Below are 72,089 nucleotides of genomic sequence, written 5' to 3'. Positions count from 1 at the left end.
AGAGCCTGTGCCAGACACCTATCCTGCTGGCACTTTGATCTTGGGCTTCTAAGTCTCCAGAACAGTGAGAAAATTAATTTTTGTTGTTTAAGCCACTCGTTCCATGTACTTTATTATAGCAGCCCAAGCAGACTGCTTAGGACACCAAGTTAGACCACACCCTGGGTAATACAACACACCTTAGCAAATTTCTAAAAATAGAAACCATACAAAGTATGGTTCTAGATTACATGGAACTGGAAAGAGGCAGTCCAAGTGAAGGCCTTGGAGCTTAAGGTCCACTGACCAGGCAAATCTGTTTCTGCAGGTGACCCCACTCCAGGCAAGACTGGTTAACCTCCTTATGTGTGACGATCCTTTGCAAACTTCTCGCTCTCTCTCTCTCACTCTGACTGGGCTCTGGGACATATGACGGACATTCTGTGGCTATGTGGATCCAACGAGGCAGCAGAGCCATCCTCCAGGGCCCAGCCAAGACTGGTGCTGGATTTGGTGACTTGGTAACAGAGGAGGTTTCTACAGCCTGGAAAGACGGGAAGTGGAATTGTGGCTCATGGGATACACCTGGGCAGGCATCAGAGTCTGGTCCTTGGTGGCCCCGTGCAGGCAGGTGCAGGGAGCTCTGCCGTAGATGGAGATGATGTAACTTCCACTGACCTGTTGGACTTCTCTGAGTCTGCAGGTGAGTGCCCACCGAGCCTCACAGTGAGCAACAGCACCTACTCTGAAGGGAGGCCGACCCAATGCTGTGTTGTTGTGTTGTGGCAGCTGCGGGTTAGCTGTAAGAATATTTGCGGTTCCAGGGTGCTTTTTAGTAGTGGAGTCCTGTGCAGGCAGCAGAAAGGACAGCTGGATGCATCGCTGGAGTGAGTGGGCTGTGAGGTGGGCAGACCGGCTGTGGCGGGGGCTGAGCACCACAGGTGCTTCAGCTGCAGCACTTACTCTTCTTCACAGTTTCCATCAGCTTTGCTGGGTTCACTGGGACGGGCTCTGAGGCTCTTGTGCTTTCATCTTGGAAGTGGAACCAAATAATTTTTTTCTAACGTATAAAGAGTTCTGATGAAAGTACTAGGAAAACAAGAACACCTATAATAATAATATTCTGAAATTACAATCTAAAGATTATTAGAAGGATGTGCAAGGAACAATAGGTGATTTTAGGAAAAATACAAAGGGTCTGTTAACAGAAAAATATCGAGTCTCTCTAGAAGTCAGATATTCAACTCAAAAGAATATATCATTTTCTTTTGTCATCAAATTGTCTAAAAAGAAAAGCAAAAATACCCAAGGTTGTCAAGGCCTTGTGTGAACAGATATTTTCCTACATGGTTGAGAGGAGTATAAATTAATATGACTTTTGGAGGGCAATTTAACAATGTGCACCAAGATTTAAAAAAATACTTGTGTCCCTTTGACCTAGCAATCCTATCACTAGGAATTCACCCTAAGAAAATTATCCAACAAGAATTGCAATATATATTATTTATAATATTAATTTAAAACAACCTGTCTTTTCTTAGGGGCTTAATTTAATAAATTATGGAATATTCACACAGAGTCATGAAAAGGATGAGGTAGAACTATATGAATTGACACACATTTTAAAGGTGAGGAAGTGTATTACAAAGAAGTATGGCCCATATGATTCCTTTTGTAAAACTGTATCTATAATTTTCTAATTATATGTATGCCACATGCATAGAAAAAAAATTCCTTACGAGGATATATTTTAAACTCTTAATAGTGCATACTTTGGGATGAAACATGGGTAATTTAAATTTTCTTATTTTTGTTTTTCTGTGAGCATATATGTTTAAATCTATCTCCAGTGGATGTGTATTATTTGTACCAAAAAGAAAGGACATGGGTTGGGTTTCTTCCTGACAGTAGGCCTAGGAGTTGGGGGTTTGGGTGAGAGAGACCAGCAGATCAAGGAGGTATCAAGCCAGAGCTGGGCTCTGCAGGGTCTTTAGGAGCCTCAGTGCCTCCCAGGGCCTCGTTCTTCCAAACCATAACAAGGGACCAAGTTGGATGTAAGAGACATTGCAGAGGGAGGATCCACCTTCCCTGCCAGCAGTTGGACAGTTGACACGAGTCATGGGACCTGTGAGATGGTTCCTATGAGAAAGTGAGTTGTTCGGTGGACGGGCTCTGGCATGGGGCATAGTATTTTTAGCCTTTGGAGTCTGAGGTCAGAGCTAGCTGGGTAGCCAGGGACGTGGCCATGGACATACTGGGCTGAGGCTCTGGAGTCGTGTTGGGGAGGCCCCACTGCAGACCTGGCATGGGAATAGAAAGAGGCAGTATCAGAGAGGGTAGTTTGACCAATGGGCACAACGATCTCCCAGGAAGAGATCACAGAGAGACGGGGAGAAGAAAAGAGGGTCAAGGGCTGAGCGGTGGGAAGAGGAAGGGGAAACCTGGCGCAGGGAGGAAGGTCCCGGCTGCTGACGGGAAGCCCCGGGCCCTGAGAGCTGCACACACACCTCACGGACACTAGGTGGCACTGTGACCCACTCTACTGTCCACTCCTTTAAGCGTTGACGATTTTCATTAGAGAAATTAGTGTGCTGGGGTCCCGCCAATGCCCTGTTTAACAGATGAGAAGCCCAGAGAAGGCTGCGACTCGCCCCAACGCATATACGGGTGTCGTGGCAGATGTAAACCTACCTCCTCACCTCCTGGCTCCTGAGGCTCTCGCTCCAGTCATCTCCCAAGAGACTATCTAGAAAAGTGGTTGGAGAATCCTGGGTGTGAAGGCAGCCCGGAGGTTCCAGGCCCAGACCTCCAGGTACCTCCCTTTCCAGTCTTGTCCACAGTGGAATCACCTTCTTTGGTTGGCCCGTCTTGTTTCTGGTTCCCCACCCACCACATCCCCCATTCTCTTTTCACCTGCAGCCACAGTGATGGTCTTCAGTGACTTTGGATCAAGTCACTCCCTATTAACACCCTAGTGGCTCCAAATGCACTTTGCACTGATATTCATCTTAGCCTGGCCTGTAGGAGCCACCCCTGGGCCTATACTTGCCTTTGGTGTTCCTTCTGATAAAGCCTTCTGGCTGGGCTCCCTCCACACCTGTGTGCTCAGCCAGGAACTCTCTTCCTGGCCCCTCCCTCTGCCCTCTAATCATGCTTGGCCCTCAGGCCGTTCCACATGAGCCACCTGCTCCATGTCGGTCTACCCTTTGCTCTTACACCTACCTTTGTCCTGTCTACCTCTTTAATGTCTTTTCCCCTCCAGCGTGATACAGGGTCACTTTGTTTGCAGTCTGTCCATTAAGGCCCAGCCATGGCTCTCTGAGGCCATGGGGACTAAGGGTAGCCATGCCAGCAGGGCAGGAGAGTTGCTGGTGCTTGATGCCGCAGGGCAGTATCTTCAAGACAGCCCTGCTGGGTACAGAGACAGTCCAGAGTCTGTCCTGTGGGCAGAGCGTCAGCTGTTTTCTGTGTTTGAACAAATGGTGTTCAGGACAGAACGGTATGCCGCAATGGTAGCCAGAGCCCCAGAATTAAGTACAGTGCAAAAGGGTCCCCACTGTTGGCCTCACTTCCCTGTTCTAAGGCCTGGTATATTTTAGTATGTTTGAAACTAAAGCAATTATTGGGTTAGATTTCAGTTTCAGTTTTGGAAAATGTCGGGCTGCATCTGGAACAAGTAGGTTTCAGCATGGCCTTTGTTCTGCCCTGGTCAGAGTTTCCCACATTTGGGGACAAAAGACCCTTGAGCCAATGATAGCAACATGGGGGGCTGCACAAAGCTGATGGTGGACAAGCACCCCCTGTGCCATAGCAGTAGACACACCAGTTCTGGGAGGTTGGCTCATAGGACCAACACTTCAAAATGCTTCTCTCTCCTTTTTCTCTTACACAAAGTTGTGTCAGTGGGTGTTAACAGAGGTTTTTTTTTTTTTTTTTTTTTCTACAAAAATCATCATTTTTTTATTTAACCAAAAAATTATTTTTATATATAAGCATCAGATAATGAGAACATGAAATTTTAAAAATACCTTTTACAACAGCATCAAAACAATGAAATACATAGGGATAAATTTAACAAAATACATTTAAGACCTGTACTAAAAACTACAATACATAGCACTAAGTTTTAAAGAGTGAATAAGAGATATACTATATTCATGAGTTTTAAGACTTAATATTCTTAAGATATTAATTCTCCCCATATTTATCTGTAGACTTAATGTAATCTCAATCATGACAGCAAGTTTCTTTTCTCAAAACTAACAAACTTTTATTAAAAATTCTTAAAGAAATGCAAAACAAACAGAATAGCCATATTTTTTGAAAAATGAGAACAAAAGTAAATAACATAAATTACTTGAATTCAACTCTTATTATAAGAGTTAGGAAAAGGTAGTATTGGCAAAAGGATACAAACAAAGAGATCAAAGGAATACAATAGAATGTTCAGAATTAATCCTCACATTTATGGTCACTTGATTTTTGAAGGAAGATACCAAGATAATTGGATGGATTTGAAAGCCTTTTCAACAAGCTGTTATGGAGAACTGGATAATGACATGGAAAAAAATATGCCTCCACCTTTACTTCACACAAATATTGATATAAAATAGCTCACAGACCTAAATATAAAAGCTAAAACTATAAAACTCCCTGTCTTTGACTGTCTCTTAATTCTCTTGAGATTGTCTTCCATAGAGCAGAAGTTTTCGATTTTAATAAAGTCCAACTTATTATTTCTTTCATGGTTTGTATCTTTGATGTTGCATCCAAAACATCAACATACCCAAAATCATCTAGGTATTCCTGTATGATATCTTCTAGGAGTTTTATAGTTTTGTGTCTTGCATTTAGGTCTATGATCTATTTTGAATTAATTTTTTTTTTTTTAATTAATAATTATTTTTTATTGAAGGGTAGTTGACACACAGTATTACATTACATGAGTTTCAAGTGTACAACACAGTGGTAGAACATTTATATACATAATTCTAGGTTCCAGCTATCACCCTACCAGGCTGTTACAATATCTTGACTATATTCCTTATGCTATACATTACATCCCGGTTACTAATTTATTTTACCATTGGAAGTCTGTCCTTTTTTTTTTTTTTTTTTTTTTTTTGTGAGGGCATCTCTCATATTTATTGATCAAATGGTTGTTAACGACAATAAAATTCTGTATAGGGGAGTCAATGCTCAATGCACAATCATTATTCCACCCCAAGCCTAATTTTTGTCAGTCTCCAATCTTCTGAGGCATAACAAACAAGTTTTTACATGTAGAACAAATTCTTACATAATGAATAAGTTACATAGTGAACAGTACAAGGGCAGTCATCACAGAAACTTTCGGTTTTGCTCATGCATTATGAACTATAAACAGTCAGTTCAAATATGAATACTCATTTGGTTTTTATACTTGATTTATATGTGGATACCACATTTCTCTCTTTATTATTATTATTTTTAATAAAATGCTGAAGTGGTAGGTAGATACAAGATAAAGGTAGAAAACATAGTTTAGTGTTGTAAGAGAGCACATGTAGATGATCAGGTGTGTGCCTGTAGACTATGTGTTAATCCAAGCTAGACCAGGGCAATAAAACATCCACGTATGCAGAAGATTTCTCTCAGAACGGGGGGGTGAGGTTCTAAGCCTCACCTCTGTTGATCCCCAATTTCTCACCTGATGGCCCCCCTGCGACTGTGCCTGTCTTAGGTTGTTCCTCCCTTGAGGAATCTTACCCGTCTCTGGCTAACCAGTCATCTTCCGGGGCCATACAGGGAAATGTGAAGTTGGTAAGTGAGAGAGGAGCCTTATTGTTTGAAAAAGTTAGCTTTTTACTTCTTTGCATATTTATGCCCTGTGGCTTCTATGCCCAGCATTTGTCTTGAGGTATCTTTACCACTTGGAAGAATTATGATACTCGGTAAATTTGATATGAGGCACGAATTCTATTTAAGGGTTGTAATTAGGAAGGAAGAAGAAAAGCTATAGAAGTAGCAGGCGGAAGAAAACATGGGAAGATTGATTATTTCTTTGATATATCTTCTTGTAGAGTAACTTCAGCATGTATAGGTTTTAAGCTATTACTTAAATTGCACACACACATTAACATAATAGGAGTATAGTTACATAACCAAAGCATATCTGTAATTACCAGCCATCTGCAGTGAAACCAAGAAAACCAGTTAGGCACCTTAGGCATTTGTGAAAACTTATCTATGATATGGTGGATATTGTCCAAATGAACTTGAACAGTCTGAGAGAAATCAGACAAATTAAAACAACCCATTCCTGGGGACTGTTCACATGCCATATGTTCTTTTAACAATAAATAGTTTGTAGTTGTAAGACTTTGGAGCGCTACAATTTGCACTTCTCCAAATTCTTGGTTGAGTTCCAACAGTATAGATCCAGTCCAATTTTGTTGTTTTACTGTATGCAAAGGCCAGCTTAGATATCTCCTTCCTCATTCCCATGGCAGGTCCAGGAACTGGTGGGATGAGTGCATCTACAGCTGTAGCAGTGCGTGGATCTTTGTTGGGGTTTTTTGATGATCATCTTCTGGCATGAGTCTTCCAGAGGGTGCAGATGTTGGAAGTTCTTTTTCATATCGTATCTTAGTTCATTTTCGGGGTAGCCCAATTAGGCTTTGATCCTCTGTATAAACACAAACAGACCCTTTGCCTACACTTTTATATGCCCTTCATACCCTTGTGTAGAACTCGTTGGAGGTTACCACACAGGAACTGCCCTTTTTTTTTTTTTTTTTTTTTTGCTATCCCTAATCTACACTTACATGACGAATATTATGTTTACTAGGCTCTCCCCTATACCAGGTCTCCCCTATAAACCCCTTTACAGTCACTGTCCATCAGCATAGCAAAATGTTGTAGAATCACTACTTGCCTTCTCTGTGTTGTACAGCCCTCCCTTTTCTCCTACCCCCCCATGCATGTTAATCTTAATACCCCCCTACTTCTCCCCCCCTTATCCCTCCCTACCCACCCATCCTCCCCAGTCCCTTTCCCTTTGGTACCTGTTAGTCCATTCTTGAGTTCTGTGATTCTGCTGCTGTTTTGTTCCTTCAGTTTTTCCTTTGTTCTTATATTGCACAGATAAGTGAAATCATTTGGTATTTCTCTTTCTCCGCTTGGCTTGTTTCACTGAGCATAATACCCTCCAGCTCCATCCATGTTGCTGCAAATGATTGGATTTGCCCTTTTCTTATAGCTGAGTAGTATTCCATTGTGTATATGTACCACATCTTCTTTATCCATTCATCTATTGATGGACATTTAGGTTGCTTCCAATTCTTGGCTATTGTAAATAGTGCTGCAATAAACATAGGGGTGCATCTGTCTTTCTCAAACTTGATTGCTGCATTCTTAGGGTAAATTCCTAGGAGTGCAATTCCTGGGTCAAATGGTAAGTCTGTTTTGAGCATTTTGATGTACCTCCATACTGCTTTCCACAATGGTTGAACTAACTTACATTCCCACCAGCAGTGTAGGAGGGTTCCCCTTTCTCCACAGCCTCGCCAACATTTGTTGTTGTTTGTCTTTTGGATGGCAGCCATCCTTACTGGTGTGAGGTGATACCTCATTGTAGTTTTAATTTGCATTTCTCTGATAATTAGCGATGTGGAGCATCTTTTCATGTGTCTGTTGGCCATCTGTATTTCTTTTTTGGAGAACTGTCTGTTCAGTTCCTCTGCCCATTTTTTAATTGGGTTATTTGTTTTTTGTTTATTGAGGCGTGAGAGCTCCTTATATATTCTGGACGTCAAGCCTTTATCGGATGTGTCATTTTCAAATATATTCTCCCATACTGTAGGGATCCTTCTTGTTCTATTGATGGTGTCTTTTGCTGTACAGAAGCTTTTCAGCTTAATATAGTCCCACTTACTCATTTTTGCTGTTGTTTTCCTTGCCCGGGGAGATATGTTCAAGAAGAGGTCACTCATGTTTATGTCTAAGAGGTTTGTGCCTATGTTTTCTTCCAGGAGTTTAATGGTTTCATGGCTTACATTCAGGTCTTTGATCCATTTTGAGTTTACTTTTGTATATGGGGTTAGACAATGGTCCAGTTTCATTCTCCTACATGTAGCTGTCCAGTTTTGCCAGCACCACCTGTTGAAGAGACTGTCATTTCGCCATTGTATGTCCATGGCTCCTTTATCAAATATTAATTGACCATATATGTCTGGGTTAATGTCTGGATTCTCTAGTCTGTTCCATTGGTCTGTGGCTCTGCTCTTGTGCCAGTACCAAATTGTCTTGATTACTATGGCTTTATAGTAGAGCTTGAAGTTGGGGAGTGAGATCCCCCCTACTTTATTCTTCTTTCTCAGGATTGCTTTGGCTATTCGGGGTCTTTGGTGTTTCCATATGAATTTTTGAATTATTTGTTCCAGTTCATTGAAGAATGTTGCTGGTAGTTTCATAGGGATTGCATCAAATCTGTATATTGCTTTGGGCAGGATGGCCATTTTAACGATATTAATTCTTCCTAGCCACGAGCATGGGATGAGTTTCCATCTGTTAGTGTCCCCTTTAATTTCTCTTAAGAGTGACTTGTAGTTTTCAGAGTATAAGTCTTTCACTTCTTTGGTTAGGTTTATTCCTAGGTATTTTATTTTTTTTGATGCAATTGTGAATGGAGTTGTTTTCCTGATTTCTCTCTCTGTTGGTTCATTGTTAGTATATAGGAAAGCCACAGATTTCTGTGTGTTGATTTTGTATCCTGCAACTTTGCTGTATTCCGATATCAGTTCTAGTAGTTTTGGGGTGGAGTCTTTAGGGTTTTTTACGTACAGTATCATGTCATCTGCAAATAGTGACAGTTTAACTTCTTCTTTACCAATCTGGATTCCTTGTATTTCTTTATTTTGTCTGATTGCCGTGGCTAGGACCTCCAGTACTATGTTAAATAACAGTGGAGAGAGTGGGCATCCCTGTCTAGTTCCCAATCTCAGAGGAAATGCTTTCAGCTTCTCGCTGTTCAATATAATGTTGGCTGTGGGTTTATCATATATGGCCTTTATTATGTTGAGGTACTTGCCCTCTATTCCCATTTTGCTGAGAGTTTTTAACATGAATGGATGTTGAACTTGGTCAAATGCTTTTTCAGCATCTATGGAGATGATCATGTGGTTTTTCTCTTTCTTTTTGTTGATGTGGTGGATGATGTTGATGGACTTTCGAATGTTGTACCATCCTTGCATCCCTGGAATGAATCCCACTTGGTCATGGTGTATGATCCTTTTGATGTATTTTTGAATTCGGTTTGCTAATATTTTGTTGAGTATTTTTGCATCTACGTTCATCAGGGATATTGGTCTGTAGTTTTCTTTTTTGGTGGGGTCTTTGCCTGGTTTTGGTATTAGGGTGATGTTAGCTTCATAGAATGAGTTTGGGAGTATCCCCTCCTCCTCTATTTTTTGGAAAACTTTAAGGAGAATGGGTATTATGTCTTCCCTGTATGTCTGATAAAATTCCGAGGTAAATCCATCTGGCCCGGGGGTTTTGTTCTTTGGTAGTTTTTTGATTACCTCTTCAATTTCGTTGCTGGTAATTGGTCTGTTTAGATTTTCTGTTTCTTCCTGGGTCAATCTTGGAAGGTTATATTTTTCTAGGAAGTTGTCCATTTCTCCTAGGTTTCCCAGCTTGTTAGCATATAGGTTTTCATAGTATTCTCCAATAATTCTTTGCATTTCCGTGGGGTCCGTCGTGATTTTTCCTTTCTCGTTTCTGATACTGTTGATTTGTGTTGACTCTCTTTTCTTCTTAATAAGTCTGGCTAGAGGCTTATCTATTTTGTTTATTTTCTCGAAGAACCAGCTCTTGGTTTCATTGATTTTTGCTATTGTTTTATTCTTCTCAATTTTATTTATTTCTTCTCTGATCTTTATTATGTCCCTCCTTCTGCTGACCTTAGGCCTCATGTGTTCTTCTTTTTCCAATTTCGATAATTGTGACATTAGACCATTCATTTGGGATTGCTCTTCCTTTTTTAAATATGCTTGGATTGCTATATACTTTCCTCTTAAGACTGCTTTTGCTGTGTCCCACAGAAGTTGGGGCTTAGTGTTGTTGTTGTCATTTGTTTCCATATATTGCTGGATCTCCATTTTGATTTGGTCATTGATCCATTGATTATTTAGGAGCGTGTTGTGAAGCCTCCATGTGTTCGTGAGCCTCTTTGCTTTCTTTGTACAGTTTATTTCTAGTTTTATGCCTTTGTGGTCTGAAAAGTTGGTTGGTAGGATTTCAATCTTTTGGAATTTTCTGAGGCTCTTTTTGTGGCCTAGTATGTGGTCTATTCTGGAGAATGTTCCATGTGCACTTGAGAAGAATGTATATCCCGCTGCTTTTGGATGTAGAGTTCTATAGATGTCTATTAGGTCCATCTGCTCTACTGTGTTGTTCAGTGCTTCCGTGTCCTTACTTATTTTCTGCCCAGTGGATCTATCCTTTGGGGTGAGTGGTGTGTTGAAGTCTCCTAGAATGAATGCATTGCAGTCTATATCCCCCTTTAGTTCTGTTAGTATTTGTTTCACATATGCTGGTGCTCCTGTGTTGGGTGCATATATATTTAGAATGGTTATATCCTCTTGTTTGACTGAGCCCTTTATCATTATGTAGTGTCCTTCTTTATCTCTTGTTACTTTCTTTGTTTTGAAGTCTATTTTGTCTGATATTAGTACTGCAACCCCTGCTTTCTTCTCACTGTTGTTTGCTTGAAATATGTTTTTCCATCCCTTGACTTTTAGTCTGTACATGTCTTTGGGTTTGAGGTGAGTTTCTTGTAAGCAGCATATAGATGGGTCTTGCTTTTTTATCCATTCTGTTACTCTGTGTCTTTTGATTGGTGCATTCAACCCATTAACATTTAGGGTGACTATTGAAAGATATGTACTTATTGCCATTGCAGGCTTTAAATTCGTGGTTACCAAAGGTTCAAGGTTAGCCTCTTTAGTATCTTACTGCCTAACTTAGCTCGCTTATTGAGCTGTTATATACACTGTCTGGAGATTCTTTTCTTCTCTCCCTTCTTGTTCCTCCTCCTCGATTCTTCATATGTTGGGTGTTTTGTGCTGTGCTCTTTCTAGGAGTGCTCCCATCTAGAGCAGTCCCTGTAAGATGTTCTGTAGAGGTGGTTTGTGGAAAGCAAATTCCCTCAGCTTTTGTTTGTCTGGGAATTGTTTAATCCCACCGTCATATTTGAATGATAGTCATGCTGGATACAGTATCCTTGGTTCAAGGCCCTTCTGTTTCATTGTATTAAATATATCATGCCATTCTCTTCTGGCCTGTAGGGTTTCTGTTGAGAAATCTGACGTTAGCCTGATGGGTTTCCCTTTATAGGTGACCTTTTTCTCTCTAGCTGCCTTTAACACTCTTTCCTTGTCCTTGATCTTTGCCATTTTAATTATTATGTGTCTTGGTGTTGCCCTTCTTGGATCCTTTCTGTTGGGGGTTCTGTGTATTTCTGTGGTCTGTTTGATTACTTCCTCCCCCAGTGTGGGGAAGTTTTCAGCAATTATTTCTTCTAAGATACTTTCCATCTCTTTGCCTCTCTCTTCTTCTTCTGGGACCCCTATAATACGGATATTGCTCCTTTTAGATTGGTCACACAGTTCTCTTAATATTGTTTCATTCCTGGAGATCCTTTTGTCTCTCTCTATGTCAGCTTCCATGCGTTCCTGTTCTCTGATTTCAATTCCATCAATGGCCTCTTGCATTCTATCCATTCTGCTTATAAACCCTTCCAGAGTTTGTTTCATTTCTGCGATCTCCTTTCTGGCATCTGTGATCTCTTTCCGGACTTCATCCCATTTTTCTTGCGTATTTCTCTGCATCTCTGTCAGCATGTTTATGATTCTTATTTTGAATTCTTTGTCAGGAAGACTGGTTAGGTCTGTCTCCTTCTCTGGTGTTGTCTCTGTGATCTTTGTTTGCCTGTAGCTTTGCCTTTTTATGGTGATAGGAATAGTCTGCAGAACTGGGACGAGTGACGGCTGGAAGGACTTCCTTTCTTGTTGGTTTGTGGCCCTCCTCTCCTGGGAGAACAGCGGCCTCTAGTGGCTTGTGCTGCGCAGCTGCGCGCAGACAGGGTTTCTGCTTCCTGCCCGGCTGCTATGGAGTTAATCTCCGCTGTTGCTGTGGGCGTGGCCTGGCTCGGGCAGCTGCTCCAAAATGGTGGAGTCGCGTTGGAGCAGGAGCTGCTGGGAGGCTATTTATCTCCGTAAGGGGCCTCCCTGCTCCCTGCAGCCCAGGGGTTAGGGTGCCCAGAGATCCCGGATTCCCTACCTCTGGATTAAGTGGCCCGCCCTGCCCCTTTAAGACTTCCAAAAAGCACCCGCCAAAACAAAACAACGACCACAAAAAAAAACAAGAAAAAAAAATTTTTTTAATTAAAAAAAAAAAAAAATTTTAATTAAAAAAAAAAAAGGTGGTCGTTCGTTTTTCTTTATTCTGCGGTGCCAGCCTCAGGCCTCTGCTCACCGGTCTTTCTGCCCTGTTTCCCTAATATTGGGGTCCCTGTCCCTTTAAGACTTCCAAACAGCGCTCGCCAAAACAAAGCAGCAAAAAAGCAAAAAAAAAAAAAAAAAAAATGGTGGCGCGCTTTTCTTATGTCCTCTGTCGCCCAGCCTCCAGTGCCTGCTCACTGTTCTTGCTGCCCTGTTTTCCCAGTATCGAGGGCCCTGCACTCTGGCCCGGATGGCGGGGGCTGGGTGCTCGGCAGTCCTGGGCTCCGTCTCCCTCCCGCTCTGCCTGCTCTTCTCCCGCCGGGAGCTGGGGGGAGGGGCGCTCGGCTCCCGCGGGGCCGGGGCTTGTATCTTACCCCCTTCGCGAGGCGCTGGGTTCTCTCAGGTGTGGATGTGGTCTGGATATTGTCCTGTGTCCTCTGGTCTTTATTCTAGGAAGGGTTGTCTTTGTTATATTTTCATAGATATATGTTGTTTTGGGAGGAGATTTCCGCTGCTCTACTCACGCCGCCATCTTCCGCCCCACCCCTCTAACAGAGGTTTTGACCTAAATAAGCTTTTCTTCTATTTCATATTTCAATGTGAATATTTAACATCCTATCTTTTTTGGGCCATAAAAATTGGACTGTCCTTTGTTTCTGCAGGAAGTTTTGATGTTGAACAATAACAAACAAGGTGGCAGTCTTTGCCCCTTGTCTCCTGCCAGAATCTCCTTGACAGTCAGCCCAGTTATGCTGTCTTTCTCAAGAGGAAGCACTCTTTCGAGTTAGAGGAAAGCTAAATCAGTGTTCAGTACAGGACATGAGCAGGGAATAGGCAGAGAGAAGCGGAAAAATCAGGACCCAGTTCTGTATGGAGAGAGGTCTGGGGAAAATTCTGGAGAGATTTTGAAGCAGCTGCAAGCTAAGTCAGAAGTGGTCAGAAGAAGCCCTTCTAAAAAGGACTCCAAATGTCTTGGGATTGATAAAAAAAACAAAACAAATGGGAAAGAGGTTACCAGGAACAAGAATTCAAGCAATGAATTTAGTGATTATATTGTCCAAAGTAAAAATCAGGAAGGATATTTGACCTGATAATTGCACAGCAGAATTGGTACCAGACTGCCCATCCCTTCCAGAAGAGGGGTGGCCCAGTCAATGTGCATGAACCTTAAGGGAAATGCTTGTCTGTGAAGCAAGAGGTTGAACTAGATGTATCCTGGTTTCCTGTCAAGTCTTCCACATGACTAGAGGTGTCTGCACTGGGAGAGTAGGAGAGGTTAGCCAGGTCCCTTCTAACTCTTCTCAGCTCACCCCTTGGGTTTGCAGGGCACCCGTGTTCTTAAATTCAGGTCAAGTTTGCAGAAAAAAGTGACACAGATGAGCCACAGACAAAAGATGGGGAGGGAGAAGCCACTGCCATGGTATCTCACTGAACTTTTCATTTCAGGCCAAGACCCTTGGCTTAGACTAGAATCTAGTTTTGCCTGTGTGTGTGTGTGTGTGTGTTCTGAATCTCACTCACTCTTTATACTGAACATCACAGTGGAAGGATAAACAGCTCCAAAGCAAAGTCTCAGTCAGAAGGTCTTTTGTCCACCATTATTTTTTATATATTTTTTGAGAGGGCATCTCTCATATTTATTGATCATATGGTTGTTAACAACATTTGAATTCTGTTTAGGGGACTCAATGCACAATCATTAATCAACCCCATGCCTAATTCTCAACATTCTCCAATCTTCTGAAGCATAACGAACAAGTTTTTACATGTGTCCACCATTATTTTAAAGACAGGGCTCAATATTTCAAAATGACAGGATCCTCAGTAATTATCATCTTTAAAAAACTGTCTTTATTAAGTAAACAATGTATAGCAAAAAATAAAATAAAATAAAAGGCAGACAAATCTGTAGACACAATAGAGGTATATTATCTTGATTTTATGAAATAAAAATGAAATTTTATGGTCCCCCACAAAAGGAGAGCTTTGTGAGTTGCAGAGGCCCTAGTCAACCAGGACAGCTCCCACCGTGCTGTGAAGGTGCCAGTGGCCACTCTTGTCTGCCGCAGCCCATTGCCCATGACCAAGAAGGAGAAGGTCTTGAAGGTCAAAGAAAACAAATCTGAGTGGGAATCAGGTTTTCATGTCCTCAAAAAAGTTCTTTAGAGAAAAATGATCCATCCTAACCCTTGCCAGCTCTCCGCACACAGATGGCACCGGAATGTGCCCAGTCTGTACTTTCTAGGATGCTAAACCAAATGTATCCTTGACACACTGCTCAATGTACTAATTAATGTAAACTTTCCCTGCTGTAAACTTCATATAAACCATCTTCATACAGAGAGGGACAGAGCAGTCTGACCAGAGCTCTCGGATCAACTGTCATCCAGGTCATGGCCTCAGTAAGACTCTGAATAAACGCATTCTAAATGCTGAGCATGTGTGGATTTCAGTCAACAGTTGCCAAATTCTATATAATAAACTATTACAGCCTTGAATACAAACACAGAGCCTTTGATGCAGGAGCTTCCCTGTTACAGTCTGAAACCCCAGCCCACTAACCTGATGCACCTTGGCAGGTATTTTGTGTTCTGGGCGCCCAGTTTCACTTGTCGTGAGGGGGTGGCTGTTTGCACACCACTTCCACCAGGCAATGTTCCATCACCAGCAGGGTGTCTGACAATTCAACTCAATTCCAACACTATCTGGAGACAGCAGATTCCGTGGGTTCAGGGCTTGGTCCTATGGGACTGCCCCCTTCAGATGCCAGCTGCAAGCCCAGGCTGTTGGCTGTGCTTTTACCAACCGGATACAAATTGGAGGTTCCAATAACCCCCTCCAACTCAGGATGCCAATCCCAAATCCAGGTCGTTACCTGAGCTTCTGACTGGGCTATACATCAGAGGTTCCCAAGACCCCCTGCTTGGGTTCAATTAATTTGCAAGAGTGGCTCACACAACTCAGGAGAAACATTTTACTTATAAAAGGATAGAATTTATAACACCAGATAGAAGAGATGAACAGGGCAGAGCGTGAGGAAGGACTCAGAGCTTCCACCACACCCTTTCCAGGGGCTCCACTCTCCCTTGGGCTCCAAGTGTTCACCAACCAGGAAGCTGTCTGAATCCCGTCCTGTGGGGTTTTTATAGAGGCTTCATTACAAGGCATGGTTGATAAAATTATTGGCCACTAGGGATTGATTCAACCTCCACCCACTCTCCCTTCCCTGAGACGGTGGTGGGACTGAAAAGTCCAACCTTCTAATCACATGGTTGGCTCCAATGGCAAGCAGCCCCCATCCTTAGGTACTTTTCAAGAGCCACCTCATTAACCTGACAAAAGACACCTTTATCATTCTCAACACATAGGAAATTCTAAGGGTTTGGGGAGCTCTGTGCCAGAAACAGGGATGAAGATCAAATATATATTCTTATTATAAATCACAACAATGCAGGTCTTTGAAGAGATAAGGTACACGCCTATTTTGAAAATTTCAGCAGTAACTTGGTTTTCCAAAATGTGTGGTTATCTATACAGCCATTAAACATGCTGATCAGTTTTTGGCATATTCTTTTAAAAATATCATTTAAATCACTAGGCAATTACACATAGAAAAAGTATCTTACTCACTTATTTCTTTAGTTACCTGTATTCATTCCTCTTAGCATAAAAGACACCCTTCACCCAGCTTCTAGACCAAGAGTTCACCATGATATTCAATCTTAGACCATGAACTGCTCACCGTTAAGTTCCATCTAAGATACCAAATAAAACCCAAACATTTATTTAATGCTACTATGCAAGGCTTTGTTATAGGTGCTGAAGATGGAATAAAGTAAAAAATTCTGTCACTAGAGAGTTTATAAGTTACAGAAGTACTCTCCAGTTCTTACTGCTTTAGGGCTGATTGTCAATTTTTTCCCAATCCAAAGGAGCCAGCCTGATAGGATATGTTGACATATTATGGGTAACAGTTGATGGGAAACTACTTTTGTGTTTGACTACTGTTCTAATCGCCCTTAACTGGCCTTCATTTGCACAAACTCTGTCCTCGGCCATCCGTCATGTTCATATTACTGTCGGGTAATTTAGACTGGTCTTTCCTATCAAGCACCTAACCAACATTTTAAATGAACTCACTGTTTTTAATATCAGTTTTTCTTGGAACTAATTTTCTTTAGTAAGTGAAAAAACATAAGCTAGATAAAGTGGAAATACATTGCTCTTTCAGAAGTTACAAACTTTTAGTATAAAATCAGTCAGTAGTATTGCTGCTCTGAGGTATCCATGCATCATGTTTAATATTTCCATTTTCCAAAAACTCACTTTGTTAACATCTCCAGCTACACAAAGCCTATAAGAACTACATCTTCACATCTTGGATGGCAGCCTGACAGTAATGCAAAACTCAGAATCTCTTCTTCCGGACAAAAGGAAACTTGCAAACTTGTCCTGCTTCCTACATGTTTACTGACACAGTTCCTTGGAAAAATTTTTTTATAAATTTCATAGCATGTGTGTTATTTACTCTGGCTGCACCACTAATATGGATGCTTCTCTTTGCTAAATGGATTGAAATTTAATACTGGGAATTAGTCAAATCTAATCATTTTGACAACGAAAGTTAAATTGCTAAGACTGCAATTTCTTTGGGGAACATCAATTCCTCATCGATGAAATTTGAGTGCATATGTTTAATGAATAGTATGGCTTCCCAGCTTACCTCAGTATGGTATTTTGAGAGTTGGCTATGGGTAAATTTGGATAAACAACATGTTTCGAGAACACAAATGCATGCTGTGTAAAATGACCTTGGAAAGTGGGAAGGAAAAGTTTCGGAAGGTTGGGCCAGGCTGTCTTGACCTCCAGGGCCAGCACAGGGAGAGCTGGTTTTAGGTGCACCCAGGTGGATGGGGCCTGCCTACCCCTGTGGCTTCTGCCTGTCTGGGAGCTGTGTGTGGTCAGCTGGGCATGCCTCGTGGACAGCCAGTGCCTGGGAAGAAGGCATTGGTCCCACAGGCAGCAAACACAGGGCCCTTTGTTTGAGGGAAGCATTTTGTTACCACGTAAATGAACGAGAGGCCCAGGGTCGCATAGCATGTGCGGCACGCATCCTAATAGCCCACTTCACCTGAAGGGAATTCTGCTTCATCACAGGACCTAGTCCTTTTCTTCGTTCTTGACGGACCTAACCTTAGTGTCCTGAAGAAAAGATGAAAAATAACCCACACTCGGAAGCTGTAAACCTACCGAGGAGATTAAGTCACTATTTCTTAATCTTCCTACAACGCTGACCTATAAGGTTCTCTTGGGACAGGAAGAAGGCAAATTCGACAATCCCTTTGATTCAAGCGCTGGGGTTAGAATGCAGATAAAACAAAATGGCCAGTGGTTTTAGAAATATTTAATAACCTTTAATAATTAAAGTCCCAGTTTAGCTTTGCCGAAAAGCATGAGACATGTCATTGGGACAAACTCATCCCAGTCCCAGTTTCTGAAGAGCTCCCAGACAGGCACAAGCCACAGGGGTAGGCAGGCCCCATCCACCTGGGTGCACCTAAAACCAGCTCTCCCTGTGCTGGCCCTGGAGGTCAAGACAGCCTGGCCCAACCTTCCGAAACTTTCCCTTCCCACTTTCCAAGGTCATTTTACACAGCATGCATTTGTGTTCTCGAAACATGTTGTTTATCCAAATTTACCCATAGCCAACTCTCAAAATATCATACTGAAGTAAACTGGGAAGCCGTACTATTCATTAAACATATGCACTCAAATTTCATCGATGAGGAATTAATGTCCCCCAAAGAAATTGCAGTCTTAGCAATTTAACTTTCATTAACTGGGGAGACTTGGGTGTGACCCCTGCATTCTTTTCCAGCCAAGCTCCTGTTGGCAACACATACCAGACTGAGCACTGATGGCCATGAGGTCATTGTTCAACAGAAGCTGTCCAGTCACCGAGTTGGCTTGACAAGTTAGTTTTAATTAACGGGTCCAACAAATGATGAGACCTCCCAAATGTGTGGGGACAGACATTGCTGATGCCTCGTTAGTACATTCTTGGGAACTGAAACAACTGGTGTGACACAGAAGGGAAGTGGAGCAGGCAAGGAGTGTACCCGGCTATGTGAACTCATCTAGAAGGTTCCAGTTTAGCTTTGCTAAAAAGCATGAGACATGTCATTGGGACAAACTCAGCCCAGTCCCAGTTTCTGAAGAGAACGTGCTCTTTGTAGGAGAGAAAAAAGAACACCTAGAACTCACTAAAATTTTCTGTGGCTCAAAGTTCCAGTAAGAAGCGGGTTAAAGTACAGAACATGCATATGTTGTCCCGAGTTGTCTCAAAAGCAATGATTTCAACCATTTAAAAGGGATGTACGTGTGCCTACAGAGCTTGGGGAGTGAGGGTGAAGCCTCTGCTATTCGAGACCAGCCTTGGGACATCCTGTAGCCATGGAGGACTGTTCCCAGAAAAGCGAGTGTGCATGTGTGTGTGTCGGGGAGGTGGTTAAGGGAGGAGCAACTCTGAAGCCAAGAGGCAACTTCCAGCAAACAGCTGCCAAAGAGCTAACTGTTCTTGAGGGTGGTCTCCCATGGGCTCTGGTAGGCTGCTGGGCTCCACAGAAGGTCTTTGGAAGAGTTCACATTTTTATTTACTGAGAGCACTTACAAGCTGCTATTAATCAAAAGTTGAGAGGCATGGGAAGAGCAATGTAAGAATGCAAGAAAGGACATACACGGGACTAGGCCTGACATTCACTGAAAGCTGGCCAGGAGCTAACCCTGAGCTATGCACTTCCCAGCAGCCTTGCAGGGCACGGGGCGTGAGTTCACATGAACCCATGAGGCGGCGCTCACAACACTGGGCAAGTTCTGAGGACATTTTGAATCTTGGCTTTAAAATAGAATGCAAGCTTTAAGTCGTCCCTGCAGGATGAGGCTAGCCTTCCTTACCTGTCACAGGATAGCTGTAGAGCATCTTCCTGAGTCTCAATTTTCAAAACGAAGTCATTTAACTGGGAGAATTTTAAAGCATTTTCTCTCACACAATGTCTTATAAAGTAGAATGCAAAATCCATAGAAAGTTTGAAGACATAAAGCCAGAGAAATAGTACTTTGCTATGCCAGCTACTCTGAGCTTGATGCCAGAGACCTGGAGATTCACAGAGCTCTGAATGCTGTGACCTGGCTCCTTGCCCTTCATATGCAAGACCACAGAATAGGTTGGGAGTCCAAACTGCACTGGGGCTGCAGTTAAAAGAAATGAGAATTGAAGCGGGGGCAGCAGCTGCAAGGCACAGGGAGAGTAGAGGTGGCGGGGCGAGCAGTTGGTGGCGGATCTTCTGACAGCAAAGACCATGGCAATTAAAGAGACTGAAGCTAGAACACGCTTGTTGTCTGTGAGGAAGGCACAGACACGCAGCATCTCTCAGGAAGAGTTCACAGCTGTCTGGGATGAAGCCCACTGTAGGGCAGGCCCCCTTCATTCTCCATCCCTCACTACCAGCATCCACAGTGAGGTCTCCACCTAGCAGCATCCAAGAAGGCCATTTTAGGTAGATTTATGGACTTTCCTTTAAAAAAAAAAAGCACTCAAATTAACTAAACTTACAGTTCCTCAAAAGCTTTCATTCTTTTTATTTTTGACCAGCATACTGGCTGGTACACACTGCCAGGTAGGCATTCAAACAGAATTCTTTTTAAATAGGCAATTTGTAACACTGGAAGGATTTCATTTCCATGTTTCAGAAAACACAGAAAAAGGGTTTGTTCTTCTACGACTCTGGGTATCAGAGGTTTTGTCCTGCTTTTTATAAGCCACCTCGGACAGAAAGTGGAACACCTCAGCTCAACATTTAAGTGCTTTGGAAGGGCAGTAAAAAACTCTCAAGAAATTCAAGAGCTGTCATAATCGCAGGGGAGACAGTGGGTTCTGTAGCTGAGGGAGGCTTCACAGTACTCAGAAGACACAGAGTACTTCTGTGTCCCTCCCCAACCAGGGACCTCCGGGACAGCTCCCCTGGCTGAGTCCTGCAAATCTTCTGAAAGAATACAGACCAACAGAGAGGGACGGTGAGCTTCTCCGACCAGCCCAGGCCTCATGGGCAGATGGCCTAGGAAGTGGTTCAGCTCCTGAGCTGTCAACCCCAAGTGCATCCAATACTCGTCCCACCAAACAGAGTAACAGAGAACCAGAATTACACATTCAGGGCTCTCCTGAAAGGAGTAACATCCTTCTTCCACTTGATTTCCTGGTATTCTGTGTGCAGTAGAAATGGACAGTTTTTACAAACTAAGTAACTTTCTTAATATACAATAAAACATCAGTACATCCAATTCTCTGTGAAAAGTTCTTTCCCATTCAATTCTCAGAATTAACTTACAAAGTTTTGTGCAAAACACTGACCACAAATAAATAGGGGGAGAAAAGTGGGAAGAATTAAACTGTCTTTTGTTTTTTAAATTAAACGTTAAAAACACCAGCTGCACTTCAAAGTATTTGCAGGATGAAATGCATGAAGAAGGCTATGAAAAACAGCCCTCAGAGTTGGGGGTGCATTTTCAAGTGATGTTTTCTGTGTTCAAAATTCACAATGGATGCCTCCACTGAGATCCTTCACCACGCCCTCTTTGACAAGCTGGAGGAGGAACCTCGTTTCTGTAGTCACATTATGCATGGTCTGGAAGTTCATGGCAGCCATGCAGAGATTGTCGAAGTAGTGCAAAGGTGTTTTGGGCTGACTGAGGTCATAGCCAAAGCCTGCTAAACTGACCTCATCGCACAGATGTGTGGCTAAGACAACAGCAATGACACCCATGGTGGGGATGTTCTGATAAAAGAGAAAAGACAAAAAAAAGTCTTAGCACAATGCACTGCTTTCCAAGTAGTATACATGCTATGCAGAGTAACAAAGGTTGCCTTGGGGGGCTGCAACTTCATACATCTCATGATTTTATATCCCATGGAATTCTAAAGTCTTACTTCCCTTCCCAGTCAGGCATCTAGACTCTAAACATGGTCTGTGATGGCAGTTCTTGCTCCAAGCTAGGTGTTCTTTCTAAAACCCTGACCCGCAGCTCTGGCATATGAACTGCAAAACAAGCACATTTTGTCTCTCACGTGACACATGTCTACAAGGTCTGCTCCACTGTAAGGGGTCCCACGGTCCTTCTCAGGACATGGTTTCTGGAGCCCCTTCCTTCCTGGCTCGCTCCGGAGGACCGGCTCTGCCTGAGCACAAAGCAGCCTCAGTTCCTACTGGTGATGTCTGTTCACCCCTGACCTGAAGCTGTGCCCCACTTAAGGCCCTCATTTGCTTTTCTGGCAAATAACACTTCCAGGCCATTTTCACCTGAATAGCTGCGAAGCCAGTTTCTGCTCACCCTCTGGGCAAGTACGGTTTTAGGCCCAAATTAAGGGCTTTCACATTTGTTTCTTCCAAAGTGTATCCTTCTGGCTTTGGCCAGAGTGCCAAATGTCCAAACCATTTTGGATTCTGCCACATCACCACCACTCTCATTTCATGTCTGATACCTGGCCATTTGTGAATCTGGAATTGTGCTTTCTGGGTCTTGGGCAGCATGCAGAGGGCAGAGAGGAAGACAGAAAGCTCCGCGGCTGGGCAAGCCCTCTCCGAACGCTGCTGCCGACCTGGTTTCTTTTGTATAGTTAGTCTGTGGATGCCAGCCAGACCCAACTCTCCTTCTCTGCACACTGGAACAGCAGCGAACCCCAGAGTTCAGGGATCAAGGTGGGACTGGAGAGTGTCTATTGCACCTGCCATTCATTGTAAGTTGCTTCCTTCTCCTTCAGATGTTGCATCTACCTCTCAAAGCCAACCTCACTCATGAAAAAAGAACTCACCAGGCATTCTGCTTGTTCAGAAAGAGAACCCAACTCAAAGGAAAGCCCTTCCCATTTAGCCTTAGGCAGCCTGTCTTCTGTGGCCAGCTTGGCACCCTGCACGTCAGGAATGCTCAGCCAGTGTTTGTGGAAGGAGCATACGGAATCAATTGTTCATGGGGTGATGAACACAGAGTAACTCAAAAACTATCAAAAACTACCCAAAGCATGTTATCTGCAGAACATACCCCATCAGACCCCATGATCCAACAGACTTCTCTCTCTGCTGGATGGGCTTGTGTGTGAGGGTTTTTGACAATGCAGCTTAGATCAGATGGTATCTTATAGTTACCGCTTTTATCCAAAACAAAAATACCATTTTGTCAATTATGAAAATATTCAATGCAAATGTATAAATAGATTATAAAGTAAGTAAAAGTCCTCTATAGACTCACTCCCTCCCCCAACCAGAGAAGGGTATTCTTCACGATTTGGTGTTCATTTCCGTTTTTTCCTATGCATCTATATACCCAACATTTTAATGTTTAAGCAGAAATGGGATTATGTAAATGTTCTGTAACTCAATTTTCTTGCTTAATATATTGCATAGGTATTTTCACAATAGTTTTCACATAAACCTTTCTTTACCCTTAACCATCACACAGTATTGCATCACCAAGTACCATATGTTCAAACCATCCCCCAATGATGATACTTAGGCTGTTTTTAGTCCTTTGTATTATTAATGCTGTGGTGTACATCCTAGAATAGCCAGCTTTGCAGATTTCCTTATAATGAAATTTTAGAGTAAAAGACTATTCATATTCGAGATTACTACATGTTATCTAACTATCCTCCAGAGAAACTTATAATTCTACTACATTCCTGCCAAACAAGGACATTATCAAGCTTTTACATCTTTGCGAAGAAATCAGGCAGAAAATGTCATTGTGGCTCTAATTTGCCTTAATTTGATTACTGGTGAAGTTGAACATTTTCTTGTGTACTCTTTGGCTGTATTAATTTCTTCTTTTGTGAAATGTCTATTCATATCCTTTCCCTATATTTTTTTGGGGGGGCGTGTTTTTATTTTTGATTTAGTACGATCTCTTTGTACTTGTAATGTATGTCTTCTGTTATGTACATGATAAAGTTTCCTCCACTTATTTTCTAACTTTGTTTCTGATACCTTTTGCCATTCAGCAATCTCATATTTCATGTAATTAAATCTGTCCATTTTTTAAAGGTTACTTCTAAAATAAAATCTACCTATAGGCCACATATGAACGTTTGCCTGTGTTTAAAAAAATACCATGGAATTTAATAAAGAAACAGGGCAGTTTAAAAGATATAGAAATCTAAGGATACTGAAAGATACTCAAGTATATTTACAGTGAAACCTCTTGGCAATGTAGCTTAAGAATCTTGCCTAAGTCTCTTTTTGAAAAAATTGTTTTGTTAAAAGTGATGCTAACAGGTTAAAAGTTGTAAGTCCATTCTGGGGAGCTTCCATGGGCTCCCATGTGGGAAAAGGGAAGCTAAAGCCCCTAGATGTCCAATCACAGACCCTGACAGTCACTGCAAGGGGCAGAGCTGCTCTCCTCTGAGAGGAAAGATGCACCTCCTGACTAGAAAAACGGCCTGGACACGCTCCTGCAGTGGACAGAAATGACACAGCCCTCGTGGGCTCCCCATGGGTGGAGAAGCAGGAAAGCACCTGAGAGGGTGGAGCACCTGAGGAAAACGGCAGCTGCTAAGGGAGGAGCTCTGCTATGTTAAGGGTGAGCTGGTCTTCAAGCCTTTGGTAAAGAACTAGGTTTTTATTTTCAAGGAGCCTATTTAGATGTTTGTTTTCTGGAATAAGTACAGAGCTCTTCCTTTAAACTTTACACAGGTGTTTTAAAGAATCTTTTAAATCAGATTTCGGTTCAAAGGGCAAAAAGAAGAACCTGCTTATCTGCCAATTGGATGACAACACATAAGAGTCTAGCTCCATGTTTGTAAACTGTGACCCTGGCAGCCCTATCTCTGAGGAGATATCTCAGGCCCCTCGCATTTCAAAACCCCTTACTTTCCTTTATATGGAGAGGTTTTGCTTAGAATTTTGTTTAAGAATGATTTGCACAGCTTTTAAATAAGTTTTAAAGACAAAGGTGTAGCTATTCAGATCATGAGGAAATAGGTAATAAAGGCATCTCTGCACCCTGATGGCAGCACAGGCTAATTGCAGGTAAAGAATCTACTGCACTGAACAGCCTATATTCCAAGGTTCTCAAATTAGGCTGCAAAATAAAATCACCCAGGGAACTTTGAATATCCCAATGTTTAGATCACAGCACAGAACAATTAAATCAAAATGTCTGGGGTGGGACCCAAGCATCACCTGAAAACACTGCTCTAGGGGGTTGACTTTATTTGCTATCACCTATAAAGTGATGATAAAAGTCAATTCTCACCTAAGCAGCCCACCGAATTGAAATGTAAAGAATTTTTCAGACCACCGAAGTGCCTTTCTGTGTCCTACAGTTAGTTACATGGAGTTCCAGAGTAAGAATATCATAACTAATATGCCAGTGACCTAAATGTTACATGTTGACTATACTAAAGGCCAATTAAACAATGAGGGGCCCTGAGGTCAAGATGTGGAACACCATGGAGCATCTATTCACTCACTATGTTTCTCTCCTGGAAGATGCTTCCAGGTACACAGCTGAGCCTAAATGAATTTTGTACAGATGTCTCCCTTCCCACACAGAAAAGAACAGTTAACTTTCAATAGCAATAAAAATACCTTGTCTTGGCCCCAGAACCTTGACTGAGGCTCTGAGTACTGAAGGATGTCAAAGGCAGTCTCTTTGATAATAACTGGATTCAGAATCCTGATGTGTTTTGGCTGCAGTGGAATTTTTTCTGCCACCCGCTTCCAAAAGAAAAGTCGCACCCAGAATGGCTAAGGGGAAAAAGCAAGATATCATTATGGGTATTGAATAAAATACTACTATCAGTGGAGGTGAGACTGCAACCCCTGCCGAGCAGAACAAAGCCATGGGTATGACCCCATCTGTGGTGGCACTGGACAAGAGGAACTGCAGAACCAGCTCTTGTTTGGGGAACAAACTCCTCAGAGAATGACCTGTGATGGTAATCCTTATTAGGACAAAAAACCATCATTTTTCCAAGGGGAGATCAGGCAAACAGCCCGATTCAAGGGTGTGCATGCTGGGAGGGCCCCACAGGCCCTCCATCGCATCCCCTCTCACTTACTCCATTTCCTAGCCCCATGCAGTCTCTTGGTAACTGACTGTAAGTCATTCCACATGCACTTCATTTTTCAGCTACAGTAAGTTCTACCCAATGGAAAATCCAGAAGAACATGACAGACTATATAGAATCAGCCTATGGAGATATAAGTTCTCTGTGGAGCTTGTACAAACTCTAACATACTATGGATTTTGCAGACAGCTAGTTTGTGTGTGTGTATATAAAGGCACATACTCCTCAAAGTTGCTCTGAAATTTACTGCAATATAATGGGTAAGACTATAAAGGAATGTGATCAATTATTATAAAGACAAACAAAAGGAATACAACAAAGTGAGGGCCTTCTCTTCTATATTTGCCCCTCTGGAATGCTATGAGTTTACTCCACGGGGACCCCCTATCAGAGCATTTTTAGAGAGTATCTTTGGGTATATTCCTCAGAGATTTTATATATATTCTTCTTTTGCATATCCTCAGTAATGGTTTACAGTCATCCAAGTAAATTTAATTTCTGGAATTAGCTGAAAGACATGTAAATCCAAGTCTGGTGAAGAAGGTAGGTGATCAACCTCAGTAATAACAATTTTGGTCTAAAATTTGATACAACCATTAAGTAATGATCATAATTTACATATGAGACTCAACCAAATATTGAAAGCAATTCCCAGTAAGGAATTCTGAGTGGGTCTCTACAAAAGGAGCAGTTTTTTGAAAGACAACACCAAAGTATGAATTCCACTGTGTTTAAAAAGTCTGTAGTTCTGATTTGAGACCCCTTCACTTTTTACAATGGTACTTTTGATAGCTGAATTTCTAGTGCTTACCAGGGTTTCATTTTTTACCATTGCTTGAAGCCAGTTGAAGTCAACACTCTTAAACAAAACAGCAACAAACAAGTCACTGGAATAATATTCAAGGTCAGACAGTGGTGCGCCCTCTGGATAAGTCATCCTTATAGTAGTTTTATTACCAACGTGCTCTGAATATCCCTCAACTGGTGCACTGTTTAACCTATTTAAATAAAAAGGACAAAGGTAAGTTGACAAAGCAAGCCATCAGACACCTCACCGCACTACGTTAAATCCTTGCATCATGTCCTCCACTTTTTTTAGGACTGGGAATGGGGACATGGTTGGGGGTAGCGTGTCCCTGCCAACAGCCTCCTCACCTCTCACAGCTCTGCCCTTCCAGGTGCTGGAGAAATGCAGCCTTCAGTCCACGAGGGATGCTCACCTCTCATCTCTGCATGTCAAGCAATTCATCTAGTGCTGCCATTTTAAGCTAACACAAACATATTACATTTCGGGCTTTCTCTGGGCATGAGTAATGTTTCCTTGAAAGCTTCCTACTGTGCTCAGATATTAGTAGCGCTTGCCAGAATTTCAGAAAAGTAAGCAGAAAGGAAACCTAAAAACCAGGGCAAGGCAGACACAAACCGCACTTACATTGACACAGTGGAGGTGGAAGAGGGCACTGCGCCCAGCGCAGTCTGGTCTTAAAGCAAGGACTGGCACCACTTAAAACTGTTAGATGAATGAAGGCTTTACCAGGGTGTTTGTTTTGGGAGAAAATTCTAAGAATTCTTCCAAGAGCAATAGCACTTACCCAGTTACAGTTTTGTAATCTCAAAAAAAGTCTGTTGGTTTCTTCACCTGGGTTAACACACCTCTATCTAATCTTTTTTCTTTGCCACTTCTAGATCTCAGACACCTAACCCCTGAATTATCAACAGACATGACAATGAAATTGCAAGGCATGATCCTGGACCAGTTATTTTTCCTTTTTCTTTCTTTTCTTTTTAAAAATCAAGGGCCCTATCAGGATAACTGGTGACATTTGAAGAAGGGCTGTAGATAAGGTCTGTGCTGTATCAGTGCTAATCTTCTAATTCTGAACATTGCTCTGTGGTTATGTAACATAGTGTCTTTGTGCTTGAGAAATGCACACCGAAGTATTAAAGGGGTAAAGGGGCTTGATATTTGCAACTACCTCTCCAAATGAACTCTCAGAGAGAAAATTATAAAGCAAATGTGATAGAGTGTTAACAAAATGGGGAATCTGGGAGGAGGGTGAACGGAGTTCTTTGCTCTACTCTTGCAATTTCTGTTAAGTTTGGAATGGTTTTAAGCCTAAAAGTTATTCCCCAAAAGCTTCTTAACTGACATTCTCCCTCATAATCAAGCTAAGTCACCCCTCCCCTGTCCCCAGTGCTCAGTGGCCCCCCAGTGCCTATGCATGGAGTCCCGGCACCCCAGTCTGCTGGTGGTTGCTTGGAGTATGACTGTTGGGACAGCAAGCCACCTTCTAGCCCCCTTTCCAACTCTCTAGGGCTCATCCCTCCTCCTGCCAAGGTGAGGGTCCTCACCCAGACCTCCTGTCCACCCCTCCCTGGAGAGCCAAATCCCACCGTTCTTCAAGGCCACCATCCACTCCCACATCTCTCGCCAGGCCCACCGTCACACCATGGTTCCTCCCCTCTTCTCTTGCCATATCCCAGTTGCACACTGTTAGATGGGCATGGGGTCTGTCTTCTCCCCCAGTGCTCCCTGCACATAGATCATTCAGCTGCTCACATAGGGCCAAGGATGAGGTTCTGGAAGTCTCAACACTCTGCATTTGGAGTGCAGAGGTCTAGTCTGGACCCTACGGCACCTCCATGCCCTCCTCTATGATGCTGGTTAACAGTGATGGCTTCTCCAAGGAATGAGAACCCCTAAAGCATGTGACACAGTGCCTCGCACACAGAAAGCACCAGTGAGAGGCAGCAGTCACATCCTCGTTCACCCCATCTTTACATGGCCAAGCCCCGCTCTCACCCTCTTGCTTCATGCCATGCCTGCTCTTGGCCACTGAGGCCTCTGGCACCTCTTCTGCCTTCAAGCTTGTTTTTTTCTATCTCTTGGCTCTTTCCAAAGTCTGGTTCTTTCCTACAAATCTTGCACCCCCTGCCTCTCCTCCTGAACCCCCACCTTCCTAAGCATTCTCCAAAAATAGTAGCTAACATCTACTGAGCATTTACTACAGGCCTGATGAGAAAATGTGATAAAGTGTGAACAACCGGGGAATTGGGGAGGAGGGTGAAGCGAGTTCTTGTTCTGTTCTTGCAACTTTTCTGTTAAGTTTGGACTGGCCTGACATCTAATGCAGTTTGTCCCCACAGTGACCCTGCAGGGTATGTACTGCTACCCTGCCCCCACTTACATAAGAGGAGCCAGAGGCAAGGGAAGTTGGGACACCTGCCCAAGATCTCAGCTACTGGGCAGGAAGGCATTGTGTGAAGATATCGCCACTTTTAGATGCAAAATATCTCAATTGGATCTCACTCTCCCTCACTCACCAGAGATTTTAATCGACTCCATTTCTGACAGTGGCTCTGCTAATATCTTAGGCCCTCAAACTAGAAATCTTGATGTCCCCTGAGGTGAGTTGTTTAACCGTCAGAATCCTATAATTTATTTTTGGGTACACAGCTCAGATTTTGATCATTAGTCTCCATTCCTGCTTTCTGTGTGCCTCACACCAGGGCCACACACTGCATACACCGAGTACGCCTGCTTAACCCAGCCCCGAGCCCCAGGCTTTCCTGCCTTCAACCAAACTCACTACTTCTGCTGAACAAATTTAACTAGGACCCAACTTCCATCCTGCTTCTGGTCCTACACACCCTTGATACCCTGAAAATGTATCAGGAGCTTTGAAAACATTGAAATACTTTTAAGCCAACAGTCCTAGCATTCTCAGAGCTGTACATAAAGACACACATATGAGTACAAAGCATTCACAGTAACAGAGAAACTGGAAGCATTTTGTCCAGCTGGATAACATGATACCCTCATTTAAAGGGATGTGAAGCATTTAGTAAGTTACTTTTCCAAGGAGTATTTAATGACTTCCAAAACTGTTCATAAGATTACGATAAAAAAACAAAATACTTTATATAAGTATAGAAATATATGTCTTAGTATGCACTTAGTATAAAAGAGTGGAAAAAACACCAAATTAAGAGTGGTTGGTTATTTTGTGCTATAAGTGGTTATTTTCTTCCTTGTGTTTTTCTGTTTGTTTAATCTTCAAGATTAACAAAATATATTTTACTTTTATAACCAGGAAAGCAATTTTTAGCCAGTCAAACCAGAAAGGATCTAGGATGACTGCCTGTTGCCTGTTACATGGAGCTCAAACTCATTGGCTGCTTTCTGTGTCCCAGCTAGCGCTGCCTTCCAGGGCTCCTGGGAGCCAGCAAGCATCCCCCTGACCCAGTCTCCCCACCACAGCCTCCTCTTGGCTCCGGCTGGCACAGTCTCCCTCCTTTCCTGGCTCATCTGAATCTGCCTATCCTTGCAAATCTCACCTCCTCTGAAAACGTTTTGCTGAATTAGGAGCGGGCAGTCTGGCATAGTTTGGGGCATCCAGTCATCGCACGTTTTGTTTCGCCTTCTCAGACAGTAAGTGCTCTGGGGGCAGGGTCGGGCAGTGCTCCCCGGGTGCCTCACTGCTGCTGGTGCCATAATGACCAACAGCAGTGAACATGACTCTAGAGGTGAAAGGATGGCTTTACAACCAATGTACCTTATCACAACATCGAACTGGTTCAGGGCATGGCCCAGTTCCAGTCCATGGAGTATTCCACCGCTTCCGATAACCACACAACGCCTACAACTCTTGGCTTTCAAGTGTTCAGGGAAGTCATGCTCAGGCAACATGTCCAAGAGGGTCTGGACTTGACTGGAGAACTTCCGAAATCCAAAAGGAGGACTGTACTTGTACTCAGCTTCGTCCTCTTTGGGGGCCTCCTTCACGAAAGGCAGTAAGTCTGAGCTATACCTGTGCTCAAACAACTGTGCCATCGACGTCTTCGCAAACTGGGGTCGGCACTCTTTTTGCAAGACTTCCTGGGCATATTTCTGAGCTCTCTGGAATGAAATCACACCAATCAGGGTTTTAAAAAAACACTCAGGCATTAGAAATATGCTCTTACTGATGACATTTTGACCTGTGATGTCTGACACAGCTCCCCTGTTAATTACTATCTTTCAGCACAGAGAATCTGCTTTTTAGAATTAATTTGTGCTCAGAAACTTGAAGTAGTAGCCTGGGAGAATAGCATGATAAGGAGATAAATGCAACAAGAATATTTCATTACACAAGTAAAGCAGAAAGGACTCCTAGCCTAACCTTGTTAAAATAAATTTGGGGTAAAAGCTTTTTATGATTTATAAAATCCTGTCACATGCTACACCATGGATGAACCTTGAGTACATTATACCATGCCAGTTACAGAACACAGAAGACACATAGTGTATGATTCCATTTATATAAGGTAGCTTAAATAGCCAAATTCACAAAGACAAGAAAATAGAACAGTGGTTACCAGGGACTGGCGGGGTGGGGGAATGCCTTACACCTCCTCCTTCACTAGCTTCACTAATGCCTTACACTAGCTACCTTCACAGACACACACTCATACATGTGTGTAGTCCTATATTTACTGGGGTATTTATTTTTAGGACTGAACATATCTTTTGAACAGTGTCAGTAATATTGTGAAAATTATTATTATTGTAGACAGTTTTCAATGTTTGCCCTATGTTTTTCCTCAAAGCCTTGTTATTTTTATTGTCTGATTTTTTTCCATAATAATTTTTTTAGTAGGAACACACCTATTTTACAGGGAACCCCACCTTTTAAAAATTATAGCATCAAAAAGTTATTAATCCCTGGGAAGAATACACTGTTTACATCTTGAGGATCTGGCCCCATTTTGGAAAAGGGGAACTGTACTCTCTGAGCCTCAGACGATGCTGCAGAAACTATGAATAGTCACTGTCTCAGTTCACCACCATGACACCTAATGACACCTCGAAAGAGGCTGTTAGCATTTTTCCTTTGTGGGCTTAAGGCTGCATAAGCAGTAAGAGGGCTGAAGAATCATCATGCTAACCTGGTCAGATTATTTTCCAAACTCCGAAAATCACAGCCTCCGCCTGCAGAGAGCAGTAGACCACCACCGAGAACAGGGCTGGAACACGGATTGGCATCTTCCTGAGGAACCAGTGGGAAAGCCAAGCAAGGAACCAGCTGCGACCCTGAGCAGCCCCTGAATGGAGGGCCGGCCAAGCAGGGACGTTCTGCACCCAGCAGGCACTTAATACCCAACTGGTGGGGGCAGGGCAAAAAGAGGGGCCATGCATACTATGCACACTTTTCTCTAGACTCCAGGCCCAAGGGCTGTGAAGAGGACAAAAGATCTCATTCTTCACTATAGAGCAACACCTCCAGCATCTGGTTTTACAAATCTCCTGGGATAGAAACGAACCTCTGAGAGGAGCCAAAGAGGCCTGGAGAGGTTTAGTGAGTGAGTCCTGGCTGGAAAGAGAAGGTGATCAACTGGGAAACAGGCAAACTTCTCTCCTATTTCCTTTGGAAGGAGTGAAATTTCATTCCATTTCCATTCTGCCAAAGAGTTCCATTTCAGGTTTCAAACTTAATTTTCTAGACTGGAAGCAGAGCACAAGGCTTTGTAATCATCTGACTGTGACCCTCAGTGCCTCACTCACAGCAGGTGCAATAAATCCATCCCGTGGGAATAAATGTTCTTTCTACATGCCACTGGAAATGTCTAAAGCCATAGTAATCCCTTTTCGGCTTTTGTTTCAACTTGTTTAAAGATGTTTAACAAGCCCTGAAAAAGCCCCCAGGATAATTTCTTCTAACCAGAAACTGACTCAGCCTCTCTCCCTCTTGAACGCTTCAGAGCTCATACCAAAAGTATTATTGCGGAGCTGCAATAAAGAGGAAGCGTGGCTTTCTCTTCCCTGCCGTGGGCAGCTCCCAAGCTGGAAGCCAAAGCAGGCGAGCGGGGAAGGACATGGTGGGGTCCAGGTGGCATTCACCAGGGCGAGGACCCCAGTGACAGAGAAGCGGTGACTCTCTAAGATATGGGAACTCCAATCCAGGCCTGGAAATGAGGGCTTTGGTTTTTTAAAAGTCTCCCAGGTTGAGCTTGCTGGCTGCCCATAATTAAGAATAAACAGACATCTGGATGGTTTCAACTGTCAGTGACATGGCGACTTGCCGCAGAAAACTACCACGTGAAAATTCAGTGAAGGGTATTAAAAAAAAGAAATCAAAGGTATTTTCTTCATCAAACCCTCCACTTTCATTTCCATAATTTTCAGGATCATCCTTCTTAGAAATTTGGGTAAGTGGCTTACTTCTAAGTAAGAGGCAATATTTTCTTCATTTATTTACGCATTTATTTAACCCCAGGACAAGGCACAGCATCCAGGTGAAAGGCGGTTGCAGGTCTGGAACTAAGCAGTCAAGAGCAGGAACCCAGCTCAGCCTCGGGGCACATGGTCTGAGGGCATGGGCTACCTTAGGAAACTTTTATTTCCACGTCTGTAAACTCTGGAACCAGTCACTTCCTCCCGGGGCGGCTACAACGCCCACAGCATTTTGCACAGTGCCTGAAACATGTGAAGACTTGAACACTGTCATATAAGAATAGCAACTGTGGGCCAAGCTACTGCCACACTTAACTCACATTCAAGTTTGCTGTCTGTAACATTTACCTGCTTCAAAGCAGAAAAAAATCTGCGCGACTAAGTCACAGAAAGCTACCATTGTAAAGACTTAACTGGTCTGGTGTCTGGTAGTTGAGGGTGGGGGTTGCTTACAAGGGATCTACCTTTGGTGATGGAATGTTCTAAAATTGGATTGTGGTGAGGGTGATGTAACTATATAAATAAACTAACACTCATCAAACTGTACGCTGAAAAGGAGTAAATCTTATGGTATGTATATTGTATCACAATAAACCGTTAAGGAAAAATAATCATAAGATCTCAGATGCTACACCCAGTTCTAGATCCATTTAACCAGTAGCATGACCTCAGAGCATCTAACACTAGGTCAAGACTTCTGTTTCCCCACTTCTGCAACACTCAAGGATGGTCCGGGGGGAAGGGGAACAGAACCCAGGAGAGAAATAATTGGTGTGGAGGTGTGAATGCCCAGACTAATTTAATAACTCATCCCAAGATTACTCTGCTTACTTTAACAACGTGAATGTAAGTCTGCAGAGTCAAGAGAAGAAGTGAATTTGGCCATAATTAACTATATACAGAGAATGCAGTCCCCAGGGTGGTATATGGTCTTTGCTCTCTGAGAGGAGAGAGGGCCAAGTTCAAGTTGCTACGACCACGTGGCCCAAACCTAAATTAACATCAATGTTACCTTGTCTCTCCTCCAACATGTTTTAAGTGCAATTTCACAACTGAGCCTCATTTTCTAATTGTCCAAGCATCCTTGCTGAGACCATTGTTAGTTTCTTCTAACAAATGGCTCATTAAGACACACCTTTAAGTAGAAAAGACAAAACCTACAACCAGCACACTTATGCTGCTGTATTAATGCAGCCAGGTCCAGTGCAACCACAGGCTGTTCAGAGTCCAACAGGGTGGGTGGGGTCCCATTAACACTGCAAGTTGTAGAGTGTCTTCAAAAAGGCTAAGAAGGTCCCGCCCTCATGGCTTTGAGACCATCTTCTGCTAATATACATCAACAATAATTCAAATTTGTCCAAAATGCTCTTGATGGCAAGGATCGATCTCCACCAATAGCCTAGAGACAGTGTTTTCTTTGTAAAGAGCTCATACTGACTCCATTTCACAGCCATTTGAAACAGCAGGACCACAGCAGGATTCCTTGGCCATTTCCTCTATTCTGGGGACTTGGGAGAGGGTTTCTGTCCTGGTTTTAATGATGCACAACCAGACAGCAAATTTAGAAGCCAATTAGTGTGACATTCAAGGCCTTTCACTCTCTGGCCCTGTCTCATTTTCAGTCTCATATCCTGCTATTCCCCTCCCAGAATCCTCAGTGATATCCAACTCTTGCTGTTCCTCTAATTTGTAAAGCCCCGAGACATGTGCTTTTTGCACACACTCTGACTGGAATGAATCAGGACATTCATGTCAGGACTGCTGTGATAGGTTAATGATGTTGAAAAGCTACATTAAGAAAAAACATCTCAAGTAATGGAATGAAACAACACCCCTAATTCCACCATGGTAATAGCAGGCTTTCCCTTTCTACTTTATAAATTTCTGAGCTGACTGAGACTGTCACAAACATGTTTGATTTACACCAACCTCCCCCTAATCCTTCCTCTTTCCCCCTCAAATTGCAGGGGACTCTACTTTATTCATTCTGTACTATTTGAATTTGGGGTGTTACCTTTATAACTGGAAAAATAATGATCTTTTAGAAATCTTTTAGAACTGGGTCGTGAGGTGATCACTGAGGGCTGCCTACTGGGTCTCCATTTCCTGCTCCTCCTTCCTAGGGAGGTGCCATTTTATTCAGGCAGCTGTCACCCCTTCTCCACGCAGGCAGTGGGCTTGGGAGGCTGACATGGCTCATCAAATACTCCCGTCCCCCTTGGCACGCAGGGATTGGTCAGGAATTCTCACTGGAACAAATCAGGGCACGGCACTGGCGCCTGTGAGGCTGTTAATTGCTCCAGGAGTAAAGTTAGGTTTTAAAACTGGTCCCATCAGCCCAAACGGAGGGCTCATGTTCCATGGTTTAGGGGGAAGGGGATGGGAGAGCTTTTCTTCTGTCTACTGTCTACTGGTGGACATGAAGAGGTGAACAGGAGGTATGTGTCCTATTCTTCAAAGGGATGTTAAACTTTATATACATTACTGAAAGTACTCAGAACTGCCTGTTATTCAACTGGATTTTCTGTACAATCTGGAGTTCAAAGGTGAGACACCACACTGGGGATCAAGTGGTTTCTCCCCTCCCTCTGGAGTTTCATATATGTAAGTATATAGTCATTCAGGTAAAATGTTAGTTACACAATCCCTATCTCCCAAGCGCTTGCTTGGAGGACAAGTGGGGAAGACAGAACACAATTGTGGTTAAGTGTTAGGATTAAGGTACAAAGGGGTATCTAGAAGACAGAGAAGGATGGTCAGAGAAGGCTTCTTAGAAAAGGTAACCACTGGGCTGAGACTTGATGTAAAAGGCAAGTACCAGAGAGGCAAGGGCTCCAGGCAGAGAAGAAAGGATGCAGCAAACACAGGGCAAGGTCTTTCCAACAAATCGGGCTGGGAAAACTGGATATCCACAGGCAAAGAATGAAGCTGGACCCTGACCTCACACCACATAAAAAAGCTAACTCAAAAAATGGTCAAAGACCCACACATAAGAACTAAACCTACAGAAGCCTCAGAAATCATAGGATTAGACAATGGTTTCTGAGATATGACATCAAAAGCACAAGGACGAAAAGGAAAAATAGACACATTGGACTTCATCAAAATCAGAAACTTTTGTTTTGAAAATGATACCATCAAGAAAGTGAAAAGACAACCCACAGAATGGGAGAAAATACTTTCAAACCACAAACCTGATTAAGGGACTTGTATTAAGAATATAAAGAGACCTCTTACAACTCAATACTATAAAGACAAATAACCCAGTTAAAAATTGGGCAAAGAATTTGAATATACATTTCTCCTTAGAAGATAAATGGCCAAGGAGCACATGAAAAGATGTTGAAAATTATTAGTTATCTGGGAAACGCAAATCAAAACTATAATGAGAAAGACAAAGAAAGAAGCTCAAGCAAGGACCTGTGAGAGGCTTAATGTGCCTGACACAGGCCATGTAGCATGGTGGGGATGGCCAAGCGCTGGAGAGAGTGGTGGGAACCAAGCCAGGAAGAGCCCTACAGGCCAGGGATTCCTTGGGGGCTGTTGAAGAGTAACAGTCATAATGATCAGCACCCTGGTTGCAGACAAGCAGACCATCCCCCATCTGTTAATGTGGAGTAAGGAAAACGGCTCTAGGCCGCCACAGCATATGTTGACACAGATGGCACTACCCAGACAGTGAAACTGCAAAGCTGATTTCACCTAAGATGGTACCACACCACGTTGCCTCCATCTTGTGTTTGTGAAATAGTGTGTTTGACTCTAGTGCAAGGGAGCTCACATTTCTTCTCAGTTAACTGAGGTTGGAGAACAATTATCTTAGCAGTTGGTCGGATGGTCAATGGCGTGATTAATTAAATGGGTAAGAGAGAGAGGATGCATAGAGAGTGTGCAGAGGTTAGCAGAGGAGCAAGGCAAGGAGCCCCCCAGAGAGCAGTGGCTCCTATCAAGTGTCTTCATTTTGGCCCTTCCCCAGGATGTCTAAAAACTTTACCCAAGAGAGCTGTGAAGGGCCCTGGAACTGAAAGGGATTTGCAGGTGCCCACAAGACCAGCCAGATCAACAGGACAGGGAAAACCTGAGCAGAGGACCCTGGACATCACCTGCTCCCCCAAAGCAGGCGGGCTGATGCTGATGAAGTGAACTGAGTCAGCAGACATCTGAGGACAGAAACAGTAAGGACAGGAAGGCCCTGGGATCTGCCAGACCTCTGAGACACAGTGGCTCTGCACAGGCCAGGTGGGCATTTATTAACTGTGCTCTTTTCATTGACTTGTCTGTACTATATTTGAGACATTTCTAAGGTTATACAGATTACAGTAGAAATGTCAATAAAAAACAGGACTAAAAAAGGAGCTTTGTGTCAATTATCTTATTCATCTTTAACGACTACCATGTCACATAGATGGTGTTATCTACATTTCACAGCTGAGAAAACTGGAACTCAAAACAACTAAGTCACTTGCCCAAGGTCTCATGGCTACCAAGTAGCATTTAGAATTGAATCAAGGTCAGAAATGTTAGCTCTCTCCCTCTCTGCAACACACTGCCTGTAATTCTGGCTTCCTCTCTGTGGACACTCCCCATCCAGCTCCCGGAGAGCAGAGTCAGGAGGAGCTTGGGTTCTGGAACAGCACTGCCGGGTCCAAGCCGTGGCCTACCACTTAACTAGCTGAGGTAACTTTGGACAGGTTGCTCCCTGCCCTTCCCCTTCCTCAGCTGTGACATGGGGTAGTAATTGCATCTACATCTCTGGGACTGTTAGGAGGTTTAAATGAGTTCATGTTGCTAAAGCACTTTCTGAACAGTTATACAGTACACATGAAACTAGATTAACTAAACTAGATGTGAGCATAACCTCCCAGGCCATCATCTGTAAGATGGAGAGGATACTGGGATATCTCCCAGTCATGATGAGAATTTAACATAGCTAAAATACCTCTACATATAGGTTGTCATTATGAGTGTGCTACATTATGTAAAATATCACCTCTTTCATCCAGGGCTCAACATGATTGGATAATTTAATAACTCAAACAATCAATGAAATTAGCAGTTAGTATGTCAATTGACTTAGAAAAATAAATACACATTGAAGGAAAAAATCTTGAAATACCATGTGAAATCATTAAAATGAAAAATAAAACACAGGAATGACAGGTGGTACTAAAGGAATTTCTTCCTGTTCTAAGAGCACGTGCGTGTTGATGGACCTCACCTCACTCCCCCCCCTCCCGCCCCCGCCGCCTCAGCAAATGGGGTAAGAATACCATGGCTTAGGTAGGTGGACCGGTTGTTTTTAGGGGGATTGTCTCTGATTTTGGTTTTGGAATGCTAAGATTAAGTGTTCGTCTCTGTTTATAACTTTCACGAACACTTATTTAAAACACTTTAGAGGTGACATTACTGTTTAAGTGTACGCTGGCAGATGTGTTCATATAAACCACACCAACGGAATATCTAACCTTTACACGGTCAGGGTCCACATAATGCATTTTTTTCATGTCACATTCTTCGGTAGTATAATTTAACTTGAGGATATAAAGGATCCATACTCCAAACACAAGCAATATAAACCTGAAAAAAAAATCAATTAGGTATAATGATGCAGTCATGGGAGAATCAAGAGAGGTCATGTGAAGTAAGTGAATACCTAACCCACACAGTTTGCTTGCCCGCAGCATGAAAATACCGTGCTTCGGCTTCCGTCAGGGGTCAACTAAAGGCACAATACATTTCATATTTTCCTGATCAGTTAGTCATCTATGGCTGTCTCTGTTCTAAGTGAATACAGAACAAACTTTTTCCTGCAGAGGCACCATAATAAAATCTGAATCACAATGCAGCCTGCTGGGCTTGAAAAAAAAAAAGTAATAGATTCTGAACTACAGAATCTCTGCTTCAGTTTTTGGCCACTTTAAAATACTGTCCTCCTTTCAAACACTGTATGATTTCACTTACATGAGGTATGTAGCACAGTCAAAATCAGACAGAAAGTAGAAGGATGGTTGCCAGGGGCCGGGGGGAGGAGAGCAGGGAGCTGCTGAATGAGGACAGTTTCACTTTTACAGGAGAAAAAGGGTTCTAGAGATGGATGACATGACAGCTGCACAACTCATGTGGCTGTGATTAATATTGCTGGGCTGTACACTTACAAACAGGCAAAATAGTAAATTCTGTGTTTTGTGTATTTTACCACAATTTTTAAAAGCTGGGGGATAAATACTGTCAGTTCTTTAAAAAAAAGAAGCCAAATTAAACCATCTACTCATTCTTCCTCTGAAGAATTCAACCCAGAAATGAGACTGACAGGTGAGACAGTTCCACTACACACACTTAAGACCACCTACAAAACGGCTTTTAAAGATCCAATCCTTTCACACTGCTATGTGGTTTAAAATGCACAGGCACATACATATACACAGGATTGGGGGAAATAACTGAATCTAGTTCTGGCTCTAGAAATCTCATTCTTAATAAGCTCCCCAAGTGACATTGACAAAATTTTTTAAAAGTTCTAAAAAACTTTAAACCAAAGTTTAAGAACGGCTACTTTAAATAATGTGTTATTAAAACACAAAGTTAAGGAATAGCCTTAAGGGAAAAATAATCCATTTGCTAAAGAAAGGGGCAGTTTTTAAAACTTAGCAACTAGCATAGTATAGTGTAACAATACATGCTAAATATTTCTTAATATTTAAGGATGATTCAAAAAAGGTATCACTAGGAACTGTTTGCAAGACTTCTTGATTCTCATTTCAACAGGCTTCCCCATGAAAACTTAGACAAGCATCTTAATTTTTCCCGGGATTGAGTCCAATGTTGAGTGAACAGGATGCCACCATTTGTGTAAAACTAGGGAGGAGGGATACGTGTGTACACACACACACACACACACTACACTTTCTATATACACAAGACCCATTCACATTGGTTATCTTTAAGTGGGAGGGGAAATGTGGCAAGCAGGGTCAAAACGATGTTTTACTGAGTCCCTTTAAAAGCTTTTGAATTTTGAATTTTGTAAATGTAGTATTGCTGTTCCTTTCTCCAGCTCCCAGAAAAGGCATTATATTCAGTGCATGGAATAATTCCCTTGTTTTGATTTAAAAAAAAAATTTAAAAAGGAAGACAAGGCTGTTAGAAGTAGGCCTGTACCTACAGCACTGATCATGCTGTATGTAATTCCCGGCTGCGAGCCTGTCCTGCCCACGCTGTAAGCAGCGTGGGCCCAGGTCTGTGAGGTCTGCTGCTAAGCGGCCAGCACCCAACACAGTGCCAGGTGCATGGAGGCCTCCATAAATACTGGTAATGACAAAAGGAAGTGGAAAATGATATAAGTATTTATTAATACACAGTTCCTCTTCCCACCTCTCTTCTTCTGCACCTCCTAAATTAGTAAAGTGAGATGGGAGACTGGAGTTCAGAGTTGGATTTCTATCTTTAGACATAGAAAAGGGGTAATTTTCAATGTGACTTGGCTGGGTACCAAAGAAGACTGACAAGTTCCTTCTTTAACAATTCTATCACTTACCAGAGTATAAGGTAACTGGGATGAAACACCCCTGTCACCCCTTTTTAGTATTTAATACTTAATGTTGTTCAAATGCCTGTAGGGGACTTTAATGAACTAAAAACAGCTGAGGGGAAAGGCCCTCTTTTGCTAAACAACGGCAGGAAGAGCTGTGCGCTTTGAGAGCTGTTCTCAGGGACAGGGCCTGGGTGGCCCACTGGTTGGGTGCCACACTATCACCCAGTCAGCGTGGTGAGTAAACCCACAGCACCTGTGCACAGAATCTTTACTCCCATGTGCCTTAAATGATCCCTTGGCCAAATACAATCAAGTATGAGAGTTATCTTTAGGGCTCTCATTGAATTTTCCTCCCAGTTCTACACAGTTGACCCAAATCAGAGGGCTCTTAGGCCCGAGGGCTCGTACTTACTTGAGGATGTCTTTTAACAACAAGTTAGGTCTTCTCATCTTGCTCTGAGCTCGGCTGTACCATTTCAGGGAGGGTCTCGAGCAATCGCTTCTCAGTTTCCCACAGCTGTACTCACTTGTCATTGCTGTGAAGAGAGGAGAAGACAGGCGGAGGGAAACAAGGGAAGAGTTAGGCAGATTGTTTTTAAGGGCCTTTACATGGCACACCCATACCACGGAATACCACTCAGCAATAAAAAGAAATGGACAACTGATACACATCACTGGATGGATCAGAGGCGATTATGCTGAGCCAATACCAAAAGGCTACATATTGCATGATTCCATTTATAGAACACTCTTGAAATAACAAAGAGCAGTGGATAACAGATCAGTAGTTGTCAGGAGTTAGGGAGGGGGTGCTGAGTGTGGCTATAGAAGGACAACGTGGGGAAGAAATGTTCTGTGTCTTGACTGTATCTATGTCAACATCCCACGATATTGTACTATGGTTTTGCAAGATGCAACCATTGGGGGGAAATGGAGTAAAAAGTAATGAGATTTCTCACAACTAGATGTTAATCTACAGTTATCCCAAAACAAAGTCTAATATTTTAAAAGAGCCTTTACCTTCTAGAGATACATATGGAACTATCTACAGATGAAACAGGAGAAATGAGGTCTGCCTCAAAAAAATCAGGAAGGGAATTGGTGTGTGGGGGAATAGAGGAGACAAGACTAGCTTTAAATTGGTAACTGTCGACGCTGGGTCCTGAGTACATGGACTCATCATACAAGTCTCAATACTCTCTGTGGATAAAATGAGAGTTCCTCTGGCCAGGATTCTCACCTGGCTGTGGTTGACTAGCTCACTGCACACCTGTGGGCAATACATGGCTGTTGACTCTATAAAAAGAGCTCCACCCAGTGCTCTGGGCGTGACACAGTGGCAGGGCTTCAAGGCTGCAGGAGAGCAGAGCAGAGGCTGGAGTGGTGGCAGTGCCGAGGACAGAGGCCCAGAGGACGGCTGTGTGGGATGACTGTGCAGAGAGGCCTGGAGGATGGCTGTGCAGACAGAGGGCCCAGAGGATGGCTGTGAGGACAGAGGGGCCCAGAGGCAGAGACTGGCTTGCTGCATGCAGACTCGCTCTGAGTGAACGGGATTTTAGTGACTGACCTGCCACCTGGAAATAAAGTTGGGTATAACCCTTTCACCCCAAGAACGTTTTGCTGTCAATTTCTTTGGTCACACTGAATCTATAGTGAACTTGCCCGGGGCTGAAACCCATTGGCAAGACACTCTCATACTTTTGTATGTTCAAAGTTTTCTGTAATAAAAAAAATTTTTTAAGTGCTTTACAAAAAAAAAAAAAACTATATTACCAAAGAAAAAGAAACTACATTAAACATAGAAGAAAAGTGTTACACTAAGAAAATATGGCAATTTTAAGAGAAATTTATCTTTAAAAAATATGTTCTCAGGTATGTTTGCCTACTTATTCTTTTGAATTAATTTTATTCTCAAATTTTTTACTTTTAAATAATACTGCCAGGGGTATCATAGCAGAAACTGCTATGTCAGTAGACATGTGCTATGTAGAAGAAATGGCCCGTATTAGCTTTCCACCTTACAGAACTCTGGATTGTAGGGGGGGCACATGGCCTCCCAGAATTGAGATTTCTCAGAGTGAGGTGTGGCCTTATGACTAAATTCTAACCAGTGGGATAGGAGCAGAAGCAATGTGTACAACTTCCAGGAAGCATTCCTGGCATACTTTCCTTTCTCCTTATCCCCTTCCTTTTGGCTAAAATACTGACAACCGTTGAGCCACTGTGGATCACATGGAGAACACATCATCCAAGGGGTAGCGAACAACAAGCGAGAAGGCACCTGGGTCCTTGAACAACCCCACGGACAGAGCTGCCAATCCACCCAGGACTGCCTGCCTCTGGACTGTCGTGTAATGGGGAAACTTCTGTCTTGTCTAAGCAATTGCTAATTAAAAGCAAAGTCTACATTTCAACTTTATTATCTGTAGTCTTTCAGTTGGGAAAAAGTTATATCTCATTAATTACTTCATTTCCCCCATTAGGGTTGTGCTATTTTCTTTGAAAGATAACTTTTATTAAATTGGCAGTCAAACAGAAAGATCATGATTCATTGATTCCACTCTGGGTATTTACCAGAAGAAAACAAAAACACTAATTCAAAGAGATACAGCACCCCTATGTTCACTGCAGCATCATTTACAACAACCAATAGATGGAAGCAACCTCAGCGGCCAGGAATAGACGAGTGGATAAAGAAGAGGTGGTGCATACACACAACGGAATGTCATTGAAATAAATGAAAGAAAAAGAATGGAATCTTGTCATTTCTGAAAACATGGATGGACGTGGAGGGTACTATGGTAAGTGAAGTCAGAGAAAGACAAATAATGTATCATTTCATTTTTTGTGGAATTAAAAAAAAATGAAATGAACTTAACAAACCAGAAACAGACTCAAATACAGAGAACAAATTGGTGGTTGCTAGGGGGTGGGTGGCAATGGTGAAATAGGCGAAGGGAGTAGAGAGGTACAAACTTCCAGTTATACACAAATACACCACAGGGATGAAAAGTATGGCAGAGGAAATATAGTCAATAACATTGTAATAACTTTATGTGGTGACAGATGGTAACTACACTTGTGGTGGGCATTTTGTAATGTATATAATTGTCAAATCACTATTGTACACCTAAAACCAATATAATATTGTATATCAACTATATATTTCAATCAAAACCCACAAAGTTACTTAAGTTAATTTTTTTCTTCACACCTTTTACTGTGGTTATGTTATTAATTTGTAATAAAGTCAATATATTTTTTTATTATGGTGTCACTGATACATACTCTTACGAAGTTTTCACATTGTGACTACTAAATTCACCCATATTATCAAGTCTCCCCCCACCCCATTGCAGTCACTGCCCATCAACATAGTAAGATGCCACAGAGTCACCACTTGTTCACTACTGTCCTCTCCATGAGCCCCTCAATACCATGTGTGCCACTCATAATGCCCCTCAATTCCCTTCTCCTTCCCTCCCCACCCACCCTCCCCCACTCCTCCCCTTTGGTAACTGCTAGTCCCTTCTTGGAGTCTGAGTCTAAGTCAACACGTTTTTTTTTTTAATAACCTGATATTCAAGGATTTAATTTTTTCACTACTGTAAACAATCTATCCCCCTCAACTTCAATTCTTTGTAGCACTAGAGTACAAGAATTTCCATAGGTAGGTATCTCTCTACTTGAATAGCTGCAAAAAACAGTGCCAAGGACCTCACTGTTCAAAACCTTTGCTGAAGAATCTACTGAATCCTTAAATAAGTAGTTAGAACTAGACTCTGGAAGGTTTTCAAACACCACAACCTTGTGGTTTCTTAAATGCATGATCAGCCAAGTGGTGCAAACCATCAGGCTATCTATAACCAGTACGTAGATAAACTTGTATTCTTCTGATCAGATTGACACTCAGCTCACCCTAAAATGGACCTTCAGAGCGCAAAGCTGACTGTGGTATGATTAGAAGAGCGCCATTTACGCCTCTGCCAGCCAAGGGCGCTGGTGCACTGGACAGCGTGGTGGTCCTCAGCTCTACTCTGCCTCTCTGTTTCTGGTCTTCTCTGACACTCAGGCTGTATGCCTATACTAGGTGTCCCAGACTTTTGCCAGCTGGCTTCCTGCTAACTGTGACTATGGGACGTCCTGGTAGGAGACTGGAAGACAAGAGGAAAGAAGCAACTTTCCCCTCCCCCCGGTTTGTGGGGAACTTCTGCCGGGGCAGCAAGAGGAGCAGGCAATGGAGGTGACCACCTGTGACTCCAGCAGCGGCGGACAGTCCTAGGGCTGTACTTGACACAAGCAATGGCACCTCCAGCAGCTTTGAGACAAGTATAAGCTTCAGCCCAGGATGACAGCAGCTTCTGGATCTCTGGCTACTTCTCTCTCCCTTGGGCATCTGCAGGCCTGCCAACGTCTTTGACATCAGCCCTCCCTGCCGGAAGCGTCTCCGTTGTTTCTGGTTTCCTGCCAGGCAGTGACTGGTACATCTGATGATTCTCATCTGCCACTTTCAGGAAAGGGAAATCAAGCAAGGACAGGAGAGGCTCTGACCCCCTTCCTCTTCTCACCACCACTGCCATATAACACATTCACACAATCATTCAAATGCTCAGGAAAATAACCTTGTGTTTGGTTTTTTTCTCTAATCACACTAGAGAGGATCTCAGGAGAGGAAGGATGAGGGCACAGCACCCACTGCTTGACCCCGGGCTCACCTCGCCACGCACCAGCTGTGAAGCTTTGAGCAAGTTACTCTAATAGCTCAGTTTCCTCATCTGTAAAATGGGAATAAAAATATAGCCTACCTCTTAGGATTAAAACAAGGAACGGTGGTTGCACATAATAAGCACTGGTATCACCATATTACTAATATTATCATAGTAATTATATTATTGATAACAAGTACTGGTATCACCATATTATTACCCAGAAGGGATGTTACAACACCCAGTCTTATTTTACACAACCCATCTGACAGAGCTTTGGGCACCTGCTGCCCTCTGTCGCCCTCACTTCTGGACAGGCTTTCATTTCAGCCCTATCAGAGTCCCATCTTCAGTCCATTCCATTTGCTCTGGAGGCAACCTCCTACAGAGCCCCTCACAGGCACACCCTTGGTCAGGCCTCGGTCAGTAGCTGCTCTCTCCTCCCCAGCTCCTTTTTACACCTACAGAATCTCTGAATGCTCAGCTTCCCTCCCCATGTTGGCCGAGCTGCTTGGGCCTCGCTCGTCTTCCCTCCCTCTCTGCCCACCATGCCTGCAATGCTTTGGAAGCATGCCTCCCTTAAGGCCTCTGTGATCTTAGACTCCCGCACACACATCTCACCACTCCAGGTCCTGGTCTCTACCCTCAGCAGAGTTTAGTTCTGGTTCACCACTTGCCTTTTGCTCACCTCCTCAAGGAAGAGGACCTCAAGCCCATCTATGCCGACCCCTCACCAAGCTCAGACTTGTGTATCTAATGGTCTTTCTAACAACCTGCCTGCTATTTTCACCTCAAACAATTCCATATGATGTCTGGCAGCTGTACCATACACTCAGTCATCCAAGTTGAAATCCTGCAGGTCAACCCCAAATTTCAACCTTTCATTTCCCACCCTAATCAATCTGCAGGCCTCTTAATCACACCTTCTTGAACTTCCCATGCCCACTGATACTCCCTTAGTGGAAGTCACTTACCTGGACCCCCTGTCTTAATTCCGTCCTCTCAAAGCCATCTTTTGAAATGTGTATCTGCTTAATGACTCCCAGCTCATCTTTATGACTCCAGGTGACAAACTTGTCTGTCACCTTCTAGCCACAAAGAAGTACTGCTAGAAGCCTTGGAAGTGCCAGACTGTTGCCTCAGTGCCTTTGCACATGATGTACCCTCAGTCCAGATTCCCGGTGAGAATCCCTCCCAATGATCTGCCTGGTGAACTACTTTGCATTCAACCTTTCTCTTTCTCCGTGATGATCATTCTCAAAACCTCAGCCGACCCAGGGCGGTACATGCTTCAGAGCTCCCCGAGGATCGGCTGAGACCAGGCTTTGCTCAGCTCCTTCCGTGCCCACCGTCCTCCCACACTCCCTTTCTCCTGGCAGCTCCCTCAGTAAACCAGGAGTTCCTGAACTTCTGTTTCAGGCTCTGCTTCTAGGGAACCTGTCCTAAGACAGGCCATTAGGCCAGCAGGGTGAACATGTGGAGGATCACAGGTGGTCACGGGAGACCCTGAGAAACCCTTGAGGACTGGATTCAGGAGGGTGCATGAAACACGGAGAACAATCCCTGGGGAAGCAGCAGGGACAGCAGAGGAGGGAGCGGCGGGCCTGTGGGGGGGCTCATGAGGAGCTGCCACAGTGCTCCCAGCTGTAGACCCTGTGCTGCAGCAAAGGTGGGGGGGAAGGCAGGTGGAGGAGGGCTTCCCACTGCAGACTGACAGGCTTAGGGAGATCAGATGTGGCCAGTAGGTAGGAGGGGAAGATAACACAATTGACGGGGAACAGTGGAGCCCTTTGCAGAGAGAGGTCACAGGAGATGGTACGTTCAGTAAGTTCCGTTTGGCCTTGCTGAGTCCCAAACGCCTGTGGACCATCAGGGGGATAAATCCACGGACAGCTGAAAACCCAGGCTTGGAGCCCTCGGGAGGGATCGGAGCTGGAGGATCAGTCAGGAGGTGCACCTGGCAGTACATAACATAAATCTGGGTATCATGGCTCTTAGCCAGCGGGGTTTCTTTTCCTCCCAGAATGGGAAGTCCAGGGACAAGAAGATCAGGGCTGGCACACAGGCTTTGCAGTGACATACATGTCCCCAGTGCCTACCAGCTCTGCTCCTCTGGCATTAGCATGTGGCCTCCACTCCAGATTCCAGGCAGGAAGGAGAAAAGGGATGAGACGGAAAAGAAGGGGAGGCCCCTGTATCAGGAGGGGGAAGACATCCCGGAAATCCCTCACAGCATTCCATTTATAGCCCTTTAGCCAGAACTACATCACATGGTTACCCGCAACTGCAGTTTAAGGGGAACTTTCTACCAGCTGGGTAGGCTGCTTCCCCAAGCAAAACAAGGTTCTCTCAGCAAGAAAGGAGAATGGGAATCTGTAAGAGTCAATGGTAGGGTCTGCCACAGCCAGATCAGGGCCTGGGGCTATTTGGGTAAAGGTAGTTGTTAAGGCTGCTGCAAAGAGAGGAAAATCCCAAGCGGAAGAACAAAGAGCAGACAGAGCCTGCTTAACCTTGGGAAAAGCCCACCTGGAGGGCTGGGGAGGCCCAGAGGAAGCACACCAAGTGGTGCTGCAGGAAATCAGAAAAGGAAACATTACCCAAAGTCTGTAACTTGGATGGGACAATTTCAAGCCTCAGTGTTATAACATGGAACTTCCAATGATTTAAGGATGCAGCATACTAGTTCCAAAACAAAATACATTTTAATCGCTTTAACCTAAAAAAGTAATATGGGTGTCTGTGTTGTATACACCAAAAAAGGTGATTTCTAAAAGCTGATTTCATCGATTCCTCTACCAACTTGCTCTGTGAAAATGCAGAGATGATGTGACAATTGAGTCTGGATTGAGTGTCCCACTTTCTAGAAACCCAGGTCCAGGAAATGATAATAGGAATGAATGTATCTACAGCAGTATGGGGAGGGCTGCGGGGGAAAGGAGATGCTCAGACTGTGGCACCCGCCACCCCCCCCACAGACAGTGTGTGGTGAAAGCTGACACCATTGGCTGCGGTGCCAACGCCACCCGTGGGCATGGGACAAACGCAGCAGGCTGGGGCCCAGAAGCTGGGAAGAGCCAGGTGTGGGTACAGTTCTAAACCTTCTTCTGCCCCCACCCAACAGGGAGGGAGAGCTTGGAAAGAGGGGACAATGGCTTAGCTAACACACTCAGGAGTACAGCCCAGGGCCTCACCTATGGTGCACGGAACTCTCAGGGACGTATTACTTCTCTCTTATTGATTCCAGAAGTCAGCCTTGTTCTCTGTCATCCACCCAAGCCGAATGCCATCTTTGTACAGTCAAGGTAGCTAATTTCAAACTAGTTTTATCTGTGGAACTCTTTTTTTTTTTGCATGGGAGCTCACTTAGAATCCTAACGTGCAACACAGATAAGAGGCATTCACTTGCTCAGCTGCAGGCTTCTCCACCTTGGCACTATGGACTTTTTGGTCTGGATACTTCTTCGTTGGACAAGGTTGTCTTGCGTATTGCAAAATTTTTAGCAACATCCCTGGCCTCCACCCTCTAGATTCCACTATTAACTCTGGTTCTCCCCCCCTCTCCCAGTTGCTTCAACCAAAACTTTCCTCAGACATTGCCAAATGTTCCCTGTTGGTGGGAAGGCGAAATCACCCCCGACTTTACCCATGGGGGTAAAGTCATTGTATAATTAAAAGTCCAACACTGCCTTATTTTTAAAGTATTGAGGGTAATTAAACTTAAAGCAGAAACTGAAATCAAAGAGTGTGGGCTAAAACTTGATGAAACTCGGGCTTTAGTATCTAATCTTTTTCTGTGTTGGTTTGGGGTACATGATCTTAAGAAATCACCATTCATCAAGATATGTGGTTGTGTCTCAACTGTACAACCACACAGGAGCCCATGGATAGCCACAGGCCTGCCTGCACACACCAGCCACAATCCCAGAGCACCAGCCTGCCAGGCAGAGCTCACAGGTGTGCAGTGGGGGGTGGGGGAGGGGGCACACAACTCACTCCTGGACCCACACAACTTAGGCAGAGCACCTGCAACCATCTCCTTCCACTTCCACCACCAACACAGAAAACCCTCACTACGTGGTACCTTCCCATTTCCAACTGGGTACGCAGTGTCTCTCCTGTCTTCTACGAATGTGGAATTTTACCCATGATACCAAAAACACCAAGGAAGTGCTGGCCGAAAGCACTGGTGTGGATCCAATCACCTCCCGAAATCTGGTATTTGTTCAATTTCAGTGATTAATGCCTCCACCACTGTCTTGGCCAGAGATTTTCCAACCTGACCTCATATAAGGAGGAAGCTGTAAGGTATACAGATGCCTAGACCCCATCCCCAGAATCTCCCACCTGGTAGGACCAGGTGATGACACTGAATGTGCACTTTAAGCAAGTCCCCCTGAGTTGTGTGGGTGAGAAGCTGTGTGAAGGCCTGCTCTCCAGGACACTTTGCACAGCTGTAATTGGCAACAGATTTTAGCCTAAAGATTTTCGGATTCTCCTACGAACTGCATGAAGTTATAAAGACCTGCCTTCTGCAATGAAAGACAAAAGCATCTGCTCTGTGACTGAAGTCTATACCCTCTGATTTTGCCCATCAACCAGGATGCAAGCACTTTGATGCTCTGGGGTGTGCTTTTGAATCAATTTCTGATCAACTGCTATTCCTCTAATGTTGAGACTTCATCATCATAGTCACCCAACTGCCTGCTTTTCACATGTTTAAGAGGGTTATGGCCATTAATGCTGAGCCCTTGGAATATATAAACATTCTCCAAACTAGAACATGCCCTTCAACTGCAGAGGGCAGGTCCCAAGATCCTACTCAAGTGACAAAGATGACTCTTGCAGGGTCAAGTCCACAGCCCTTTCCCTGTCCCCATGGCTCTCCTACACTCTCCTCCTCCTCACCCTACTTCAGCCGTGCCAGCCTCCGGCTGCTCCTCACACCCTCGTCTCCACAGGGCCTTCCCTTCTGGGTCCCTCAGCTCCAACTCCAGACAGCTCTCTCCCTCATCTTCTTTATTCTGCTCTTTGTTCAGAAGTTACCTTCCTTGGTCACCCTTTGTAAAACAGCGTTCCCACCTGCAGCCCCATTCTCACTTTCTGCTTCACTTTACTTCACAGCACTCACTACTACTTGTACATACTTGCCTGTATGTAGTCTGCTTTCTCTGCAAAAATGCAAGATTCTTAGAGAAGAGACTGTCAATTGTGCTCGTGGCTATAACCTCAGAACCTAAAATGGTGCCTAGCACGGGACTGGCACCTAATGGATCCTGTGGGATTCACATATAAATCAAGTATAAAAATCAAATGAATAATCATATCTGACTTGATTGTTTATAGTTCATGATGTGTGATCAAAACCAAAACAGTTTCTGTGATATGACTGCCCTTGCATTGTTCACCATGTAAGCACTTGTTCACTATGTAAGAACTTTTTCATTATGTTTCAGAAGATTGGAGACTGTTGAGAGTTAGGCTTGGAGTTGATTAATGATTGTGTATTGAGTCCCCTATACAGAATTTTATTGTTGTTAACAACCATTTGATCAATAAATATGAGAGGTGCCCTCTCAGCACCACTCTTGTGCTGTTACGCCTTGAGTCCCCTGGCTGGTCCTTTCAGATCTTTGATATCTCATCGTGTCTCCTCCCTTATTTGCGGGTCAGAAGCAGAGAGGGACCAACAGATCCTTTTTGAAGGAATGAGCTGATGAATGCATGGATGGCTAATCACTGGCCAGCACCCGGGTCCCTGCAGAAAAGCTCACCCAAACTCAGCACAGCCCTCACAAGGAGCAGACATGAAGAACGAGTCCTTCCATGTTCAGACACCCCACTGGGCATTTCTGAAGTGCCCAGAGCATGCCTGGCACATGTTGAACAGGACAGGAATCCTTCTCAAATAAGAATCCACCTCCATGGAAAAAAAATGCAATGGATCTATTTCATTTTATTTTTAAGAGAACAGGAAAGAGATAAAATACTCAACTGTTCTGCCACTAGCTGTTTGATTGTAGCCAAATCACCTCTTTGAGGATGTTTGCTAATATGTAAAAAGCAGGTTTGGGTGAGAACATTTCTACTGCCTCTTCCCCTAAAATTTTATGAGTCTCACTTACCTACTTTTCAAAGAAAGAACAGGAAACATAAAACTCAACTTATTCGATGGACACATTATGGCCACTTAATAGAGAGAAAAAGGAAGTTAGAATAAGTGGAGGGAGATGAATTTTAGAAGATACAAGGGGGAAAGAAAGTGGGGGGACACAGGAGTGGAGAAAATGGGAGTAGGGTCTGGGGGATGGGAAATTCTGGAAAGGAGGAACAGAAGGAACAGAAGCTTTATAATGTCCCTATCATATTCTGTTCCAGGGGTGGGGGGGTTTGAGGAACAACTCCCTGCAAGTTCTGATAAGCAGACGCACTCACAAACCAACCAGGCTTACAGCCCTCTGTCTGAATCCAAGAAACACCCCTATGAGAGGCCCCAGTCAGAGCACAGCAGGTAGCCCTCAACTGGATAAAATGAAGTGGGGGCTGGAAAAGAACCCCTCCTCACACAGAACTTAGTAAGTGCAGGATTTCTTCCAAAACATACAGTCTGAGGTTCTGTCAAGGCAGGAGAGAGGACTGTCGCTTTAACTGGCTAAGCCTGGGCTCTGGGTAAATCGCACCCTCTGACAGCCTTGTGCCCTCTTTGCTGGGAAGGGCTCAACCAGGCACCTTGTGCAGTACTTTGACGTGGGGCATGAACTCTCAACTGCACTGAAAAATACTTTAGAAGTTATACTCTGCCTGGGAAGCGTCTTTCACAGGACAGCTGTAGGGCCAGTCTAAGCCAGGTGGGTGCGCGGCACAGAGCCGGCCGACCAGCTACCTGAGGACGGCCTGCAGGAGGGAAGTCTTCTGGGCCAGTAGCGGGAAGAGCAGCTGCAACAGGCACATGAAGACACCTTCCGTCAGGGGAAGCCCCACTATTACTGCTCTTCCCGCCTGTGTTCTGCCAAAGACAGAAGGAGCAAAGCCAGTTCTGACTAAAGAGGGCTCAGCGTTGCGGGAGATGACTTCAGTGAGGACGGTGGAAAGGGCAGGGACTAAGAGCCCCAGTGGCACTTCCGCCACTCACCGGCCGCAGCACCACAGCCCAGGGGCTTCCACATTGTTCAACTTTATTTTTTGACACGGATTTCAAACTTACAGAAGATTGCAAGAATAGTACAAAGAAATTCCCAGAGACTCTTCACCCAGACTCCCCAACTCTTACCATTCTACCACATTTTCCCTATCATTCTGTTATACAATATGAGTGTTACCTTTTTTAACCATTGTCAAGTAGTTGTAGACATGATGACATTTACCCCTAAATATTTAGTGTTTCCTAAAAACAAGGACATGCCCTTATACAACCACAGTATAATGATAAAAATCAGGAAATTATCATTGCTACAATACTACTACCCAATCAAAAAATGTTCTACAAATTTCTCTAATAGTTCCAATAACAGCCTGATGTGCCAAACCACGACCACATGTCCAGCATTACATGGGGGGCGCTCAGCCCTCATGTCGTTCAGCCTCCTTTCATCTGAAACAGAATTAGGATCCCCTTTATCTTTCAGAACTCCTATAATCAGAAACTCCTTTATCTTTCATGACCTTGGCATTTCTAGAAAAGTACAGGCTAATTATTTTTGTAGAACGGCCCTCAGTCGAGGTCAGTCAAGGTCTGTCTACTTCTTTGTGAATAGACTCAAGTTATTCACTTTTGGCAGGAATCTCACAGAAATGATACTGTGCCCTCATGATTCATTTTCTCAGGAGGCACATGATGTTGATCTGTCCCCAAACCGGTGATGTTAAATTCGATCAAGTGGGTAAAGTGGTGCAATGCAGATTTTTCTATTGTCAAGTTAAAATTTTCCCATGTAATTAGTAAGTAACTTGATGGAAGACACTTAGAGACTAAGTAAATATCCTGTTCCTCATTAAATCCACTTGTTTTAGCACCCATTGGTGGACTCTTGCCAAGACAGGGACAAAACTGTATGAGATCAAACAAGGTCAAACTTCAGGAAAAAAAACAACTGGGGCCGGTGAAAGCAGTAGCTGCTAGGATCAAGTATTAGCATGTGAAACTCCTCTGTCAGACTGAATTCAAATACCCCACAGCTTATGTTTGCTCTCAGCTATTAAGAAAAAAATCAAATGCCTCTAGATTTGCTTTTGAGAGTATGCATGAGTATGCTAGCTTCTCCTACGGTGAGCCATGCCTGCTGGAAACTATAATTCCCAAGGTGTCTAGGAGCAGAAAGAAGAGACAGCGGGTTCGGAGAGCTGACAGCGGGAGGCTGACTCTCCAGGGGCAATGCTGAGGGGCGCAGCTAGGTGACCCCTGCTCTGCGGTGGTGTGGTGCAGGGAGCTGTATTTAAAAATAAAAAACTCCAACTCCCCATCACTTTATACTGAGGAATGACCAGGTTTAGGAACTCCAGTTTTGCTTACTCAAGAAACATTTTTTACAACACTGTTATTACACAGACACTTCAGAAATTAGGTAACATCTTGAAATCACATACTAGTTGTTATACTGCGACCCAGTGACACTCACTGGTAACATTTTGGCCCACATTCTATCAGTCTTTTCTCTTTGCATGTGTGTATTTTACCAGGATTGGCATCACACTGTCTATGCCAGCCTTCTTCAAGTTGGGTTCCATTGGAGAACTGAGCCCTACAGAAAGGATTTGAGTGCCTATTTTCGAAATTCTCCCAAGGATGGTCTGGAATTAGAAACAGAAGTTAATTCATAATACAGAATGGTGACCTTAGACTATCAGGGCATTACTTGAGAAGGGTTGGTCTGTATTGTTGTATAATTTGCTTTACTCACCTAATAATTCTTTAAAAAAATCCTTTAATAAGCATCTTTCATACACAGGAACTGGGAATATAAAGATATATAAGACATAGCCCCTGTCCTCTTTAAATTAATAATCCTGCCAGGGAAATTGAAAACATCTAAACACCCAAAATATTGACTAATGTTATGATGCAGACTGCCTGGAAAGCCCTGGGCAAGGAACTGCTAGCTCCACCGGAGGAAATCAAGGAGGCTTCCCTGAGGAGGTAATATGTACGTGGATGAAGGATGGACAAGACTTTAGAGACAAAAAGAAGAGAGAAGCAGGCATTCCAAATGGAAGGAAGGACATGCCAGGGAGGTGCTCAAGCCAAAGCACAGGGGTCCTGGGGGAGACTGGCAGAAGTTGCAGCTCAGAAGGGATCAGGCCCTCCAACCTGGCCCCAAAGGAGGAGGCGCTGGGCAGCCCTAAATGCCTCTTAAGCAGGAGGGTGGTGAGCTCACAGTGGTTAGAAGGGAGCCAAGGGTGCAGGTGCTCAAGGGGCCACTGATCATTGCTACCACAGGAGACAGGGGAGTTGAGCCAGAGGAAGGATGACAAGAAGGGGGATGGCAGAGAGAGATGGAGGAGGAAGGTGCCACGGGGCCTGATGACTGGGCTGGCGGGGTCTCTTCTGAGAGTGCCCAGCCAGCCGAGATCCAGCCTTCCTAACAAATTCTGGCTGCTAATGGAAAAAAAAAAAAAGAGCATGTGAGAAGGCTCCACATGCTGTCCCCACACCACCATCCTCTGAGATGATTTAACGACAGAGGTGGGGTAAAGCGAGGAAGCTGCTCACAGAAATGCCCCTCCTCTTTGGGTCCCTCTGAGCTTCCACAGAACACCTTGTGTAATAGCGTTCCGGTGGTGGGCCCCCATGACGGCAAATCATACATGCAGAATAGGCTACAAGAGAACAAGTCTGTGGCAACCCCATGAAAGCCACAAATTAAGCAAAATCTAGAAGTTACCTTTTTCATGGGAGATTTCTCTCTTACTCTAAAGAAAATACAAGTAGATGGGTTGAATAAATAACACTTAACAGGAGAAAGTGAAAGCCAGTAGCGTTAGCCGTTACCAAAAGCAGCCCTGGGCCTCGGTATAAACAGGCTCCAACATGGGACCTTCCCCCAAACTTGAGTAAAATGGGAAACACAGGGTATGGGATGACGGGTAAGTGTGGGTGCAAATTCTAAAACAGCCAAGATCCTACTCTCAAAAAGAAAGGGTATGGGTATGAGTTCTTAAGGCTTGGGATTATGAAGTGACATCACCAAACAGAACTTTAGCAATATTCCTCAGGGGGCAGCTGGCTAATGGATTTGGAAGGGAAGGTGGAGGATTCACTAGGCAGTTCATGCAATAATCTGGTATTCAATAATCCTAGTTTTCCCATAGGAACAGAAGAACCAGACTAGTCATATTAAACTCCAAATCAGAAGGTGAGAATGACCCTAGAAAAGGACGAGGAGGGAGGGTGACTGGGAACAACCTGGAGTTTGACAGGTCCTGGTGGTTCAGAGACTGAAGCAGAGGATGACGTCTTATAGGAGGCAATGGCAAGTTTTGTTTGGGCCACTTTAAGCTCAGAACAATTTAAACACATTTGAATTCCGAAAGCCGACATGTATTTAGGCCTGTGAGAGGCATGGCTAAAACACACTGTTTCCTTTTATACTCCAGTCACACAACCCTTTTACTATTTGCTCCAAATATTTGGGAAACCAGCATTTCGGCAGGCTCCCAAATAGGCATACTGTCATTCGTATAACTGGTTTTTAATCAAGCATGGAGTACTGCCTGGGGATATAGCAATAAGCAACATGGATACGTCTCTTCTTCAAAAAGTTCTCATGATCTCATTTTAGCAAGCAGACAAGTAGATCTTTCCCCAAAGTAATTATTTTCATGGTTTTCTTTCTCACTCACTCTACATTGGACATGAAGGGAGTGTTAGGTAACGTTTTAGATTGGGGCACGTGTGTATGTATGCATCTGGCAGGGGGCTCAGAAAAGGGCCCCCCAGGAAGGAGTGAGTAGGACTCAGTGTGGGGTGGGAGGCAGGTGCCACCTGGGCCGGGGCAGCAGGCTCCCGGGAAAAACCCCAAGTGGAGTGGCTGGAGGGGAGCCCAGGAGGGAACAATGTACTGGAGAGGCTGGAAAAGAAAGCAGGCCGTGCATGCCATTGCAGGTTAGAATTTTATCCTGAGATAAAAGGAACAATTGGGGGTGTTTAAACTGGAATTGAGTTTTGGAGGAACCTCTCTTGAGGCTGGACTGAAGACAGGGCAGGCCCCTTGCTCTGGGCTGATGTGGATACCCAGGAGCGAGATGGTGTATCCGGGAATGCACCAGCCCGAACCAGGAACAGCCTCTCAGCTGCCTCAGATCATCCTCTCCAGGACGTCCCCAGGAGCCGCTCTCAGAGGGGGGGTCCATGTACGCCCAGTGACAGGGACACATCTGCCCCATCCACCAATCCAGGCCAGACTGCCTGAGTCTGGGCCCTGGCCCTCTCTGGCCCTTAGGGATTCTTAGTTTCTAAGACTCTCTGAGCCTCAGTCTCTTTGTAAAGTGAGGATAACAAAGGTACCAAACTCATATAGCTTTTGTGAAAATTAAATGAGCTGATATACATAAACCATCTAGAACAGGTGATGATAAAGTGAGTCTGTATAGCATTTATCTTTTTTCTGTCCCATCTGTTTTGTTGCATGTAGGTTCACAGGGTGCAGGTAGAGGGGGTGGAGGTTAGTAGCAACATGTTTCAAAAAGCCAGCCACCAAACACTGCTAGGCTGCCATGATCCCACATTTGCTTGGCAGATAACTGAACCCTACCACTGTTAGCCCTGCCTGTGCCTTTATCAAGGCAAATCAGCTTAATGTTTACAGGTGAGATCCAGGGCTGCGCTGTTCAGTACTGGTGCCACTAGCCACATGAGGCTGTTGAGTACTTCAAATCTGGCCAGATAAAATTGAGATGTGCCATATAGTAGTGTAAGATATGAAGATACACACCAGGCTTTGAAGATTTAGAATGTAAAATAGCTCATTAACAATTTTTATACTGATCTCATAATATAGTGGACATACTGGGTTAACTAAATTATTTAAAATTAATTTCACCTGTTTTCAAAAGTTTCTTTCCTTCAAATTCACTGGATCTGTTTTAATGGCCACATTGTTCCTAAGTTTTTAATTTAGCTACTTAGCTCATTAATTTTTGCCTTTTTTTTTTTTGCTAACATGAGCGATTAAGACTGCACACTTCCCCCAACATACTGATGTAGTTGCGTCCTGTAAGGTTTTTTAAAAGTGTATAATTCATCCTGCCAGTTATGATATGTATTTCACGTCTATTACTTCTTTATCTCTTAAATCTAAAATATTTTCTAATTATGATTTTCAAAAAATTTAAAATGATCTTTTAAAACCGATACATAATTTAGCTTCATTTTGTTCAGAGAACTTGGTCTGTATGATACTGATTATTTGAAATGTTAGGACTTACTTCATGACCTCGTTATAGTTTTTGTAAAAGTATCATCTTCACTTGTTGGAACTATGTTTCTTATATAACTATTTTGATCAAGCTTATTAATTGTGCTGTTTGTTGAAATAATCCCTTCCTGGTTTTTAATCAACTTGTTCTATCAGTTACTGGAAGAGGTATGCTAAAATCTCTCACTGTGAGGGCAGACTTGTCAACTTTTTGTCACTCTGTCACTTTTTTTGTTTTGTTTTGTTTTGAGAGGGCATCTCTCATATTTATTGATCAAACGGTGGTTAACAACAATAAAATTCTGTATAGAGGACTCAATGCACAATCATTAATCAACCCCAAGCCTAATTTTCAACAGTCTCCAATCTTCTGAAGCATAACGAACAAGTTCTTACATGGTGAACAAGTTCTTACATAGTGAACAGTGCAAGGGCAGTCATATCACAGAAACTTTCGGTTTTGATCATGCATCATGAACTATAAACAATCAAGTCAGATATGATTATTCATTTGATTTTTATACTTGATTTATATGTGAATCCCACATTTCTCCCTTATTATTATTATTATTATTTTAATAAAATGCTGAAGTGGTAGGTAGATGCAAGATAAAGGTAGAAAACATAATTCAGTGCTGTAAGAGGGCAAATGCAGATGATCAGGTCTGTGCCTATAGACTAAGTATTAATCCAAGCTAGACAAGGGCAACAAAACATCCACGGATGCAGAAGATTTTCTCAAAACAGGGGGGGGGGTGAGGTTCTAAGCCTCACCTCTGTTGATCCCCAATTTCTCACCTGATGGCCTCCCTGCGACTGTGCCTGTCTTAGGTTGTTCCTCCCTTGAGGAATCTTACCCGTCTCTGGCTAACCAGTCATCTTCTGGGGCCATACAGGGAAATGTAAAGTTGGTAAGTGAGAGAGAAGCAATATTGTTTGAAAAGGTTAGCTTTTTACTCTGTCACTTTTTACTTTATATAGTTTGAAGGTGTGTTATTTGGTGCATAAGAATTTAGAAGTTTTATCTTCCTGGGAAATTGAAGCTTTGATCCACTTGTTTCTTTTTCATTTTTTAAATGTGGCTACCAGGAAATTTTAAATTGTATGTGTGGCTTGGGTTATATTTCCACTGGACAGCACTAGTCGAGGGGAAGGACAGGCAAGAGGCCTGCACCGGCCACCAAGTCCTGGGTGACTAAGGATTTGATTGCAGAAAATGACAAGCAAGGAGAGGAGAGAATTGGTGGCCCTGTTAACGTACCACTCTCTGTCTTTTCTTGCTGCTGGAGTCTAGATAGGAAATGGGAACAAGATGTTTGTGAAAAGCAGAAAGGAGGTGACGGACAAGATAGAAGAGGATGAAGAAGCAGAAGCTGAGGAGAGGAGGCAAGGGAAGAAAGAACTCTATGTGTAATAGAAAGACTTCCTGCTCTGAACTCAATACTAGCAAGCCTTTAATTATGGAAAAGACACCTAGTCTTAAAAACAGCCCTAACGTTCAAAAGACCGAACTACAATTACATCAAAGTTGACCTTTTTATTTAATTTGTTCCTTTTTTCAATTTTTCTCTCTTTGAATTAATCAAATCATATCATGTAATACTTAGCTATTATGATTCCAGATACTAAACATTTGAAGGGAAAGGGGGAATGGTGTAGGAGTTGGTAAACCATTGAGTAACTTAATCTTGGTTATTTTCTATGTCGTGAGAGGAGAAAATAAAAGTCTTATATGCCTTCAAAGACCAAACTAGAAATGGACTTTTCCTCATTCTTAAGGAATTCTTAGTAGAAATGCAGAAGTACAGGTAAGGCAGGTCAGAAAAGTAGAATTAAAGTATAGAGAGTACAATGTTACACAGGCTGAGGGAGGAGAGGTTCCCGAGAGTGTGTATAGCAAGAAGGCTGGGAGCTGAGACAAAGAAAAGCAGTTGGGCCCAAGAGACTCTCCTCTGACTGTTGAGGCTCTTGGAGTAAAGGGCTCTCCACAGCTCAGCCTATCCTGTTCCCTGACCCAGGGGAGACTGGGGCCTGCAGGTAACTGCACTTGCCAAGAACATACGAGGCACAGGTAAAACTGATCGTTACTCTTGACACATCTCCTGACTCAGTCTCCTTGGTGAAAAGCTGATGTCACACGCATCAGCTCATAGTGGGAACTATCAATGCAGTTATTCCAGAACTGGAATCAAACAGGTTTCCCTTAGCTCCCAAAGCTGAATGCATACACACACCCAGCACCCAGCACACCCCTAAGTAAACCCCCATCAGAAATGTATACCCAAGACAGGTATGCGAACAGCCTGGGCAGTATTACTTGTAACAGCCAAATGCTGGGAACTGCCCAAATGTCCACCAACAGTGCACAAATAAAACTGGTACAGGACTCACCCAATGGCCAAATCAGCACTGAGAGGGGAGACACATACAAGGCCAGGCAGCATTGTGAGTGAATCTTAAAAACCTAACTCATAAGGAGAGAAGATGGGCACTGTACAAGTCTACTGATGCAAGCTCAGGAAGTGATCCTCTAGGTGGGGGTTATCCTCAAGGAGGTAGTGACAAAGGGAGTATGGGGAGCACCCTCCTCTGAGTGCCAGGTGCGTGCATGTGTTCAGTTTGGAAAGTGTGTTAAACGGTACACTTAGAACCGTACACATACTTCTCTAGTATGCATGCTATACTAAATACAAAGAAAAAACTCTCCAGGTAAGACAAGGCTGGTACTGCCTTTGCACCTCTCACCCTCATTTCTCCAGAGCTGCTATATACTCTTTTGCGCTCCCCCTCTGCACATGTGTATAAACTGGGTCTCTCTCTCTGGAAAGCCCGAGTGTCACTATCCATATTTATGGCTTCCTCCCACAACAGTCCTGTGATTCACCCCCCTTTGGATGCCTTTGCTAACTTATGCCACTCACAAGGCTCCAACCCTGGCTTTTCCTTCCTCAGCAGCTTGGGAGTTGGTACTATCATTAATGTGTGTATATTCCCAGTTGTTTTATTCCTGCCAAGGCTTCCCAGTTAGACTAAAAACACAGAGCATGCCCTCTGGGAGCAATCTCAACCCCCTCTCCCAAGGCAACCTGAGTTAAACCCCTCCTAAGGTGCTAGAAGGGTACAGATGAGCCTCACCCCTTCTCCCAGGAACCTCTGCCCCCAAGCACCTGGATGGATTCCCACAGAAGACCCCGGAACCTCTTTTGTCTGATCCCCTCCTAAAAGCCAACCTGCTAGATAAACTCCCCTCTCTACTGCCAACTAGCCCTGCATGGAAAGCAGGCAAGAACTAGAGGGGGCAAATCAAAGAACAAAGGCTTTATTCTTATTCTGCCATGAATGTATCCTTCAAATTCAATACCAATCTACTTTGATAACATGGGACAGTTTGAGAGTTTTGCCAAAATTATAAGCATTTTCAAAATAAGTAGTCATAAATACGAGTTTTTAGAATTTATGCCTGTGATCACACCTCCTCCCTCTCCCATAAACACCTCCATGCTTTCCCAGCTCACTTTTCTTGCCAAGAGGAAGAAACGGCTACTAATCATAACCAAGGGTCACGTCATCTTACAGAAACAGCAGCACTCATACAATTGATAGAGAGGTAAAAAGACTCATGACATTCTGGTTATGGCGCTCTCATAGTTCATGTCAGTCCTTCCTTGTCCAAGCGCTGGCTGGAATTTAGGTGACCCCTGGCTCTACAACCAGGAGCATAAGACATTCCTCCGAGCTGTCAAGCTTTCAGGATTACACAACCCCTTGCTGATGCTTTTAGTCTGGGCCTTTTCACTCAACAGACATGGAGTTCTCTTCCAAAGTTTTAGGACATGCATGCTTTCCTGGAAGAGGATTAGCAGTCATAAACCAAGAGGAGGGCTTAGCTAAACACCAGAGGACAGGAGATAAGTCTCCCTCTTTGTAAAACCAATGCCAACACCCTGCTTGCCATGAGGAGCAAGCAACCCAAGGATGCTAGATGAAGCTCAGCACATAAAACCATTTTCCTTTTTAAACCAAAAGCAAATAATTAAGTAAAGGCCATATAGGTGAATTGAGACATGAGGACATAAAATTCGTTTTTCAAGTCAGTTAGTGATTCTAAAGGACCCTCATTACTCCTCAATACATTCTGCAGTCAGAACCAGGGAAGCGGGGGCCTGGAAGGAACGTTGGCCATCAGCAGGTCAAGCCTCCCAGTTCAGACCAGACCAAGTCCACAGGGGATTAGTGTTGGCCAAGGTCACCCAGGTGGTGTTGGGTAGTGGCAGGACCCTGGCTCTCCCTATTCCTTCAGCTCTTTGGAGATGTTCTCAGGAAACCTTGCGCTAATTACACTCTTAAGGCGCATAATGAATGCATGCCTACGTCAAGTCACTGCTTACAATTCAGAGGAAATCAAAGGGTCACCAAAACGTGTCTCTTCCACAGGGCTGGCCGCAGAGATTGGGCAGGGAAGGTCACTGGCGAATTTCTACCTGCAGACACCACACATCACGCCTTCCGGATGGATGCAAAGGGCAGTTTCAGGAGCTGCTAGTTATCCTGCAGAGGGTCCCTCAATCCTGCCCCTGGAAAATGAGTTAACTCGGCTGTGCTGGCTCCGAAGCTTCCAGCAATGAATTAAACCCTGAGCCGATGCGGAAAGATGGGGGGAAAGGGCTGCTACGGCGGGACCCGACATCCTCCCGGCTGTTCACCCCTGCGCCTTCACCGCGTCTACACTTGCGCGGGCCGCGGTGCCCCCGCCGGGTCCACGCGGCCGGGAGCCACACGACTCAGCCTGCGCCCCAGCGAGGCGCGTTTCGGAGCACAGTGCCCTGCCCGCTGCCCGCGGGGCCTGGGGCGGAGCCGCCGGGCCCAGCCAAACAGGGTCGGTTCGCCGCCGCAGCCCCCAGCCCGCGGGCCCCGCTACGCCGAGAAAGGGGGCTGCGCCACGTACCTCGGCCGGCAGGTGCCGCCGCCGCCGCCGCCGCCTCGGTTCGCGGCTGCAGGGTACGCCGCTCCGCGCCGCCTGCCGCCTTCGTCCGCATACTAGGGAGGGGGCGCCGGTACGCCGCCAGTCCCCGGCCCCGCGCCCCCGCCTGCCCACGGCGCCGCGCTCGCGCCCATTCAGTACGGGACCGTCCGCTCCCCCGCGCGGATGCGGAGGAGGGGTGTGGGCGGGATTGGGATCACGAGGACAGGGGAGACCAATCGGAGCGCACGAGGGGGTCCACGCGGCCCCGCCCCCACGACGCGCAACCCCTCCACCTAGCGTGGTTGGGGGATCCGGGCTCCCACAGCCGGACGCATCGGGGGTTATGGACCGGCTGGGGCGGGGGTCTCCGGGCAGGGGTCTCCGGGCGGGGGTCTCCGTCCCCGGGCTGGGGTCCCCGGTGTCTCCGCTGTCTCGAGTTCTGTGCGCAGTGAGATGAGGGAGGGAACAAAAGGTGTAGTTAGATTGGTTATAGGCTTTTGCTGCGCGGAGGACTCAGATGGAGAGCCGGTGAATGAAGGTGCTTTACGTTAGTCACGTGCTTTACTTGACAGCACAACCCCCAAGCCCACACTGTTTCGAAGTTCCTGAGGCCCTGGAGACCAGCACAAGGATAGCTTGGGCATAGTCGGGAATTTGCGGAACAGCTGTATGTTGCTCCCCTGTGTCCGTAAAAAAGGGATAGTGCTGATATCCACTAGTTTCACAGATGGGTATTTGAGGCCAGAGAGCATAATTACCCTAAATCATTGAAGTATTTAGTGCTGGATCAAGGATTAGGACCTACGCTTGGAGCGCGCATTTCGTACCTTCAGAGTCCCCTTTGAGTCTGAAGAGGAAATGTCATACAATTTTTTAAGGCATAAATATTACTGAATCCCAAAATTCATGAATCAAGAGTTCAAAGCACTGATATGTTATTTCTTTTTTTTTTTTGGTATCATTACTCTACAATTACATGAGCAACATTTTGTTTACTAGGCTCCCCTCATCACCAAGTTCCCCCCACGTTCCCCATTGCAGTCATTGTCCATCAGCATAGCAAGATGTTGTAGAATCACTACTTCTCTGTGTTGTACAACCCTCCCTGTGCACCCCCACATTATACATGATAATCATAACGCCCCCTTCCTCCCCCTGCCCCTTATCCCTCCCTTCCCATCCTCCTCCTCAGTCCCTTTCCCTTTGGTAAATGTTAGTCCATTCTTGGGTTCTGTGAGTCTGCTGCTGTTTAATTTCTTCAGGTTTTGCTTTGCTCTTATACTCCACAGATGAGGGAGATCATTTGGCACTTGTCTTTCTCTGCCTGGCTTATTTCACTGAGCATAATACTCTCTACCTCCATCCATGTTGTTGCAAACGGTAGAATTTGTTTTCTTCTTATGGCTGAATAATATTCCATTGTGCATATGTACCACATCTTCTTTATCCATTCATCTACTGAGGGACACTTAGATTGCTTCCATTTCTTGGCTATTGTGAATCGTGCTGCATCGAACATAGGGGTGCATTTGTCTTTTTCAAACTGGGCTGCTGCGTTCTTAGGGTAAATTCCTAGGAGTGGAATTCCTGGGTCAAATGGTATTTCTATTTTGAGTTTTTTGAGGAATCTACCTACTGCTTTCCACAATGGTTGAACTAATTTACATTCCCAGCAGCAGTGTAGGAGGGTTCCCCTTTCACCACATCCTCACCAACATTTGTTGTTTGTCTTTTGGATGGTGGCCATCCTTACCGGTGTAAGGTGATATCTCATTGTGGTTTTAATTTGCATTTCTCAGATGATTAGTAATGTGGAGCATCATTTCATGTGTCTGTTGGCCATCTGAGTTTCTTCTTTGGAGAACTGTTCAGCTCCTCTGACCATTTTTTAATTGGATTATTTGCTTTTTGTTTGTTGAGGTGCATGGGCTCTTTATGTATTTTGGATGTCAACCCTTTATCGGATCTGTCATTTATGAATGTATTCTCCCATACTGTAGGATGCCTTTTTGTTCTATTGGTGGTGTCCTTTGCTGTACAGAAGCTTTTCAGTTTGACGTAGTCCCACTTGTTCATTTTTGCTTTTGTTTCCCTTGTCTGGGGAGATATGTTCATGAAGAAGTCACCCATGTTTATGTCCAAGAGACTTTTGCCTATGTTTTTTTCTAAGAGTTTTATGGTTTCATGACTTACATTCAGTTCTTTGATCCATTTCAAATTTAGTTTTGTGTATGGGGTTAGACAATGATCCAGTTTCATTCTCTTACATGTAGCTGTCCAGTTTTGCTAGCACCATCTGTTGAAGAGGCTGTCATTTCCCCATTGTATGTCCATGGCTCCTTTTCATACATTAATTGACCATATATGTTTGGGTTAATATCTGGACTCTCTATTCTGTTCCACTGGTCTGTAGGTCTGTTCTTGTGCCAGTACCAAATTGTCTTGATTACTGTGGCTTTGTAGTAGAGCTTAAAGTTGGGAAGCAAGATCCCCCCTGCTTTATTCTTCCTTCTCAGGATTGCTTTGGCTATTCAGGGTCTTTTGTGGTTCCATATGAATTTTTAAACTATTTGTTCCAGTTCATTGAAGAATGCTGTTGGTATTTTGATAGGCATTGCATTGAATCTGTATATTGCTTTGGGCAGGATGGCCATTTTGACTATATTAATTCTTCCTAGCCAGGAGCATGGGATGAGTTTCCATTTGTTAGTGTCCTCTTTAATTTCTCTTGAGTGTCTTGTAGTTTTCAGGGTATAGGTCTTTCACTTCCTTGGTTAGGTTTATTCCTAGGTATTTTATTCTTTTTATGCAATTGTGAATGGAATTGTTTTCCTGATTTTTCTTTCTGCTAGTTCATCGTTAGTGTATAGGAAAGCAACAGATTTCTGTGTATGAATTTTGTATCCTGCAACTTTGCTGAATTCAGATATTAGTTCTAGTAGTTTTGGAGTGGAGTCTTTAGGGTTTTTTATGTACAATATCATGTCATCTGCAAACAGGGACAGTTTGACTTCTTCTTTACCAATCTGGATTCCTTGTATTTCTTTGTTTTGTCTGATTGCCATGGCTAGGACCTTCAGTACTATGTTGAATAGCAGTGGGGAGACTGAGCATCCCTATCTTGTTTCCAATCTTAGAGGAAAAGATTTCAGCTTCTTGCTGTTAAGTATGATGTTGGCTGTGGGTTTGTCACATATGGCCTTTATTATGTTGAGGTACTTGCCCTCTATACCCATTTTGTTGAGAGTTTTTATCATGAATGGATGTTGAATTTTGTCGAATGATTTTTCAGCATCTATGGAGATGATCATGTGGTTTTTGTCCTTTTTTTTTGTTTGTTTGTGTGGTGGATGATGTTGATGGATTTTCAAATGTTGTACCATTCTTGCATCCCTGAGATGAATCCCACTTGATCATGGTGTATGATCATCTTGATGTATTTTTGAATTCGGTTTGCTAATATTTTATTGAGTATTTTTGCATCTACGTTCATCAGGGATATTGGTCTATAATTTTCTTTTTTGGTGGGGTCTTTGCCTGGTTTTGGTATTAGGGTGATGTTGGCTTCATATGATGAATTTGGGAGTATTCCCTCCTCTTCTATTTTTTGGAAAACTTTAAGGAGAATGGGTATTATGTCTTCTCTATATGTCTGACAAAATTCAGCGGTGAATCCATCAGGACCAGGATTTTGTTCTTGGGTAGTTTTTTGATTACTGATTCAATTTCTTTGCTGGTAATTGGTCTGTTTAGATTTTCTGTTTCTTCCTTGGTCAGTCTTGGAAGGCTGTATTTTTCTAGGAAGTTGTCCATTTCTTCTAGGTTTTCCAGCTTGTTAGCATATAGATTCTCATAGTATTCTCTAATAATTTTTTGTATTTTTGTGGGGTCCTTCATGATTTTTCCTCTCTCATTCCTGATTCTGTTGATGTGTGTAGATTCTCTTTTTCTCTTACTAAGTCTGGCTAGGGGCTTATCTATTTTGTTTATTTTCTCAAAGAACCAGCTCTTGGTTTCATTGATTTTTTTCTATTGTTTTATTCTTCTCAATTTTATTTATTTTTTTCTCTGATCTTTATTATGTCCCTCCTTCTGCTGACTTTGGGCCTCATTTGTTCTTTTTCCAGTTTCAATAATTATAAGTTTAGACTATTCATTTGGGGTTGTTCTTCCTTCTTTAAATAGGCCTGGATTGCTATATATTTTACTCTTAGAACTGCATTCACTGCGTCTCACAGTAGTTGGGGCTTTGTGCTGTTGTTGTCATTTGTCTCCATATATTGCTTGATCTCTGTTTTAATTTGGTCATTGTTCCATTGATTATTTAGGAGCATGTTGTTAAGCCTCCATGTTTGTGAGCCTTTTTGTTTTCTTTGTACAATTTATTTCTAGTTTTATGCCCTTGTGATCTGAGAAGTTGGTTGGTACAATTTTAATCTTTTTTAATTTACTGAGGCTCTTTTTGTGGCCTAGTATGTGGTCTATTCTGGAAAATGTTCCATGTGTACTTGAGGAGAATGTGTATCCTGCTGTTTTTGGGTGTAGAGTTATGTAGATGTCTGTTAAGTCCATTTGTCCTTGTGTGTTGCTCAGTGTCTCTGTGTCCTTACTTATTTTCTGTCTGGTGGATCTGTCCTTTGGAGTGAGTGGTGTGTTGAAGTCTCCTAGACCGAATACATTGCATTCTATTTTCTCCTTTAATTCTGTTAGTGTTTGTTTCAATATGTTGGTGCTCCTGTATTGGTTACATATATATTCATAATGGTTATATCCTCTTTTTGGACTGACCCCTTTATCATTATGTAATGTCCTTCTTTATCTCTTGTTACTTTCTTTGTTTTGAAGTTAATTTTGTCTGATACAAGTACTGCAACACCTGCTTTTTTTCCCCTATTGTTTGCATGAAATATCTTTTTCCATCCCTTGACTTTTAGTCTGTGTATGTCTTTGGGTTTGAGGTGAGTCTCTTGTAAGCAGCATATAGATGGGTCTTGCTTTTTTATCCATTCTGTTACTCTGTGTCTTTTGGTTGGTGCATTCAGTCCATTTACATTTAGGGTGATTATTGAGAGAGATGTACTTATTGCCATTGCAGGCTTTAGATTCGTGGTTACCAAAGGTTCAAGGGTAGCTTCTTTACTATCTAACCATCTAACTTAACTCACTTACTACTATTATAAACACAGTCTGATGATTCTTTATTTCTCTCCCTTCTTATTCCTCCTCCTCCATTCTTTATATGTTAGGCATTTTATTCTGTACTCTTTTGTGTTTCCTTTGACTGCTTTTGTGAGTAGTTGATTTTATTTTTTGACTTCAGTTAGTATTTGGTTGTTCTGCTTTCTTTGTTGTGATTTTATTTTCTCTGGTGACATCTATTTAGCCTTAGGAGTGCTTCCATCTAGAGCAGTCCCTTTAAAATATCCTGTAGAGGTGGTTTGTGGGAGGCAAATTCCCTCAACTTTTGCTTATCTGGGAATTGTTTAATCTCTCCTTCATATTTAAATGGTAGTCATGCTGGATACAGTATTCTTGGTTCAAGGCTCTTCTGTTTCATTGCATTAAATATATCATGCCATTCTCTTCTGGCCTGTATGGTTTCTGTTGAGAAGTCTGATGATAGCCTGGTGGGTTTTCCTTTGTAGGTGACCTTTTTTCTCTCTCTGGCTGCCTTAATACTCTGTCCTTGTCTTTGATCTTTGTCATTTTAATTGTTACATGTCTTGGTGTTGTCCTCTTGGGTCCCTTGTGTTGGGAGTTTTGTGGGCTTCCATGGTCTGAGAGACTATTTCCTCCCCCAGTTTGGGGAAGTTTTCAGCAATTATTTCCTTTTATCTCTCTCTGCCTCAGCTTCTCTGTGTTCCTGTTCTCTGATTTCTATTCCATTAATGGCCTCTTGCACCTCATCCAGTCTGCTCTTAAGTCCTTCCAGAGATTGTTTTATTTCTATATTCTCCCTCCCAACTTGAACCCTTAGGTCTTGCATATTTCTCTGCAGGTCCATCAGCATGGTTATGACCTTTATTTTGAAATCTTTTTTCAGGAAGATTGGTTAAATCTATCTCCCAAGGCCCTCTCTCGGGGGTTGTCTGGATAATTCTGGACTGGACCAAATTCTTCTGCCTTTTCATGGTGATAGAGGTAGTTCTAGGCAGGTAGTGTGTGTGTCAGCTGGGAGAACAAAGTCCGTTCCTGCTTGCTGGTCGCCTTGTCCTTCTCCGCTGCCTGTGTCAGTTACCCACACACCTGGCATAGCCTCCGGATTAAACCCCTAAGCTGCCGTGGGCAGAGTCACCGTCAGGGTAGCCCAGAGCCCTGCAGGGAGTGGCAGGCACACCAGATGTGCTCTCCTGCGAGAATGGCACTCCTTCATGCCTTGCCCCAGTTTCCTCTGCTTGTGTCGGGCAGTTGTGCATCAGCAGTGGCCTCTGGGTCTGGCCCGTGTGGCTGCGCACCAGGAGGAAATTCTGGTTGGTTGCTGTGAGCACAGCCACTCCCCAGCTGCTCTGGTGCTGTGTGCACACATGCAGCCACTCCCTGGCACTCAGCCACTACAGCAGGGCAGCTCCAGAAGGGGAACAACCAGCAGGCTGTTTATCACTGTGAGGGACTTCGGGACTGCATTGCCTCCCAGGGAGCTGGGGTGCCCCAAGTTCCCTGGGATTCCCAGATACTGGGCTGAGTGTGCCGTGATGCTTCTGTCCATCTGTGAGGCCCCTGTCCCTTCAAGACTTTCAAAAAACACTCGCTTTTCTTTTGTCTCAGGGGAGCTGGCTACAGGGATCTCCTCGCAGATTTTACTTTTCTGTTTCTCTAATATCCAGCACACCATGCAATGTGTGTCTGCACTCCTGGTGCGAATTACTAGGGCTGGTTATTTAGCAGTCCTGCACTTCCAGTCCCTCCCCACTCTGACTCCTTTCTTCCCACCAGGGAGCTGGGGTGGGGGGAGTGCTTGGATCCTGCCAGGCCATGGCTTATATCTTACCCTCTTCGTGAGGTGCTGGGTCCTCACAGATGTAGATGTAGCCTGGCTGTTTTACTGTATCCTCTGGTCTCTCTTTTAGGAATAGTTGTATTTTCAAAAATATAAATGGTTTTGGGAGGAGATTTCCACTGCCCTACTCACACTGCCATCTTGGCTCCTCCTCCCTTTTATTTCTTTAACACAGTCGAGCGTGTATAATACACCTGCAACATTTCTGTGCCTTAGGACTTGTCAACTCTTTAGTGAGTGAAGTTGGTGCTTTCAGCACAAGGGACACAGAGCATTGCAGTCATATGCCTGTGATAATGGTTCTGGTTTAAAAAGGATGATCCTAGACACTGCCAAATGTATTTGCATAAACCCTGAGTCTCCTCATTCTTTTTTTGTACCAGTTCGCACAAGGTTTGGAGAGGTCTGCGCTCTTTCCCTGTGGAGATAGGGGTGCCAGATAACAAAGGTCAGGAGGGAAAACTTGGAAAGGGTAGAAGGATTCAGCTTACACACCTTGGAAAGGGATTTTGCCATATAAATGTTTCTGGCTTATTCTAAGGTGAGGACACTGGAGCAGTTTTGAAAATATTGGAGGAAAAGCTGTTTGTTACTGGGAGATGGCCAAGGCTGGCTGGAAAGAGCAGCTGCCTAGGTCAGTGACAGCTGTAAGGAGAATGCTGAGCACCTCACCCCTTCTCTGTTGGAGACAAGCCTGAGGCCTGCCTGTTTGATCAGGCAATCTTTACCTCTCTTTGCCTCAGCTGCTCTTCCCCTTCTCTCCCAGAGATTCCTCATCCATAAAGTGAGGCCCTGAAAGAGTTGTGGCTGGCATGGGGCTCTGAAGTACCCTGGCTTGGAAGAGTGGTGTGAGGTGGGGATGAGGAAGAAAGGGAGCCTGAAGGTACCCAAGCCTAGCTGTTAGGCTTACCCTGCACCCATTCACCTTACCCTGTATAGCTTACCCTGTATCTTATTCACCCCATTACACTGGTGGGAGGAGAGGCTGACCCACTTGTGTAACAAGAAAAGAGCCATTTTAAAACATCCTCTTTACTAGCACAGCCATCCTTAGCTAGTGCTCTGGAATAAGACAGAGATCCCCAAACAGTCGATTAGGATCAGCCACTAGATCTCAAGGCCTTATCTGAAATCTCCTTATCAGTGGCTGTTCTCATTAAAGTGCTGGACCCTGAGAACAAAGCTGTTGGACTAGTTGTAAATTAAGAACAACAACAATGGTTTTGTAATTCTTTAGTTCCTTAAATTCATTACTTTGGTCATTCTGATAGCATGCCCTGTGGTTGCCTCCAGCATTCATCCCACCCTCCCCCTCTGTGACATAGCATATGGTTTAGGTGAGTTTGTCCCATAGCTCCATGAGTGGGCTCTGATTGGTCTAAGTCAGTGGTTCTCAAAGTATGGTCCATGGACCCCTGAGAGATCACTGAGGACCTTTCAGGGAATCTTTGAAGTCAAAATTATTTCATAATAATCTAAGACACTATTTATTTTTCTCACTGATGGTGGAAAATCAAAGGTGTGCCAAATTGCTGGTGCCTTCACAAATCAAGGTAGTGGTGCCAAACGGTACTACGGTACTATGAATATTCTTCATCAACTCATTGTTGAAAAAAAAAGAGGGCAATTTCACTTAAGAATGTTCTTGATGGAGCAGTAAAAATTATTTAATGTATTAAAATCTCAACCCTTGAGTAGGGACCTTTTTAGTATTTTATATGACAAAATGGAAACTGCACATAAAACTTTTGCTGCAGACTGAAGTATGATGGTTGTCTAAGGAAAATCATTTGTACAGTCATTTGAATTGCAAGCTGTACTGGCTGGGTTTTTAGTTTTGTTCTTTCATTGAACACCATTTTTACTTGCAAAAACTACTGACAAATCATGATTATTTTAACTTGCATATTTGGTAGACATTTTCTTGAAAATAAACCAAGCGAGCCTGTCTTTTCAAGGAAAACTATTTATTGCCAATGATGAAAAAAATTCCAGCTTTCAAAAGAAATCTAGAATTTTAGGAAACTTGGTTCACCATGAGACAACTTCTTCAATATTTAAGGACTCTTCTGATGAGATCAATGGTGATATTAATGCATGTGATTTTTAGATATTGGATAATGTATAACATATCCATGGTGGGAAAACCTGCATTTATTTAGTGAATCGATGTTTTCCAAATGGCTAATGCATGATGTTACAAGCTCATACATGGGTAAGAAATTCATTTTAAATGCAAGGCAATCAGTGGATTTTAACTTAGCAGCATGAAAAGTTCATAGATAACAGGTCATATTTCACACTGAAAAATAACCTTTAAGAAATTACCTCTTGTACAGTTTTGGTATAGTATGAAAGAGGAATATCCACAATTATTTTAAAAGGTTATTAAAATATGCTTCCTTTTTCCAATTGCATGTTGATGTGAAGCAGATTTTCTTCATGTACTAGAACTAAGACAATCGTAGCAGATTGGATTGAAAGCAAAAGCAGATATGAATATCCAGCTGTTTAGTATTAAGCTAAACTTACAGAGTCTTGGAAATACTTTTTTGTTTAAAAAGTCATTTGTCTTATCATCTTTTTGTTTTGGAAAACAGTGGTATTTTTTTATTATTATTAAAGTATCATTGATATACAATCTTATGAAGGTTTCAAATGAACAACATTGTGGTTTGAACATTCATCCATAAT

The 72,089-nt window shown here is 43.6% G+C and overlaps 1 protein-coding gene across 4 annotated transcripts; it reads right to left on the bottom strand.

Annotated features, from left to right (window-relative positions):
* Window positions 1-14,289: 14,289 nt before the first annotated feature.
* On the bottom strand, window positions 14,290-62,566 carry ST3GAL5 (ST3 beta-galactoside alpha-2,3-sialyltransferase 5). 4 transcript variants are annotated; one of them, XR_008995782.1, is made up of 8 exons: window positions 62,381-62,566; window positions 40,735-40,858; window positions 38,257-38,368; window positions 30,135-30,478; window positions 26,390-26,576; window positions 25,097-25,255; window positions 19,416-21,292; window positions 14,290-15,593 (listed from the first exon to the last, which is right to left on the bottom strand). XR_008995782.1 is itself a non-coding variant. In XM_036931063.2 (8 exons), the coding sequence occupies exons 3-8, from the start codon at window positions 40,854-40,856 to the stop codon at window positions 21,044-21,046; spliced, it is 1,173 nt and encodes a 390-aa protein (XP_036786958.1). In that variant the 5' UTR covers window positions 40,857-40,858; window positions 61,824-62,009; window positions 62,381-62,511; the 3' UTR covers window positions 14,290-21,043. The 4 variants fall into 4 exon arrangements, 3 of the variants coding, with proteins under 3 accessions (XP_036786958.1, XP_036786956.1, XP_036786960.1); XM_036931063.2 differs by adding an exon at window positions 61,824-62,009 and having other exon boundaries at window positions 14,290-21,292; window positions 62,381-62,511; XM_036931061.2 differs by having other exon boundaries at window positions 14,290-21,292.
* Between the last annotated feature and the right edge of the window lie 9,523 nt (window positions 62,567-72,089).

The sequence above is a fragment of the Manis pentadactyla genome, chromosome 2 (genome assembly GCF_030020395.1).
Source record: "Manis pentadactyla isolate mManPen7 chromosome 2, mManPen7.hap1, whole genome shotgun sequence".
NCBI classification, from domain to species: Eukaryota; Metazoa; Chordata; class Mammalia; order Pholidota; family Manidae; genus Manis; species Manis pentadactyla.
This window is presented reverse-complemented; position numbering and strand designations above follow the sequence as displayed.

What these genes read in the sequence shown, in the direction of transcription:
- ST3GAL5 (XM_036931061.2), bottom strand. Translation starts at nt 62,471, where the DNA reads ATGCGGACGAAGGCGGCAGGCGGCGCGGAGCGGCGTACCCTGCAGCCG. An exon ending in TGGACCCTGACCGTGTAAAG is followed by an intron (nt 30,479 to 38,256) that starts GTTAGATATTCC and finishes ATTTCATTCCAG; the next exon opens with AGAGCTCAGAAATATGCCCA. An exon ending in GGTTCTGGGGCCAAGACAAG is followed by an intron (nt 21,293 to 25,096) that starts GTATTTTTATTG and finishes CTCTTTTATCAG; the next exon opens with AACATCCCCACCATGGGTGT.